This window comes from Salminus brasiliensis, chromosome 22 (genome assembly GCF_030463535.1).
Source record: "Salminus brasiliensis chromosome 22, fSalBra1.hap2, whole genome shotgun sequence".
NCBI classification, from domain to species: domain Eukaryota; kingdom Metazoa; phylum Chordata; class Actinopteri; order Characiformes; family Bryconidae; genus Salminus; species Salminus brasiliensis.
This window is the reverse complement of record NC_132899.1, coordinates 7,612,852-7,684,940: the sequence shown is the minus strand read 5'-3', so window position 1 is coordinate 7,684,940 and position 72,089 is coordinate 7,612,852.

Below are 72,089 nucleotides of genomic sequence, written 5' to 3'. Positions count from 1 at the left end.
AAGAATAAAAATCCAATATCTCTTTAATGTCACAAATTAAAACCAAGGATGTGCAAAGTAGCGGCAATAAATATAACCAATGAACCAATTTTTTCATTATTTTTCAGATCTGCTAAAATAAAAGAAAAGCCACAATATCATCAATCCTCCTTTGCTCACAGTGTAATCAGCTAGCTGATTGACTCTTTGTGTTGAAGGGCCATGTTGAGTTTTAGGGGAACTCCCATTCCAACGTCAACCAGTGATCTAACTCCTCATTTATAAGATCTCTGGGCTGACTCACTTGAAGATTTCTCCCTTTTACACTCAGCCTGTTTTGTAAACATCAGGGCAAGATTAAGTTTGCCAGAGAACTGGCCAGGTGTCCTGCTGTTTGTTGGTTTGTTTGTTTAACAGCAAGAGTTTGCTCCTATGTTGCCCCCATGACAGTCAACCATGTGCAGTCTCTTTTTGATGGTAGATGCTGTACTTTAAAATCAGCTGTGTTACAAAAGCTACCTGTAGCTCCTGTGATGACATTTTAGCACTGTTGGAGACGTCCTTACTTATCTTGGGGTCTGCTTTTGGGCTGAACTTGCTAGGACGGCCTGAACTAGCCATGGTGGCATGTTTACTGTCAGGAGAAGAAGCCTGACTGATTTCTAACTGTTCTGAGATCTTTTTAAATCCTTTTCCAGACTCATCTGCCTCCACAACCTTCTTTCTGAAGGCCACATGGAGCTCTTTGGATCTGGCCATGGTGATCTTCTTCACCAACTCACTTCAACTCAATTAGGAGCAAACCAGAGTAAATGTCTGGGGTTTGACCAAGACAGGTCCTCCAGAATCCTCTCCAACCATGTTCTATTCATCGGCAGCAAGATGACAATGCCCTCATTCAGAGGGCGTGAAGGATCACTGAATGGTTTTAGGATGCCAGTGATGTAAATTATATGCTGTGGCTGTCTCAGTCATCAGATCTCAACCCAATTAAAAACTTAAGGACTGACGTGTTAGACAGCACTGTCTATTCTACTGTCTACCATCATCAAAACAACAATTATAGGAATCTCTTTTGGAATAATAGTGCTCCTTTCCTCCAGCACAGTTCCAGAGACGTGTAGGATTCAAATCAAGGTTCACTGAAGCTGTTGTGATTGCTTGTGGCAACCATCCCTGTGCTTGCCATCCATCTGTACCTTGTGAAGCGACCAGTAAAGTCAATGAGTGTAGAAACATGTAGTACTTGTCACCTTTTCCTTGGCTGAAATATGCAAAATGCCCTTTGCCTTTTCTAGAAACTTCTGACGTTTCTACAGGAACATACAGAAACACAAGCTGTCACGTGATGCAGCACAGCCTGCTGGTGGGAGACATGCACACACTGCCCACTGCCAACTGACCCCCTGGTCCACTGCTCAGCTTTCACACACAACATGGCAGGTCTCAGAGATATTTTCACCCCCCTACACACTTCTATTTGAGAGCTAAAATCAAAGAAAAGTGTGGCTCTAGCTTCAGGTGTCAGCACTGGTGCTGCCAGGCTGCATACGTCACCGTTAAGAGTGTTAGGCAGGTGTCAAGTCATTTTCATGTACTGATGTTCATCCATGCTTTGCATTCTCCATCTTTTTTACTACAACAGTGCTTCACATGCTTAATGGTTCTGGTGTGGGTAGCAATCGGGTATAGATGATTATACTTGTGCATAATCCTTTTTTGGATAAAAATAGCTATATCTACTCACCTGGATACTCAAGCAATATTTTGATGGAGTTGTACTCTCCAAATATTTCCAAATGATCACCCTTTTACTTCTCATGTATATTTATGAGGAAACCAATCTACCGTTTCTACTGTTAACGTTTTGTTCCTAATTCAGTTCAGCTACTTTGTTGGCATCTCTACTGCTTTGACTTTGGTCACATCTCCCACTTCTAAGGTTTGTCATTTATTTTTAGACCAAGAGCATCCATAAAGAGAAGAATAGAGCCTAAACAGCTGGGCAAAATACTTTGAAAAGGTAGTGATGGCTTAATACTGGATACACTTTCCTAAATGTATTCCATCACAATACATGTTGTAACATATTACAACTATAAATTGACTGTGCATTTCATAGAAATGATTAATTTAGACTATAATTTGACTAAAAAGCAAGTCACTCTGTGAGTTTAAGTTTAAAGACATGATTCCGCACAGCATGAATGCTAAGATTTTCATTAGTGAGGCTGAGACTGTTTAACCATCCCTCAGAAGACCTCAGTAACACTGAGATAAAGAACTGATCAGCACAGTGATTTATCAGTCTACTCAGGCTTTAGCAGAGCTCAGTAACACTGAGATAAATAACTGATCAGCACAGTGATTTATCAGTCTACTCAGGCTTTAGCAGAGCTCAGTAACACTGAGATAAATAACTGATCAGCACAGTGATTTATCAGTCTACTCAGGCTTTAGCAGAGCTCAGTAACACTGAGATAAATAACTGATCAGCACAGTGATTTATCAGTCTACTCAGGCTTTAGTAGAGCTTAGATAACACGAAAACAAATAACTGATCAGCACAGTGATTTATCAGTCTACTCATGCTTTAGCAGAGTTCAGTAACACTGAGATAAATAACTGATAAGCACAGTGATTTATCAGTCTACTCAGGCTTTAGCAAAGTTCAGTAACACTGAGATAAATAACTGATCAGCACAGTGATTTATCAGTCTACTCAGGCTTTAGTAGAGCTCAGTAACACTGAGATAAATAACTGATCAGCACAGTGATTTATCAGTCTACTCATGCTTTAGTAGAGTTCAGTAACACTGAGATAAATAACTGATCAGCACAGTGATTTATCAGTCTACTCAGGCTTTAGTAGAGTTCAGTAACACTGAGATAAATAACTGATCAGCACAGTGATTTATCAGTCTACTCAGGCTTTAGTAGAGTTCAGTAACACTGAGATAAATAACTAATCAGCACAGTGATTTATCAGTTAACATCTCTAGTTCATCCTCATGATGATAAACTGGGCATCACCAGTCGGAGACCAGAAAGACGTGGATCTTTATAGACAGGGAGGGTTTTTCATACATAGAAAAGATCTCAAAATGTGTTCAATGCACACAAAACAGAAGAAGATACATATGCAGGGCACTGAATGAGGATGAAATGGTGGGCAGATTTGCACTTTGTTGACTTTGTGTTGAGGAGTCCTATAAATAATATAAACAGAATTGAGTTTACTCTCCATGTAAGTATGGATGATTTATGAGGTGGATATAGAAGATTACATTAGTGAATTAAGTTTATATGAAAAGGCTGTTTCTGAGTTTCTTGTGTTTACGTCAGTGTGCAATAAAATATAATATTCATGGTTATATGGAGTGTGTTGATGAGCATCATTAGTGCATACACACTACAAACAGCCTTCAGACGCTTAGATGTCTGGATATGTTGTTGTTATTCACGACCATAAGGGTGTAATTGCATAATTAACTAGAAAGCATTTCCTGAAGTGAAAGCAGAGTGGTTACACAGATAAATTGGTTCCAGGCAGTTGCTAGGTTGTTGCTACTTGGTCGTAGGGTGGGGTGAATCTTTTTTGCTAGATAGTGCTACTGGTGTTGCTAGGTGATTGCTTTAATATTCCAGGTGGTTCCTGGGGTGTTGCTAGGTGATTGCTTTGATATTCCGGGTGGTTCCTATGATGTTGTTAGGTGATTACTTTGATATTCCAAGTGGTTTCTGGGGTGTTGCTAGGTGATTGCTTTGATATTCTGGGTGGCTCCTCTGATGTTGCTAAGTGATTGCTTTGGTATTATCAGCTGTTTCCTTTGGTGATAGTAGTTAGTTGCTATGGTATCCAATGTGGTTGCTATGGTGTTACTAGGTGATTGCTTTGATATTCCGGGTGGTTCCTATGGCATTGCTAGGCAATTGCTATGGTATACCAAGTGGTTGCTATGGTGTTGCTAGGTGATTGCTTTGATATTCCGGGTGGTTCCTATGCTGTTGCTAAGTGACCTGCAACCAGTGGTTGCTAGGTTGTTGTTGGGTGGTTGCAGTGGTATACCAAGTGGTTGCTAGGTGGTTCCTATGGTATCCAATATGGTTGCTGTGGTATGGCTAGGCAGTTGCTATGGTATCCCAAGTGGTTGCTATGGTGTTGTTAGGTGGTTGATATGGTTTTCAGAGGTTATAGTGCTATAGTTTTGCATGCTTTCATTCATACCTTATTTTTTCATATGGGGAAAAAATCTGTAAAAATCTGTTGCTACATAAAATCCATCCAAAAGCTGTTCTTCAGAAGATTGGTATTAATTAAACCTTAATTTAACACAATTCATTTGCTTGATTCAGTGATCTATGATTGAGAAATAATTTTAAAACATATAAGAAAAGACATTTCATCACTATGGGGTCTTTAAAAGGTCTATTATTGCTGTCTCTTTTTGGTCATTTCCTTCTCTCTTAGTAAAACGTGGCCTTTGTGCACTCAGCCCTATTCATCTGCTCTGAGGGGACTTGTTAACCGGCTGCTTTTGATGCACAGACACACAATATCCCCACCAATACCAGTTCATAGGATGTAGAGGGGTTTAACGCGGCAGTAAGTTTTGGGACATTTGTGTCGTCCCGTCAGTGGCATTTCATAGAGTCGGTGGGATGTCATTATGTCTCTTTGTTGTGGTCAATTTCAATAGAAATGCCTTTGACATGGTTTGGGTAGGTTCAGTACTTTCGGGAGAATGTGTGGTTATGGGTTTCATAATTACGTTCATTCTTGTTTTTATTAAAGGCAGGGATTGACAGGAAAGAGTCGCTGTTCACTTGGAATTATTGTATGAAACTGAGAGTAGAAAAAATGCTTTAAAGTAGTGATAGTTTGGCAAAAAAGTAAATTAGACAGTTTTTACAGCCTCAAATGTTGTTGATCAGGCTAGACAGACTGAAATGTATCTTTATTTTTGCTCTGGAGCTCTGAGGCTAAGATTAAGTACACTTCACCACTACTGCACAACAATGGCAGAATTCACCCCCCACATTTATCCCATCCATAGAAATGAACACAAACTTGGAGTGGTGGGCCCAGGGAGCAATTGGGAGTGTTGCCGGTCCATAGTCTGCTTCTTTAACCTTTAGCACTAATGCAGTCCCCCACTACCAGAAACCATGCATTTGGGGAATTCCACAGACTTGCACAACTGAAGTGTAATGGCTGCGTGTCACCATGGGCGAACCCCCTTTGAGATCATGGTATTGCCTCTGATAGGTAGTTATCTTCTTGAAGACTAGAGGACATGCCTGCTATCCTAAGCAATATAGGGACATCGTATAGGAAAGTTCTCAAAACATACAGACACACTGACCTCAAGGGTAGCCATGGCCTAAAGGTCTGAGAAACGGCCTTGTGGAAGTGAAGCTTGCCATTTCAATCCCCTGAACCAGCAGGACACGACTGCAGGCACCTAAACTCCCAACTGTTCCCCAGGGCACCACAGCTAGGACTGTGCATCGTTCTGGGCATGTGTGCTGACTGTCTTCCTAGTGTGTGTGTGTGTGTGTGTGTGATTCTTCATCTTCTTCTGAAAATCAATATGAGTGTATAGTCTCCAATTCAACATTAGGCAAGGTGTGTATAAATTATCACACTTGCAGTTTGCAGTGTTAACTGGTGGGATATAAGCCTCTCTCATTTGCAACCCCCCCCCCTTCCCAACAATCCTCAACACTCCTTCTTTTTTTAGATCTTACTCAGACTTTTTATCTTCTCTACCCTTGAGTTCAGACGTGATAGCAGATCTGAGTCAATCAGACCAACATGAAGCTGCTGATGGAGTGTCAGAGTGTTTGTGTGGATTTTATGAACAACTTCAAGTCCCTGCATTGCTTAGGATAGCTGCCATGTCTTCTAGTAAGTGTTTCTGTCTTTAGATTTTTTCAAACCCTCCCATCCCTGCTGAGAAGGCCATGACATCCTCATATTCCAGTCTCTGTCATGTCTCTGAGTGCTCTTCTGCTTTACTCTGGAAGAGTCAGTCTGTTTCAACCAGTGAAGTGAGGGGATGACTGTCTGCGCAAGCACACATTTCCAAGGATAAGTAGCCATGCAGTATACACACACTATATCCAAAAGTTTGTGGACACCCGCTCATCCAACATTTCTTCTAAAATCAAGAGAAAATATGTTGCCATTTTGGTGCAGTTACAGCCTCTCCTTTTCTGGAATTGCTGGTCAATAGAGAGCTGAAACATTGCTGTGAGGATCTGCTTGTATTCTGGCACAGGAGCATTAATGAGGTCGTGTCCTGATATCGGATCATTAGTTCTGGGTCACAAACGCCACTTTAATTTCTCAGAGGTAATAGAGGGAGCTCCATCACGACAGAGGACTCTGTTCCACTGCTCTACAGCTCAACAGGTATTTGCTAGATGGGTGCTATAGTGTATGTGGTTGCTATGGTATTGCTAGGTGGTTGCTTTAGTGTTGCTTAGTGTTGCCAGGTGCTTGCTGTGGTATTCCGTTCGGCTTGGTGGGTGTTAGTAGTGTATTTATTTCATTAGCAGGTGGGACAAATCTGTTGCTACAAATAAACTAAACATTGCTGTGAGGATCCGCTTGTATTCAGACACAGGAACATTAATGAGATATTGGATTATTAGTTTTGGGACACAAACGCCACCTTAACTTACCCCAGGTTTATCCCAGAATGCAGTTCCACTGCTCCATAGCCTTTATACTCCTGAGTCTATGCATGGCACTGGGCAAGGTGACCTATGGGCTCATTGGTCAATGCTTTTCTATAGAGATTATACAAGTACTGTGTGCACAGTTAAACACCAGTGTCAGCAAAGGCTGCTCAACTTGTGAAAACTATACTTGTGTGAACAAACTTGTCTGTGCACGCATCCAGTCTCATTTCCTCTCCATGGTGACACAACAGTTTTAAAGAGTGAAAAACAAACAAACAAACAAACAAAACAAAAAAGGAAATGCAGAATGTTTGTGCAGTGGATTCCACTAAGGTGAAACTGTTGCTGCTAGGTGGTTGATATGATATACCAGGTGGTTGCTATGTGGTTGCTAGGTGATTTGTATGATGCTGATGATTAGTTGTTATGGTGTTTCTACGTATTTGTTAGTTGGTTGCTACAGTGTTGCTAGGTGGTTGCTTTAGAGTTGCTTGGGTGTCTCATACAATTGCTAGTATGTTGGCAGGCGGCTGCTGTGGTAACCCATGTGGCTGGTTGGGTATTACTATATGTATATGTGTATATAGAAAAGCCAGATCAGTACCAAGAGCACTTCCAGCTTCAAGTACGGCTCGGCTTGACCTGCCATTCCTTAGGATCCAAGGAAAGACAAGCGTCCAGGCTTTTTTCTGTCCTGCACCGAAGTGGTACTTGGGTGAAGTGTAGTATTGAGTACTGCGGACTCCATGTTGACTTTTGTATTTAGTAGTACCTAAGCTTAGAGGGATCTTTTGGATCCAAGTCTGTACAAACAAGCTAAGGGTGTTTTCTGAGTAAACAGTGAGGCTCTTTTGCAGCATTTAGCAGCACTTACAAATGTCAGCATAGAGAAAAAGATATATACAGTGGATACCATGCATTAAATTACAAAGCTGTATGCACATGCAAAATGCTCAATCATAGGAAACAATCCCGATCAAACAACCGTTTGTCAATAGTGGGCAAACAAAAAAAACCCAGACAAAATAATAATAATAATAATAATAATAATAATAAGCATAAAAATCAGACAATATCCTGTAATTATATAACAAGAAACGAGAGAAAAAAAGGCAGCGCCAAATTAAAAATCTCACAAAAAGCTGTTGAGTACATCTGAGAAAGAGATCATCTATTATTTGGATGTTCAGATGTTCTGCAGGATGCTATGGGATGGGATACAGCATGTAGAACCTTCATTCATCAGATCTGTTGTGTTATTTTGAATGATTGCTGTCTTTTTGGCAGTGAAGGACTAAATTGCACTGCTCTGTATATAATAGCATGCATGGTAAGAATGGATCTTCATGTCTTGCTTTTCTTCATTTGTCAGCTTTCAAGTAAAGCTTCAGGATGTAAACAAATAAAAGTTAATGCTGTCACTTTTATGTTAACTCTCATCGCTTTTTTTCCGAGCCACGTCGTTACAGAGACAATTTAGCGTTAAACTGATATACGGCCTCTCTCTCCCCCCCGTCTGACAGCCAGCGGTTAGATTAACACAACACTCAGACCACATTTCTGGACGTTGGATTCTGCGTCTTGCTGATTTTAAAAGCTTGTTCGCAGATTCGTATCTATTTTAGTGCTATTTGTCTTGGTCAGAGTCGCAAAGCGAGAGGAACCTTCCCAAGCCCCGCAAATCACTTAGGACTTTTCCTCTGCTCTTGTTGCCTTACGTAAACGATTTCTTGGCTGCGTCTTGCAGGCCGTGAGCTTTTTTGCACGTTTCTGGTTTATGGGCCTCTCCCTGGTCACCCATAACACTTTTAATGAAACAGATTTTGAGGCTTTTGCTTGCAACATCTGTTAACAGCTGCACAGAAATTAATTAAGAAAGGGAGGCAAAGCCCACATTATTGGTCACCATTCCCTCACATAAACAGCAGCCTTTATGACATTGCTTCAGCCACAATTGCAAAGGATTGGAAAGTAATTGATCCCTCTGCAGTTGGCCACTCTTAGGGCCACTTCGCACACTAGAGGTCAGTTGAAGACATTGCTGGTTGAAGAGAAGGTGAAGAATGGAGAAGCTGTTCATTGCTGAGAAGAAAAGCGATCAGTGCTGATATACAGTCTTATGCAAACATTTGGTCCCCCCTGGTCAAATGTTCCAAAAAAGCAAACAAACAAACAAAACAAAACAAAACTGTTTCAATTTGAAAACAGTTAAACATGTGACCTCGTTTACAAAATAAGGGTGTGCTTGGTAAGCGCTTAAAAAAAATGCAATTTTTAGCTGAATTTTTAGCTTCTAAAGGTGCTGCTTCAACACATTTAAAGCAAACACTTAAATAATATATAGTGTCATATTACACAGAACCAGTCCAGAACCACAGGGTATGAATTTTAACCTTACAATATTTACAGAAGTCATGTGACCTCTATCGCAATAAGTAAAATTTTATTTAACTGATTCAATTACTTTAATTACTTTACTTCATTTTGAAAACTGGGTTTGGGCTCTTATGTGTTAATAGGCAAGAAGAATAGGAATATTTTCTAAATGTGCAGAAAATTGCTTGCTTGTCTTCTTTTCTGTAAAAAAAAAAAAAAAAATGACACCTTAATAAAAATCCAAATGTAATAAAATCAGTCATTTGACCAGGGTGCCCAAACTTTTGCATTAGCCTGTATAGGATATGTGTCCTCAGATACATGAATACTGGAATCCAGTGGTCTTCACTTTTTTTTCTTAACTACACTTTAAAAACATATGCTATAACTGTAATATGCATAGATAGACAGACACACATATATATGTGTATATATATATACATACATACAGACAGATAGACGGACAGTTGTAATGTTTTAACTGGTTAATTGTCTGTTAGGGATGGTAATGCCTTGCACTTATCTTATCTTTTGTCCTGCATCTTTTATCTTCTATTTAGGTCTGGAATGTGCTGGGGTGGATAAGCGAACTTCCACCCAAAAGGATATTTGGGCTGGAGTTCTAGACAGCTTCAATGTTGTGTTTGAAACTGTAGACCACCTCACCTCCCTCCCTGCCCCCCTCACAGCCCTTTATTTTCACATTTATATTATTATTAGGGAATTATATTAGTTTGATCTCTTTTCTCAGGGAAATGTTTAGATTTTGTAGCTTTACGCTGTGAAGCTCTGACACTGCTTTGTGTATGAAATCTACAATAGAAATAATGCTCTGCCTTTCCCCAACGCTCAGCTTTCACACGTACCCGGATATTTTTAAAACATCGATGTTCTCTGTGTTTTGGCCTCCTGTCCACATAAACACTGAGTTTTAGGTCAATGAAAACTGAGGTTTTTGAAAGCGCTCCCTGGGGTACAGATTTTTTAAAACTGCTTTTTCAGCAGTGCATGTGGACGGAACTTTTCCATTACACTGTGACAGAATGTCCTCTGCTCACATTTGGGAAATTTGGGAAGTATATGCACTTTCTATAACACTGCTGGATTTTCACAATTCTTAAGACCACACCCTGGGATATACTTCAGCATGCTACCCTTGAACATATCCGGTTCACTCTAAGGGGCTCTGCTCTCAAATTTGACAAAATATGGCAAACTATTGTTTTTTATCTTTCTAATTTTACTGTACCAGAATAAGATTCTTACTAATTCAATTCAAGCTCAATCTTTATACACCCTCCCACACACCCTCTTTTCCCCCCAGTTTATAGAATGTGCTAATGTATACTGGTGCTGTGACATAATCAATAGTGGGTCCTTTTTTTGCTTTATTTTGGTGTATTTTCATTCAAACTAATAAAATAATAAAAGTCCACACCGTGTACCTACAGCCTTTGCGATAGCGTATGGCTAACCCAGCCTGAATTGATAAATTAGAAATGTCAGTCGTATCATTCTGCCAGTGCTGAGGTTAGTGTGTCGATGTTTGTGATGTGGAGAGAGAAGCTGAACGTGACTGTATGAATCCTGAATGGCAGTAAAACAGTCTTTCCCCCTGCTAGTACATGTTTGGTGCCAGGGGTATTCATGGAAAGCAGTGGGAAAAGAACTGCCTCAGAAAGTTTAGCCAGAGGTGCTGTGATGTGTCATACGGATTGCTAATATGTCTTTGAGTCTCTAGGATATTCTGATCATCGTCTAGTCTGTGAACGTGAAACTTTTCAAAGAGTAAACTGACCAGAAATTAGAGGGTTTAATGAGTTTGGTGAGTGAGAAATGTCAAGTTTCCGTCATTGGCGAGCCTTTCTCTAAGATCTTTGAAACTTTATCTTTTGGGGAATAAAATATTTTTCCATCGGAATAGTCATAAGCTGGAAACAGGCCCTTAGTATACTGATGTCATGAATATACACAGTCACGAATACTATAATGGTTGCCTCACTTTATACACTCTGAATCTGTCCCTAGACGGCAGACAGCAAACCCAATTAAGAAAATCCAATTTTGCTTGACATATTTGGACGATTACACTAAATGTGATTCTTTTCACTCAGGCTGCTCTCAATTTCACCCACCCAACCTGTCTACTTGAAGACCGGGCACATGGAAAGCACTCTAGTTTCAGTGTTAGTCACTTCTTAGTTCAAGAAGGTTTGGATGTAAAGTTGAATGGATAGGTTTACATTTACAGCATTTAGCAGACACTCTTATCAAAAGTACTTCACTATTTACCCAAGAAAAAACTCAGCTAGTTTTAATAGACTAAAAATTCAAAGATACCTAAGTTTAGAGACGACTAAACATAAGTCAATATGGAGACCATAGTACTCTACTATTCCCCAAGTATTCTCAGAAGAGGAGGGTCTTCAGTCTGGGTTTGAAGACAGCGAGTGTTGGACTCTGCTGTTCGGACACCCAGAGGAAGTTCGTTCCACCACTTCGATGCAGGACAGAAAAAAGCCTGGATGCTCGTCTTCTGTGAATTTTAAGGGATGGGTAGAGCCGAGCCGTACTTGAAGCATGTCTGAATTTAGAAACGTTGAAGACGACCCGTGCCACTGTTGTGGAGAGGACAGTGAATCTCAGCTAATCATGTCTATGAGATGCTTGCCGAAGATCAAGATTGAAAAGATTTAGAAAAATGTTAATGTAAACATATACAGACTATATATGGGCAAAAGTATTGGGATATACATGTTCATTCACTGTTTCTTTCCCGAAATCAAGGGTATTATTAAAATTAAATTTTAGTTTATCTTGCTTTTGTTGGAGTGACCTGTCTCTATTGGCCAGGAAAGGATGCTTTCTGCTAGATTACGAGGCATTGCTGCAAGAATGTGATTGCATACAGCAATAAAAATGGTGGAGAGATCAGAATGTTGGATGATCACCACCCCACCTCATCCCCAACTCCGCAAATCATCCCGAAAGTATTTGGAGAACACAGTTCCACTGCCCCACAGCTCAATGCTGTGGCATTAGGCATAGTGCCAATAGGATCATGTTTGCCTGCTCCAGAGAGTCCTATTCTATTGGCCGTACTTCTCTAAAGGGACTAGACAAGCTCTGTGTCTGCATTTGCACATCTGTGTCAGCAATGGGTGCTAAAATGCTGCTGAATGTAGATGATCTAAATGTAGCTGAATGTATTCATTAGAAGGGCAGTGTCCACAAACAATTGGACATGTAGCATACCTTTTAATGTTACCTGATGGTAAAAGAACGGTCAGATATCGGGACGGGGCTCATCCGAATGTGGACTTTGGCGTGAGGGGAAAACTGTGGATTGTCCAGCCACTGATGACGCAAATAGAAGACTGTCATCTCAGGTCAAGTTACTGAAGGCTGAAATTTATAGGCATGCTATAAAAACACGTCCATTTAGGGGGCTCAGATCTAGAGCCAAAGCCTTTCAACAGCTCACTACCTCTAAATCTAAGTCTAAACTAAGTCTTAAGATGTGTGTTCATTTTGTAAAATTATACAAGGAACGAAGAAATGTGGATGGTCTCGTCAGATATACGCCTGGCCTTTCTTTTGAGTGGTCCTTCTTAGACTGAATGAAAACTCCACTGGAGACTCTCAGTAACACCATCATATCAGCGATGTATCAGCAGTAAAGCACCTGCATGCATTCAGTAGATTCTCAAGATACTTTTACAACAAATGAATTAGTCTATAATCTGCTGTTTCCAGCTGTTCTTCACTTTATTTGAAGAGTCCAGGATCAGATCTGTAACTGTTCACCTGAGCAGCCACTGAACATCTAACAGGAATAGAAGACATCCTTTCAACACCCTCAACAAGCTGTTCTAGATAAGCTGCTGACAGCATTCTGCAGCTGGATTAGGACCAGTCTGAGGGTTAGGGTTAGGTTTGGGTTGAGGTTTAGATTAGGTTTTGGATAAAGTTTAAGGTTAGGATTTGGGTCAGGGTTAGGCTTAGGTTCTGGGTTGTGGTTGAGTGAGGGTTAGGATTACAATTATGGCTAGGGTCAGAATTAGGGTTTGGGTCAAAATAGAGGCTAGGATTAGGGCTAGAGTCAGGATTGGGTTTTGGGTTGAAATTGAGGTAAGGGCCAAGGTTTGGGTTATAGTTGGGGTTAGGCCTAGGTTCTTGGCTGATGTTGAGATCAGGGTTAGAATTAGGGCCAGGGTTAGAATCAGGTTTTGGATTGAGATTGAGGTTAGTATTGGGGTTAGGTTTTGGGTTGAGATTAAGGTTAGGGCCATGGTTAGTTTGGGTTTTGGGATACAGTTGAGATTATGATTAGGGTTGGGAATATGGCCATGGTAAGGCCTAGGTTCTGGGCTGTGGTTAAGATTAGGGTTAGAATTATGGCCAGGGTCAAGATTAGGTTTTGGGTCAAATTTGAGGTTAGGATTAGGGTTAGGTTTTGGGTTGAGATTAAGCTTAGGGCTAAGGTTAGTTTTAGGGTTTGGGTTAAAGTTGAGATTATGATTAGGGTTGGGATTATGGCCATGGTAAGGATTAGGTTTTAGGTTGAGGTTAAAATTAGGATAATTTTGGATGGAGGTTAAGTTTATGGTTTTGGTTAGGGTTAGTCTTAGATTCTAAAATCAGGGTTAGAATTAGGGTCAGAGTTATGGTCATGGTTAGGATTAGGTTTTGGTTCAAAATCAAGGTAAAGATTATGGCCAGGGTCAGGATTAGGCTTTGGGTCAAATTTGAGGTTAAAATCAGGGTTAGGTTTTGGGTTTAGATTGAGGTTAGATTGAGGGCTTGGGTTATAGTTGGGGTTAGGATTAGGGTTGGGATTATGGCCAGGGTTAGGGTTAGGTTTGGGGTTGAGGTTAAGGTTAGGATTAGATTTTGGGTGGAGGTTAAGGTTAGGGTTTTGGTCAGGGTTAGGCTTAGGTTCTTGGCTGATGTTCAAGGTTAGGTATAGAAATATGGCCAGGGTTAGGAACAGGTTTTGGGTGAAAATCAAGGTTAGGATTAGGGCCAGGGTCAGGATGATCTTTTGGATCGAGATTGAGGTCAGTATGAGAGCCTGGGTTAGGTGTTGGGTTAAGATTAAGGTTAGGGCCAAGGTTAGTTTTAGGGTTTAGGTTGCAGTTGGGGTTAGGTTTAGGTTTGGGACTATGGCCAGGGTTAGAATTAGGGCCAGGGTCATGATTGAAGTTAGGATTAGGATTAGGGGCCAGTGTGAATTTAATTATATATTAAGTCCTCTTAATATCTGGAACAGTAATATTCCATGGGCATGATGAGTCAGAGTTCTGACAGACGAGTTCTGAGTTGTGAGTTGATATTTCAGTATAGTTGTGAAGAATAATGGTGTAAAAACATTTTGGGGCTTAAATAGTTAAAGAATATGCATGTTCCTTCACACTAAAAAAAGTCTGGGCATCGTTTATTAAAAGGATGCAGCCGTCAAAATATAAGCTAGATCTAATCAGTATGAGGTTGATCATTAAAGAAATATTTCCCATTATTCGGCAGACTCTCATAGCGAGACTGTGGAACGCTCTGGTGGCGCTCCTAGCCAAAACCAACCTCTCATGCTTTGTTTTTCCATCAGATCAAACAGGCTAATGAAAGTGATACAGTGTGATCAAATTAAAGAATTTCTAAAGAATACAGAGAAGGGAAGATAGTGGAGGCCTTTCACACTGCAGCACATGGGTGTTTGCATTAGAATTTATCGCCTCCTTTGGACGACTGTGGTGAGCCAGGGAAAGCAGAGTGAAGGCACCCACCTCTTTCCTTATGTGCAAAGTGGCTGCCAACATACAGCCCAGTTCAGACTAAGCCGTCGTACACACTGCACTCACAGTTCTCCAAAAACTGAATTTCTCTAGGTTACTTAAAGTAACTAACCATATAACTTCTGAAAGGTATTTGACTTACAGTTAAAACCAAACCTGGTCATGTTACATTATATGTACAAAAGTTTGTGGACACCCCTTCTGATGAATTGCACCTATTGCTGACAAAGATGTGCAAATACACACAAACAAAGCTTGCCCAGCCTTTGTAAAGAAGTACTGCCAATAGAATAGGACTCCTAAACATTGAACCTATTGGCTCCTATTATGCGAGACATGGGCTAGAGGGGTATAAAGTCCCCCAGCATTGAGCTGTGGAGCAGTGTGGAGAGAACAGTGCTCTCTGGAATAATAAAGATACATACAGTACTTTAGGGATGAGTTGGGAAGTTGGTCCTGACTTCAATCCTGACTTCAATAATGGTCTTGTCGCTAAATGCAATCAAATCCTCGCAGCAATGCTCCTCCAAAATGTAGTAAAAAGCCTTCTTCCCTGGACGGTAGGGACAGTTACTCCAACAAAAGAAGGGTATTTATTTAATACCCTTGATTTAAGAGAGAACAACGAATGAGCAAGTGTCCCAATACTTTTTTTTTTTCAAAAACCAAAAGTGGTTCTTCTATGGCATCGCTGAAAGAACCCTTTATAGTACCTTTATTTTTTAAAGTGTATGGTAGGAAAATGAAATCCAACTGGGAATAAACCATGGATAATCTGGTCAAACTGGCCTTTCCCTCTTTGGTTTCCAGTGGGACCGAAAAATGTAAATACTGCATTGCTTTATCTTGCGTGATCTCTGGGTTCTTTTTCATTCCCTGTCAGCTGGCATGACTTTTATTCACCCATGCTGTTGAATAACCTTAATATCCTTCTCTATAATGGTGCCATGTTTCTGGATTCCCAGTCAATATGGCTGCATTAGAGGTCAAATAGGGTTGTGTACTGTCTGGCCTTTATTGCGGTCTGCCTGTAAGAATCCCTGTGCATGAATATGATGAGGAACAGACATTAAGTAGAAACTCTGGCAGTCATCCTTAGACTATAGCATGCCATGTCAATGGCCAGTGACTGACCATCTTTTCCAGCAAAAGTGCTGATGGCTTGCTTAACTCTGCAAAATAAATCCCAACTGTCCTGAAAGGGCAAAACTTTCCCACATGTGAGCAGCAGGCATGGCTGGTTTTCATGGCAGTGTTCAAAGCCAAGTGCCAGAGATTTGAGGTGCTGATATGTTCGAAGTGAAGGCAATGAAAGCCTGATCCAGATCTGGCTTATCTTTCTTTTTAATGCTTCCTTGCTCATATACCATGGTCTAGCCCTTATGCAAATTGAATTCCGTTACAACATGCCTGATGGTATTCCTCTTCCTCTGCATCATTACCCTTCCGCACATCCTGGCCGTACACCGAGACATTAATACCGTGTAGATACCCAACTGAGCGTGTATCCAACAAAACCCAGACTCTCTTGAATTGCAGAGTCGTCTTCCCACTGTGATTATTGTTCTTGGTCAGAGTGAGTCAAATACCATTGCATACCTCTTTAACACCCTCGCCTCCCTCCGAGGCAATAACGGTCTGGTGGTCTGGTGGTTAACGTGCCCAGCGGTGCTCTCTTGCCTTGTTTACGGTGGGCGAGCATTGAAACGCTTTGCCAAGCTTGCTTCCTCTCATGTAGTCCAAGAGATCTCCATTTATTTGAACAGCTTTTGGAAAAGAGCTGTGGGGCTGCCAACATCCTCCAAGCCTTCCACGGTCAACATATCATGCATTTTTTACACCCTCATCTGCACAGCGGCCTAGAGGAGTGATTCCCAATGTCCCAACCCATGTCCTGCACATTTTCCAAAGTTGACATACACCCACTTCAACTCAGGAAGGGCTCGTTAATTAGTTGATTAGATGGACCCATGGAGGGATTGTAGGACCTAGGGAAAGCCATTATCGTTAGCATCTATTTATTTCAGTGGGATGACGCACGTAAATGCAGTAATGGGAAAAGTCAGAGACCCTTTTTCAATAATTTAATTCCACTCAAAACGGTCATTGAGTATCACATCAGATGTTTGAATGTTTAATGTGTTGACCCTTTATTTTTTACAGCTTTTATTCTTTACAGAAGTCTCACTTTCAGTTGTTATCTGGAAATCATCAGGGAGGAAGTTCAGTCTGAGATATTAGAGAATGTTCTACTTCTCACCATCCATCCATCCATCCATCCAACCCTCTTTTCCACCTCCGTATTCTTGGTTAGGGTCATAGCGGGTCTGGAATCATTGAATCATTGAACACAAGGCAGAAATACTGCCTAAACTGGGTGTCAGTCCATTGCAGGGTAGCAAACACACACTCCTTCCTCACACATTCTCACCATCTCAATCAAATTCAGTGATCTTGAGGTCTGGACTCTGTGGTGATCAGTCCACTGTTTTGATTTGCAAATGTAATTTTGGAAGTCTACCAGGCCTTACATAGTTGTTAGTGGTCCCATATTTTCTAAATCTTTCCCACTTGTTTACCTTTGGATGTCACTATATACTTGACTTAGGGGAGTTGTGGATGAGGTGAGGTGGTGATCATTGCACATCCTGACTTCACTAACACTCATGTTGCTGAATGCAATCAAATCCTCACAGCAAACAGCTCCCAAAGCTAGTAAAAAGTCTTCCCTGGACAGTAGAGACAGTTACTTCAACAAAAGCAGGATAAACTCTCCTTTTAATGCCCTTGATTTTGGAAAACAAAAACAATGTATGAGCAGTTGTCCCAATACTTTTGTCCATATAGTGTGCATATAATTTAGATACATATTTTATGCTTTTATGCCCCCAATAAACAAATGGAAATCTAATGAAAAATGATAAACAAATAGGTTGTAGGACAAAACATGGAAATAGAGACCCAAGTGTGGCCATTACAACTAGCTGGGAATGCCTGACTAGCCGAACAAGAAACCCTCATAGTTGCATCAAGATGTTTCTCTGTAGTGACTCCTTTCACGATATAGGCAAATTATCCAAATGACAAATTATACATCTTGTAAACTGTTCCTGTCCAAGCCAAAACAATTCCCACCCAGCAGTAACCATCAATTTTCCCATCTGAACGTGGCTTAATGAATGTTTATCGCAATCAGAGTGTTCACAAGTCCGAGGGCACAAATGAAATCAGTCACTTCCCGCATTTATGACATATAAACTCCCCGCACTGGTTCAGTGGCTACAACCCTGTCATGTAAACATGTGGTGGATGATGGAAAGGGTGTTAACACTTGCTATGGTATGGACAGAAGGCCAGAAATGCTCAGGCCTGATGTTTTGGTTTGAACGGAGGTCATGGACTCTCAGTGTAAGCCACAGGAGGAGCACTGAGTGTGGTCTACCTGGCCACATGTAATCAGTACCTCACTCTTCCCTTTGCTTCTTCTCCGTATGGGGAAAAATAATCCAGGGGGATGGGGTGAGAAGTGGACGGCCGAGTGGCGCGACAAGAGGCTGAGACACATCTGAGACACATTATGGAGATGAAGACAAATTACAGCGCAGTGCTGACAAAACAGTTCTTTGAGAGGAATTTTCAGCTATGTATTTCTTCCACTGCATGAAAAAAAAAAGCTCAAACCAAGCTTTCTCTTCCCTCCTTAGGAGTAGTACTAAATGAAACCAGCCTATTGCCTCAAATGAAAAATGGCTGATATGTACAGCTAGTATGCTGGAAGACACTGTGGATGACTCTTTTTAAAAAGACCTGTTGAGAAGCTCTGAGTTTTAAAGAGCTTATTAGAGCCGGTTCCCCACAGGCCTTTATCGGCTTATGATAACTAATGACAGCAAGAGGAACAGAGTATCTCTGGAGCCACAGAAAACAAGTGTGAAATGACAATAAACACGGCACAGGCATGAAAACAGCGATAAGGGCCATGGCAGCAGAACTAGACCTAACAAACGGCAGGAGGAGAAGCTTTGGGGCCGGAGAGGAATCTTAATGAAGTGATTCTCTTACACTTGATACAGAGAGGAAACAATGCGTCAGAGGTTCAGGAACAGTTCAGCCTATTTATCAAACGGCCATGAGGAAAGACTCAAAAGGGAGAAATGTCTAAATCGGGACCGCTTTGAGAGAATGACACTCTTTTGCCACTCAGTGGTTAAATTGACCACTCTGCAGTCCCTCTGGAGGATGGAGGAACTTGGTTGGAGACCAAGAGGGGTATAGAGTGTTTGGTCACTCTTCAGTTTAATGGTCCTCTAAAAATGAATGGAGCTTCAAATGGTTCTTTGAGTGATACCATAGAGGAACCACCATTGGTCTTATAAAGGTCAAGACCAAAGGTTCTTGACCATTGGTCTTATAAAGAACCTTGTTTTTTTAGTAGAGATGTGAAGAACCTTTTCTTTACATCTCTACTAAAAAAACATGGTTCTTTATAAGACCAATGGTCAAGAACCTTTGGACAAGAACCTTTTCATCACGTAAAAGTTCTTTAGACCTGTTAAAGGTTCCTACACACTAGTGAAGGAATGTTTTAGGTGAATTTAAGATATATTTACAGTCATGTACATAAGTATTTGGACAGTGACACAATGTTTATCATTTTCCCCCACACCACCACAATGGATTTGAAACAAAGCAAAAAAGACGTGAATGTCTGTAGTGTAGACTTTCATCTTTAACCCAAGGTGGTTTAACAGAAATAAGTAAAAAATGTTATTTAAATAAAGTAATTGGACAATTGACTGATGATTCTTGTGATGAATTTGCATTTGGTAGCTGTTTAAGGGTACTCTTAAAATGCGGTCCAAAGAGGCTGCGGAGCAACTGAAGGAGGCCATCATTAGGTGGGAAAAAGACAAAACAATCCTAGAGATCAGAAATCATTCTTAAAAAACATGGTGACCTTGGCAACACCAAAAACCTTGTCAAGAGACACCTTCATTATTCATGTAAATACAGATGGTTGTGGTGAACTGTGGGGAAATGAAAGCTCTAGCGAAAGTTCTACCAGGAGACTCCTATGCAGCATCAGCGTTCTTCAGCCAATCACCAGCTGCCACCTGTGTTAAAAAGTCCTCTAATCACATGTTTTTAGTGACGTCACGTCTCTCTCTCCTTCCTCCCCACCGCCACCAGTTTGGTCCTGACGAATGCCCAGATGACGGGGCCTACGCCAAACTAACTTTACTGTTAAGAATAAATTCTGCCTCATGTCTTCAGAGTCTTCTGGTACAACTGTGCTGATCACCAGAGACTAATTCACCCCTTCATGTAAAGTCGCTGGTAGTTAACTGGACCTTGTCTGAAGGTGCCTTTGCCCTCTAGAATTGGGTATTGGGATCACTTAAAACTAGACTAACGTTGGAATGCAGTGGTCTTGTGTTTAAGTCATTCGAGGAGGACTCAGGTGAGAGCTCTGGAGCAGGAGATATCCTGGATGAGTCTCCAAGAGCTCACTTTTCCAGCTGCATCTGGGAATCTTGGCTACGGCAACATCGCCTAATCCTAAATGATGAGGAGAGAATTCTGGCATATCCTGAAGAATTCCAGATCACAGGTACATGCAAGTCTTCTGCTCAGCTCAGTGCACACGTCCTCCTCCTCTTCTCACGTCCTTCAGGTTCACACGCCCTTTCGATTCGGAAAGGAATTTCAGCTGCGTTGCTTTCGGTAAAGATTTCGTCCAACGGCTGATTGCGAGAGCCAGGCAGCAGGGTTCAGGGTGCTTGGCCCCGTCCTGTTCCCATCAGCTGCCTCCAGTTAAGGAGCTTTGGAAGGCCGGCTGTGAAGTCGCGGCTTTGAGGCGCGCTCATGGAAGACCATGAAGGAGTCGTGGCTAATACTCTGCAAAGTGATTAGTGTGTGGGTGTGAAATATCACTCGCTTATCTGCAACCACCAGCTGACAAGGAAATTTCAAGGGATCTGTTTCTGGCCCAGCTTCACAGCCAGGAGTGACAGAACTGATGATGGCATTAATAACTAAAAGCCTTTGTTCTTTTTTTCATATGCAAGTTGTCCATTATTTTATTTACAATGCATGAAATAATGGGGCCCTCAGAGGGAGTTCATGGTTATGAAGTGATGAATGAACCAGTACACTTTCATGGTAAACGTACTTCTTACCTTCCAAAAGTAATAACTGCTGGATAGAATTGTCAGGATGTCTTCCGTGTTACATGCTTTTGTGGATGTTGGACGATGTGAAGTGAAATCTGCAGTTATGCAGCATGACATTTCGTTATTTGATTTCTTAATAACTGAAGAATCTCAGTTAACCATTCCTAAATATCATCCAGCTCACTCTGTCTCTCTCTCTCTCTGACTCACTCTCTCTCTCTTTATTTAGCAACTAATCATTTTCCAAATTATGCATTGATTCAGATGATCGTTGCTGTATAAGTAGTAAGAATGCAGGGTAAAAAAGGCTCAGATGCTCAATTTACCACCCTGTTATTTTGTCTCATAAAGAAAACCACTGATTCCTCTTTTTCAGAAAGCTCATGAGAAAAATAAAAGATAAACTCTACTTAAATTGGCTGTTTTATGTCATCAAGACTGCCCATAGTAGCACCATGGCTCAGCTTAGCTTAGCCTACCCTAGCCTAGCTAAGTAAAACAAACATATTTTTGGCAATTATTCCCGAATCCCACCGGAAAGTGTTACGGTCCTCTTTGGGTCTTCCTGACATGGTGTGTGGTTAGCTAGCTAAAGTACCCAGCTGGCTGTTCTCCCTTCTGTGGTCAGCCTACTGTTAGCTTGTAGCCTTTCAGCTGCTCCTCCTGGCAGTCTGGCTTCTTTGGCCAGAGCAACGTCACGACCCCTCAGCGATGCCTTGCCAACTTACTTTCTCGCTCGCTTGTCCTAGCCGGGGTTGGAAGGGTTATTTTAAAAAATGTTTTAGGTACAGATTACTGACTGCCTATTAAAAATGTGATTGTAATGTAATTTGAAGTATTACTATAATAAAATCGGAATCTGAGGTCTCTTAAAAGCATTCTGCCGTCTTTTTAAGCCTTTTTAGCCCCGCTTCCATGTTCTCCTGAAGTAGCCATTGCTTTAACACGTAGCCTGATGGCTGAAGGCTGAGTGAATGTAATTTTTGGTGGTGCAAATAAAGTGAGTTAAGACCCATTAGGCCCATATTCCAGTTAAGGGCTTTATTCCAGCTCTTTTACTAATGTGTGTTTTGCTTTTAAGAGGAACAGCAGTGTTTGAGGTTCATAGTTCGTCACTTCGCCATGTATCGAACTCTCCATATTCAAATATGACAGGGAAAAAGCTGTTTCCAGGGCCCTTTTAAGAAAACACTGAACATTAAAATATGATAAAGTGGAGTGTAGCAGTCATCAAGACCAAATATATATATGATACTTACAAAAAAGCAACACATGCATACACACACACTGCCCTATGAGGTGCTTTCTATGGTCACACTACCAGTTATGCCCTTCTGCCAAACACATCAGCCAGTTGGCTGATCGGTAATAACACAGCAGCTGTTCTTCAGATGAGACAACACCACCATGAATTTGTCCTGCTCTTACCTCTGCTTTTATACAGAGACAGCCTGAGTGAGCAGTGAAGTGAGGCTGTAAGCAGTGAGTGATCAGTCAAAGAACTAAAGAATAGATAACGGGCTTTAAAGGCCCGGGGCGCTCTTAACAGGGGCGTCACAGTGTTGGGTGGAGAGTATAGAGATGGTGGAAAGGATGTGAAATTGCGCAGTGATGGAAAGCAGTGATTTGCTTCCAGGTGTAAATTACACAGCAGATTTCAGACTGTGACTTTAGCCTAATAAAAAATAAAAGCCTGCTGTATATGTTGGCCCACATGTTGGTGAACAGCATCAGATCCTGCAGCAGTTGTAACTCTGAGACTCTTTAGACTATTTAATCGTACATCAATCAAAAATCAATTTGCAAACCAAACATTATCAAACCACATGCGAGTCAAGAACGGTCATTATAGTTCGCCAATAGTCCTCAAATGAACCCCACTTTCTTGTAACCGTGAGTGCAACACTGAACTCTATAAAAAGAGCCCTATATTAAAGGCGGACAAGCTCTCAGAAGTAAATGCTGAAAGCAGCTGACCATTTATTTGTCATTTATTTTCCAAATGTTACCGCAGGAAGGAAGCAGGAGAAGTTGCGCTGGCGTGGCTGAAGCCAGGGTGCAGTTTTTGATTGAAAGAATGAACTCAGGGTGCGCTGAACTTGCTCTTGCTTTTCCTTTTCTTTCCTTCGCTTCTCCATCTCTCTTTTTTTAAAGGTCATTATTACAAAACAAGAACATTTTTCATTACGAAAATGTAATAAAGCACCAGAGGACTCTTTTGACAGCCAGCAGCCATTCTCTCTCCCTCTCTCTCTCTCTCTCTCTCTCTCTCTCTCCATCTCTCTCTCTCTCTCCCTCCATCTCTCTCTCTCTCTCTCTGTCATCTGTTATTTGTTTATTTTCCATAATTTACAGTGGCAGTTGGTGGCTAAGAGGTGCTAACCGTTGGAGCACCGTGCTTTCTGACGCTCAGGGTTTTCGGAGGTTTGACATTGTCAGCTTTGTTTTCTGCTGTTTAGAACCTGAAGCTTGTGTGACCCATTTCTCTAACATTAACCAGCTATGCTTCAGAACCGTTGCTGTTCAAGTCAAGTCAAGTCAGATTTATTTGTATAGCTTTTTACAACTGTTGTCGTCACAAAGCAGCTTTACATAAATAGTGATTAATAAATGATAGAGACAAAAAGAAGAAATATTGTAAGACATGAAGGATCAAAGACCCCCAGTGAGCAGCCAACGGCGACAGTGGCAAGGAAAAACTCCCTGAGAGCTGGAGAAGAAACTTTGGGAGGAACCAAGACTCACAAGGGAAACCGACCCGTCCTCCTCTGATCAGAACGAGTTATTAATTATTGATAAAAATGACCAAACCAGATACAACAGATAGTTAATAGTGGTGATATTAATAGATGATAGATATCAAAATAAACGAATCTAAACTAATCTTTAATCACTGTCATGCAAAAACCTTCCACTGTTTTTCACTTTTTGACATGATGTGAATCAGGCAGATGTTTTTATGATGCCAAAATTTTACGATGAACGGATCAATAGAAATGCTTCACAATAGCTTGGAATAAAATTGTTTTACATTGACTTCCATTCCACTGTAAAGTTGCTCTTTTGGAGATACAAGGTTGATACAGCAGTGATACTGTATACCATACCGTTGTTAATGTTTGTCATAACAAGGTCATGTGGCCCTTAACATATCAGAACCTCGAGGCCATAAGTTTAGCATAGATAGGAAGGTAGTAAACTTTAGATAACTTTAGATACACAACATGTCCAAATGTTTATGGACACTCCTTTTATATATATATATATATATATAGTTCCACTAGTTGTGTTCCACTAGTTCCACTTGTTCATTATTGGTATTTGTTTAGTAGTTCTGTAGGCCCAGATTCTCTATAGTCTTGTGTTAGTGTTAAATTATCTAAACTGCTAGAGCGAGTGTTCAGAGAAATGCTTGCTTGACCATTGAGGAATAGTTATTGTGCTCAGATGATTTTTTGCTATTTAATTTTATTATTTTGTATTATTTTGTTCTAGATACAATGTGTCTTGCAGTTAGTTCTGTTGATAACCTTTCAAAAACTGGTTCTACATTTTACCAAAATGTTACATAGTGTGTATATACACTATGTAATATACAGATTGCAGATTCCTTTTAGCAGCTTAGAATAGATGCTATGATACAGTGGTACATACAGTGTTTTGTGTGATGCTCGCTCAACCATATAGGAATATTTTTTTTTGCTAAAATGTTAAAATTGGAAACCCAGTCGATTAGATATTTTATTATATTATTAGATATTTTTTGAAAAATTGTGGTATTTGTAGTTTTACTTCATCACATGTCCAATAGAAAAAAAAACACAATTGTAACTCCTTACATTTTCATTTAGAGCTTTGATGTGCTAGTAAAATCTCCACCTTAAAGGCCTGTAGATTTTTCTCATGTTCTTTTGCCAGTCAGTCGAGTTCTTCATTTTAATTTGTCATATTTATGCAAACATCCAGCCCCTCTTCTCTGCAAAAAAAAAAAAAAAAATCTAGCAGAGGTTCAGACTGAGCATCTGTGACATGTAGCCCATACAGCAGATTCCATTAAAACAAACTGCAATCACAAATGGTCTTTCTTTGCATCATGCCAATAGACACATGTTCGACATTAGTGCCGCCTCGCTGTCAGGAGAGTTTACAGCCCCACATTTTCATCCTCTGTCTTGCTCTGATCGAATCTATATTAATGAACAGGTCCTCACAATGGGGCTTCCCATTTAGAGGCTGACAGTCAGATGAATGAGGCAGGGAGCCAAGCATGGGCGTCTGTCACAGACAAACGAGAGCGCGGCCCACCAATGAGCTCAGAGCACACACGCCGAGTGGCCGCAGACGGGGCGGCTGGGTAATTTGTCTCCCCATTTGAGTACATCGCTAAGATTGATATGCACATATGCAAGTCAAAGAGCAGATGAGTCCCATGGAGACACACAGTGAGAGATAGATCGAGAGAGAGGGAGACACTTTGCTATAGTGGCACTGAAGAAAGAAAAGGGGATCACGTTTTTGTTTTTAGGGTTGAATTTTGCTCATTTGTGATAACAGGATTTTTTAATTTGTTCTTAAAAGCAATAAAATCGGTTTTATTGCTTTAATACATTAATCATCATGTAAATTATAGTAATTTTATAATATGGTAATATAGTATGGTATTTTATAGTCATTTATTACATGAACAAAAAAAATAGTATTAATTAGTATCATGAATATTTAAATTTAATTAGTATCTTTATTTACAGGTTTTAATCTGCATTATCCATAATTATTATATTAATATGATGTCAAAGACTACAAATGTGGCAAAAAAGTAAAGATTTTTCTTCATTATTCAGAACAAGATCCATCCATCAATCTTCTTATTTCTTGTAGTGGGTCTGGAGCCTCCCCAAAAACACTGGACACAAGAAAACTTAGGGAAAGTACCAGTTTGCTGACACTGGAGATCTGGAATCACAATCACTACGCCAGGGGTGTCCAATCTTATCTGCAAAGGGCCGGCCTGGCTGCAGGACACCTGATTCCACTTGTTTAATCAATTGGTGAGTCTTCAAGCAACTGATCACATGTGCTTCTGCTTGACTGGAATAAAAACCTGCAGCCACAACTGCCATTTGTGGATAAGATTGGACACCCCTGAATGACGTGAACCAGGCCTCATGACCGTGGCTTTTCCTGTGCCAGTGTCCGCAGAAGGGGAGTTCAAACTAGCATGCAACGAACTGAAAGCAGGAAGGAGCAAATAGGGAACTGAATCAGGCAAAAAGCTAAAGGCTTGTACTATCGCTTCTATCCATCGTCTGCTGCCTTGAAAACAAACTGGACTATCTAAACACACATCAGAAGGGACTCAGGGACCGGCTTATTTTATACCGGTAAGTGAACTGAGAGGACACCGTGAGAGGACAGCAACAATCTTACTATGGAAAGACTGAGGAATATATAAAGTGTTAAAGCTATGGTATCATTTCTAGGTTATGTAAGTTTTGCTGGTGCCATAAACCAGCCACTTTTCATGAGAAAATCTGAATCAGGCAAAATAACACAATGATTTCTGCCCCCAACCAAGACCACATACTTACTAGATCTATGTTAACTAACAATTTGCCACATTTAAATGCAAGGTCAGCAGTACAGGGTTTAATATTTCAGGGCATGGAAGCTACAGTGAAATAGGCTTGTTTGCTAGCTGCTGGTTGTCAAGCTAATTCCAGCAATGTCTCTGGAAAGCATTCAAGGCGTATTTGCGCCACAGGGAACATGGAAGGCCTAATGGTGCAGAGAACATTGAAAAGATCTGCAACCTACAGGAAAATCCCCTAGTTGCTCTAGGATTGGCTAGTCATCATGAATTAAAGCACCCACTCATAATGACACTAATAAAGGCTAGTCCTTTAAAATCAGCCTCTCAGCAGCTTTCCTCATAGAGACCGATTGGCACATGAGCTGAACTTGAGTACAACTCCAGCTTCTAATGTTTTTCATGCAGTGATGTCTGGAGACAGCTTCTCATTTCTAATGCACATGTCTGAGATTATTTATTTGTTTATTGAATTATTTTTAGCTACATCTACCTTCATTACAGTCAGCCCAGGCTCTCTTTCTCTCTCTTTTAGGAATAAACTAGAGCCGTGTAATCCTTCCTTTGAGTGTGCCATTGCTCTCCATATTTCAATGGCCGTAATGAGAGTGGAACGGATGGAGGCCGCTTTCACCACCATACAGGCATGCAAGAATGAGATGGTTTCAATTGAGTGCTGTGACCAGTCACTAATCCACAAATGCTGTGGATGAATAATTTTGCCATCATTCATTCACGCCTGACGTGACTTTTTCTTTTTTTTCAGAAATACAGATGAATTTGTTGTATTTTGTCTCCACTGACAGCTTTGGCAGGACTTGGGATGTTGTAAGTCAGTGTTTATTTCACCAGTTGGGCTACAGTCGGTTCCCAGTGCACTTGCGATGACATGCAAAAGCTTAAAACATGTGTGCTGTCTGTAGTGAACAAAGGAAGAGAAGCTTGTGGGCTAGACAATTGTGCTTTTTCAGTTTTTCAACAGAAATATAAAAAGAAGGTCATTTCTGAGAGCAGGTTTTCCAAAGGGACGAATCTAACATTATGGCAAGAACAGAACTGGGTAACATTGGTTGGTGTGGCGCAACAGATAACACCACTACCCGCCACTGAGCTGAGTCCTTGGGCAAAACTCCTAACACTACGTTGGCCCACCTCTGTAATACAAGTTACCCTGGAAGTCACTCTGGATAAGAGCGTCAGCTAAATGCCATAAATGTAAATGTAAATGTTTTGGAGAGTGTGGACTTGAATCTATGGATCTGACGCACCTGAAAAGCATTATGTTCATTAAAACTATCTCAATAACTAGCCAAGCTATTCTATTTTACCTTTAAATGTGTTTCAGTTTCTCTACAGGCCGTATTTTATGTTCCAAAGACATCATGAACAGCACTGTGGGTTTTAGGCCTACTTGCATTACATTACATTTATATTTAAGGCATTTAGCAGACATTCTTATCCAGAGCTACTTACAAAGTGCTTTGCTATTTACCCAAGAAAAACCTCAGCTAGTTTGAATAGACTAATAGTTCAAAGATACCTCTAAGCTTTAGACATTACACAAGTCAATAAGGTGACCATAGTACTCTGCTATTCGTCCAAGTATTCTCGGAAGAGATGGGTCTTCAGTCTGGGTTTGAAGACAGCGAGCGACTCGGCCGTTCAGACACTCAGGGGAAGCTCGTTCCACCACTTCGGTGCCAGGAAAGAAAAAAGCCTGGACGCTTGTCTTCCACGGATTTTGAGGGATGACGGGTCGAGCCGGGCCGTACTTGAAGCTGGAAGGGCTCTTTGTGCGGATCGGCTTTTGACCATTGCCATCAAGTACGGAGGGGCTGGTCCTTTCTTGGCTTTGTAGGCCAGCGTCAGGGTTTTGAATCTGATGCGGTCAGTTACAGGAAGCCAGTGAAGAGAGAACGCAGCAGTGGAGTGACATGGCTGACTTGGTATGTTAACATACTTGGTATGTTACCAACATACTTGGTATGTTAACACAGAATCCAGTTAATGTGTGTGATCATTTAATTTCACCATATAAACAAAAGTATTGGGATGCCTACACATTACACCTTCAGGAGCTTTTATGTCTTCCAATTTTAAACCCATAGGCATTAATATGGAGTTGGTCCATCACAGCTGGTCTGGAGCTCTGCAGTTATTGAGTCAACAGAGCGTTGGAGACTTTTCTGCACCATGCTCTGAGCTCAGCACTTGGTGACTCCGCTCTGTAACTTTACGCTTCCACTCCTCAATAATACCACTCTCAGTTGATGGTGGAATATAAAGGCAGGAGGAAATTTCACCAGCTGACTTTTTGTTGCAACAGTAGCATCCTATTACAGTACCACTCTGGAGTTCAGTGAGCTCTTCAGTAAGATTACCCATTCTTTCACTAATGTGTGTAAAGGCAAACTACATAGCTATGTGCTCAATGTTATACACCTGTGGCAATGAAGGCCTGAATGCTTGAATTCAATGATTAAGAGTAATAAGTAATAAGTGTTCAAATACTTTTGTCCATATGGTATATGTTAAGTAGATGTTGCAAGACCTAGGCCGACGACAGGTCCTTTGCCAAAGACTTACAACTTACAATTATTAACACCTATAAAATTTAATATTAATTAATAGTGTACATCCACAGAACCGCGCTGAGGGAAACTGGACACATATTCGCACCTGGATCAGAAACCATTTTTCAGAAACCAAGAAAAGTACCAGCCTGCGTTTGCAGTAAGACCTGGAAGTCTGGAAGGTGATAGAGAATAAATTATGAATGTCATGAATGCCGTTACCCTATGTTAGCACAGGTGCGTTCATTTCAGACCAAAACAGCAACTGAGTACACAGGAGTGAAAAACATGATGGGGCCTAACCAAAATAGCTACACGCCGATGAGTGCACTGCCCCTGCGCTGAAAAATACGGAATTTCCTCGAATTTCTCCATTCATCAGATTCTTCGTTTTCGGCTCCAGGCGTATCCGGTGTGAAGTGAGCTAAGCTCATGCGAAGTGGTTGATACTGATGCTGTCGTAACTCCTATAATGCATATATACAGAACAATGTCATACACAGGTGGTGTCGTTGGCATGGATACCTTTAAACACTTTGATCTAGGGTTGGAAATTGATACTGTTATAAACCAACTCTGCACACACACCTTCTTAAACCTACTTTCACTCAAGCCCCCGTGGACTCTGTGCCGTGGGAGGCTTTGCTCTGAAGATGTGAAGGAAAAAAAGAGCAGCCAAGACAAGGCTGGCAATTTTTCCAGCTACCCTGAGTCAGAGTAGAGATCCGCTGTGTTAAATCTCGGATACGCAAATAGCGAGCACTTTTGCACTTTTTGGAGAACACAGTAGTTCATACAGATCAAATTTTCCTGCGAGTGTGTCTCTGGCTGATGACATTTTGATCTGAGCAGGGCTTTAGAGAGAATTGTGAATTGGGGGGAAAATCCTTGATTCTGCCCGGGCTCTTCTTGGCTCAGCGAAACATCAGTCGCGCCGCGTTAAAAGAGAAAAGAGATGGAGCTTATGAATAATGCCTGTAGCCCTTGGCATAACTGGGACAGAATTAATCCTCCCTAGCAAATATGTAGCTCCTTCTGTGATTAATTTTACATTCATAATACAGCAATTACGCCTCACGGACACAAGTTTTATGACACGTACACAACTAGCGTGATTTAAAGCCTCGGTCACACGTCTCAAACGGATTTACATATATACTGTACGCGATACTGGATTATATATTCCTCATTCCGGATGCAGACAGGGGTGTGATGGATGCTGGGAAGTAGAGAAAACATACATTTTCTGAGCATCGACACTGACCGTAAACTATACAGCACATGCGTCTTGGCGAACTTCAGAAAGAGTTGAGCCGAGTGCTTTGAGGGTTCTCTTATCTGCCAGCCATATTTTCTGATAGTCGCTGTATCGGAGTGGAATCGCATACCCCCACTTTCCTCTCCTGCTGTCAGGGGAGAGCGAGGTTTGACAAATGAGCTGTGATCTCCCTGTCCGCTCTAAAAGCCATCAGTCTAGCAGATATCTCAAAGACACCTCAGCTTCCCTCCCTCCTCCTCCCTCCATACCGGGTCTTCTGGAGAAAAGATCTGCCCTCTTTAGGCTCGTTTTCGATCTTGGGAAACAGGAGAGCACACTTTAGTGCGCCTCAAAGGGTAAAGAAACAAGGTTCTTTAGAGGAGTTGAGAGAGTTTTGAGCTTCATTGTTCTAGTGAGTTATACAATGGATTGCCATTGAACACTGAGTCTGCACTTCTGAATGGTTCTGATTGTTTTTATGGTAAAATGATGACAAAAAAAATGTGACAAAACTGGGATGGGCATGGCAAATTCATGAGTGCACCAAATTTCAAAACAACAACAGAAGTAGGAACAAATGAAGCAGTAAGCATCAACTGTGGAGAGCTTTTGTTGAATTTAGACCAGGAAAAATCTGAAACTCATCAGGGGGTTGGATTATACTGTCTAAAAAGCACTCTCTTTTTACACTCTTACCTTTTTCCTTTACTCCCATTATAAATAACCTAAACCATTAGTGTGACCTAACCCAGACTTTTAATAAATATATGACCGACAGTTTTGAACTTTTGAACATGTAAGTTCAATGCTAATAGGAGCTTGTTTGACCAACTTTTAAGTAGTGAAAGACGTTTTCTGTCTTTACTTGGGTTAACCCCTTAACACTAAGGTGTATTACTCTACAAGGACTTCTGTACAAGTAACTACAGTAACTACAGTAACTACATGGACGTTCTCCCAATGGCGGCCCATAGGCTGTTTCATAGGGTTTACCATATTTTGGTGTTCAAACAAGAGGACACTGGGGACGCACGGACATCTGCAGAGCTGAGAATGTTGTGAGTGGGAGGCTTTAAGTAGGCTTAGGTTGTAGGACACATGGGAATGTATATGTGTGAGGGTGGGAGGCCTTAATAGCCTATATGACCAAATAATCATCTTCATTAATCTCTCTTCATTTCAACACTCACGAGTCTCACAAGTTAAATAAATAAAGAAAAGCTTTTACTTTTACCACCTATAATTTTTTTTCTGCAAATATGAAATTAATAAAATCAGCAAACAAACAGTAAAATCAAAATAAGAGCAGTTCGCATAAATAAATATGTTATTTATCCATCAGGTTGTGCATGAGATATTGATTATTGGTTCAAAATCAAAATGTTTTTGGACCTTTCATTTAGTTCACTTGAGACGAAACCAACAGATTTATTATTTTTTTTCCTAGAACTGATTTGTGATTTGTTTGGGTGATATTGTATGTCAGTCTTTTCAGGCTTCCTCATCTATTACTGCCCCTTGTTCTTGTGGAGTCCATGAATTTTGCTGTTTTCTTTTAATGGAACTAAAAGACAGGCAGCACTCTCGGGCCACAGTCTGAACAGTTTATCATGTGAATGCTTTGCTCTTTAACTGTGTATTTGTTAAGAAAACCGAAACATCAGCTTTACGGGGAAGAGTAATTCATCAGGGGTGTGTAGTAGACCGCATCTGTTCTCACAATCGTCATGATCACACTCGCATTAAAAGAAACAAGTGTGTACATGTACTTGATTTATGTTTGGCAGGTAGTGGGACTGATTCCCATGTATTATAGAAACACGCCCAGCTCTTTTTACTCCTGTGGCGTCTGAATCCCTCTGATGATGAACTTTAATATGAGTGAGTTTAACATTTAGCAGGGTTGACTGCATTTAAGCCTGGCTGTGTGCAATCAACTGAAGGTCATCCAATAAAGCAATAAGATCTCTTAATATTCCTTCATATAAGACTGAAAGTGTACCCCAAGAACTTTCGTAACATTTGCATGAAGCTATTTCGTACATGTTGTGCTACACACACTGCAGTTCCTGTCTATTGGTGGTGCTGTTTTGCCAAACACACACGACTTTGGGTTGAATTAAGAAAACCATTTTGCCACAGATAAAATTATTCTGCTTATCTCGGTTGTGGAGCTTCTAAAAAAAAGTAATTATTGCACTACTGTGGTACTGGCATGAGGTACTGTGTAGTAGGTTAAGTTTAGGTTCAAGTTGAGGTCTAGGTTGGAAGGGCTTTAGTTAGGCTTACGTTGTAGAACCGTGTGTGTGTTGGTGAAGGTAGGAGGGAGTTTAAAATCAATCTCTAAAATCATGCAACTTTATTAATGATAATTAATATATAAACGTTTACTCATTTAACTAATTTAATAGCCTTTACTGCTATTTTATTTCAATGTAAGGTAAAAAAGCAAACAAAACAGCACTTACCACCCTGTTACATCTTTTCATGACAACGTAAAAAGAGAAAAAAATTTTTTACATAAAAATGCATAAATAACATGTGATTGATCGCATTTGCATTTAGGCCTTTTTAGGCAGTGGTCAATCGGCTATGAAGGGAAGCAGTTTGACCTATGGTAGATGTAGGAAGTTGGACCAATAATGTGAGAAGGAAAAGCTTAAACAAACATTTTTAAAGCTGTAAAGATTAAAAATAGTACATACGGTCGCAATATTTAAGGTATTGCTTACAGGTGATTTCCATAATGCAAATATCTTAGTTCAAAATGTTCATTTTAAAGAGTGCCATGTGTTCACTAAGGTTCGCTTGGCATTAAATGTTCATCTAGAGCTCTGCAAGCATCCACTGTGCCAAATCTGCAATAATAGAGAAAATCAAGAAGGAGGCACATAGTTTTACATGGCCCACTGTCCACCTGGAAATGCAAGAGGCTCAGCGTGCTAATCTTTGAACCGACCGACTCAAATCGGTTCCAGTTGCTTTTGCTCTTCCTGAAACATGTTTCAATAGAGCAGCTTATCTCCACTTCATTCAGCAAGTGGATATCTCACTTTCTCATTCAGACTCCTGACAGTATTTGGCCACAAACCTTCCCTTAATGTGGCCCTCAGGAATAAGTAATACTGACAAATGGACACATTGGCTCTTCGGTGCATTCTCCATTTGAAATCCCGGAGGCCTTGGACGAGAAACGTTTTCTTCCACTTCAACCTTCTGCTATCATCTTTATCCCACCGCTCAAAATACCAGATCTATAGATTCTGATCCACGGCAATCTCTCAGAAATCCCCCCATTTGCAGAGCACGGCAGCTGTGGAGCCTGGAGTTTGTGAAATGGACACTCCGTGGATGGTAAATGATTCCAATGAAATGGGACGGGTAGACAACACATCAGGTCACGAATGTTAACCTAATCAGTCCTCTGTGCGCTCCACTGGAGAAACCTAAGCCAGGCTCCTTGATTTATCAGCCAAGCATCACATGACTCTGTAGACCTCTTTGTTGAAGTCATGGTTAGGTTGACGTAATTCTCTGCACAAATCCGCATTATCGTCACCCCAGTTACAGTACAGCCCAAACCAGCAGTTAATAAATGTGAGCATTGGTTGATCTTTGCCAATGATTAGAGTCCCTTAAGAATGTGTTTAAAGCATTTCAGCTCAACACAAAGCCTCCTCAGCCATGCCGGGAGGCAGCTGAAACACAAGCCCAAGTTTATGGCACCATGTCAGCTCTGAGTTCTAGTCTGTAGAAGGATTAGATGCAATGAAAAAAAGGTCAAAATGAGACTTGACAATCTCCAAATACCTTCCATGCATCCAGTAAATCAAAACCACTGGCAATTGTCGTCTGTGCTGCCCAGCTCTAATTAGGGCCACATTTTGGTTTCAGGAAAAAAGCAATAGTGTTCTTAAACCACCTAGGGACACTAAGCCTGAAGAATTGCAAAGTTAGAAATACGGCCCGGTGCTCAACAGAGTCGTATGGCAGCCGCTGTGACTTTCACTGCATCACACATCACGGACAAACAGTCCAAAAGCACCTCTTTACGGATGTGTGGGCCAATCCTACGAACTTTCATCTCTCGCTCTCTACCGACCCTCCCTGAGCCGCTATGTGATCTGCGTTTAATCCCCCTCCCCTCCCATGTCTCTTTGCCATGAATCACGCCTTTGTAGTCTCCCACAATTCCATCTCCCAAGTGTTCCCCTTCTTATTCTCACTGTTTTATGTGTGCCAAGTGACAAGCCAAAGAAGTAGCCAAGGATGTTGTGTTTCAGTTCCTGGCCTTGAGATTTAATACACGTCATTTAATCTGCCTCCATATCAAAGGTTGGCCTTAATACATGCAACCAGTCACAACTGCATTTGCAGTTGCCAGCGACCCTGAAAATGCCTCTTAGCAGTGCACGATGTACAGCCGTTAGAATGCACAGGTTGTTCCTGATCCAAAGGTCTTTATAAATCATTTCGGGTGACCTAACCCTGATACAGGAATCCCTGACAGTTGACGCTGTCTACAGCCTCAACCACAAGTTACAATATTCTTTCACAGATTACGCAAGAGCGAGCTCACTAAATGACTTTTGACTGATCCTGCCATCGTCAACATCTGGTTTGGGAGTTGTTGTCCACAGCAGTAAGTCTAACGTTTCCAGAGGAAGTGGAGCGCTGACCTCCGGACCTTTTCTCCAAGTGCTGCTGGGTCAAGCTACATGTGAAGGCTTTAAAACTTTGAATAACACACACAAGGACATTCTGAAAGGAGTGAGAAAGGTTACAGGGAGACAGAGAGGGTTCGAGGCTAATACATAATACATTGTTCTTCTCTCTCCATATTGTAGCCAGATGAGCAGAGGATCCTGTGAGTGATCACTTTGCATCAGGTATAGGATGCAATAAAATAAACCACTGGGGAAAATAAAGTCGGGTGGGCCCCAGGAAGCAGTCATGGTGCGGTTTGATGCTTGAGGTTCTAGATTTTCCTTTCTGTGTTCAGGCCCATGTGACCTAGGCTGCAGATGAGCAGGAGGCAGGAAAAGCTTGGGAATTGCTGTAGAACGTCCAGCCGTAAAAGTTTTATTATTTAGGTCATTTTCTTTTGCTTTAGCTGTGGAACATTTGGCATCATCTGTGCATTGATGCAGCTGGTAGTCAAGCAAGATCGCAGAGCAAAAGCCAGATCCTGGACCACACAGATGGGAAGAGGGTTTTAAATTCCCTGCTGTCTTTCTGAGACCACACCTCAAAATGTGCATTACAGTACGGCCATGGCTTGGAGAGAGGCTTCACTGCAGCGTAGCAGTTTGCTGTTGGATTGATGCTTTGTACAAACTTGGGAAGCCACCTTAGGAATTCAGCAGCTGAGTTTGGCTTTTGCTGAAGTACTTAGGTAGGAAATAACTTTGCAGTTTGGAGGAAGAAAAACACTAACATTATGTTTCCTATTTACATGCATGGCCAGCTCTGCTTGGCACAGATGCTCTAATAGAGATACAATATGCTGCTGCTGAAAAAAGAAGACATCAGGCTCAAGAAAACGTCAGTCCTCAGCAAACATGATTTTTTTTTAGTAGCTTAGACTTAAAGAAGAGTGCTTCAACAGATTTTGCGAAGCATCTATTTAAATGTATGCTGGCCAGATACAGCTATCAACGCTCGTAAAATGATTTATGCTTGTCCTGCAGATATTAGACATCTTTAGATGCTCCTTTTTGGGCCATAGAATTTTATGAACGGCTGTCTTACGTGACCAAAATTTAATTAACTAATTGAGGTATGGGCCCAAATGACCCCATTCCCTGATGACTTGACTATTGGGCGAGCCCTAGGGATTTTTATTCGATCTAATGGAAGGAGGAAAGTCAACTTCCTTTTCAGCTGTTAGCATTTCGTGCGGAGCCCAGAGGAAGCATTCCTGTTGTCTCAGCATCTCTGTACTTCCTCCATACAGTCATGCATGTTGAGCTGCCCTGTCTCCCCACTAAATACAGACAGCCTTTGTTCTTTAACACCACCCCCACCACTACAACCTGTGGGATACGGCAGCTACCTGAGGAGAACTCATCCTAGCTGCACTCCCCAGTACAGTAGCTGCCTCAGCACTCCCATAATGGCCTCATACCTGTGATCAGTCCTATAGAAGAAAACAGGAAATGCTCTTTGTAGCAGGGCTGCTTTGTACCCTGCAGGGGATGATGGGAACCATGCAGAGAGATGGGAATGTGCCATCAGCTATGTTCCACATGACTCTGGGTAGGAGATCTGTTTCTGTTCAGGAGAAATATTGTGCAGAACACCACACCCTGGATTTCAGAGGAATAACAGAAACGTACTGTATTATTTCCTCCCTCCATCGTGTGAATATGGGGACATTGCTGGAACTCTGGTTCTGATTTCCTGTCTGAATTCCGCAAACGATTGAGCGTAAAAACACTGGTTGGTGCCGGTCACAAAGTAGGTCAATGGCATGTCCATGACTTTTTCTCAGACCTCTTTTCCGCCCAACCGTTTAAGGGAAATATTGTTAATGGTGAAACCAAAATGGTCCCGCCTCTGTGAAATCCAGCATGCCACGTTTTAAGGCCTGGTGGTAATTGGCCTAATGTTTCTTTGGTCACTTCCATCACTTCCACACAAGGCAAAATGGCCCTATTTGTATAATGGAAATTATTGCATCAGTGTCCACGGCTTTGGACGCTATTAGCCATACCGCTCTTGCCTTCAATCTTGGGTATTTCCTGCAAACTGCAGCTTTAGGTACCTTCGTGGGACATTACAGGCCAAGGTGTTCGGCCAACAAGCACACCCTCTGTCCATAGGTCATTAAACCTGACATTCTGTGGTAACCAGCATATTTACCCAGTTTGGACACATTCCACTTTAAGTAGACTCTGCCAAAGCTGATCCCATGATCGCTTTCAGACCAATTTCTTACCATTAGATGTTTCCTCAGATTAAACAGGCCTTGCAGACCGGAGCATCTACTCATTCGTAGCAGAAGAACCTGAAAACAGTGGCACTACTATTGAACTGTGAGATATTCATCACCCTCCGTCTTCCACAGCCTTTCTCAGCCTTTTCTTTCAGTTTTGTTGCCACACTGCAAAAACATCTCTGAGATGGCTGCTCACGGACACACACACATCCAGGAGGAGAGGAATTTGCTGGTAGACACAGTCTCCGCTCGTTCACTGAGAAGCTAGTGACAGCTTTATGCTGTTTAATTGAGAAAACACAGTCACCACCATTCGGCCCAAGCACAGCAGAACCTTGTGGTGAGAAACAGTAAAAAAGGCTGAAACTTCATTTTAATTAGCACCCTTGAGCCTCGAAGTAGTCGTAAAAACACCCTGAACGGTGAAAAGCGATACTGCTCGTTTCTTTAACAGAGATAAGTGCTTTTCCAGTTGTCAGCTGGGTAAAAATAGGTTGCCTGTCAGGAATACAGAAGTGTACGTGGCCCATGGCCACCATCGCTTAGTCCTGTTTAGTCTGGACAGCTGTGCATAGTGCAATGTCCCTGTTTTCTCTTTCTTGTGAGATATTTGCTAAAAAGCTTCACGGAGGAGATTTCCTCTATTGCATACAGTTTACCCATTTTCTGTTGGGCCCATTAAATTTCCTGATATTGCATCAGTAAGCTATATAGGAATTTTGTGCTTACTGAGTTTGCATATTACAAATGTTTGCAGGCATATATTGGATATTAAAAACCTACTCATACTGTTTTTTCCACACCTAGTTTATTTGTAAAAGTCCACACCAGAGTTTAGGGTTTTCAGACATTCGGCCAAACTTATAAAACAGCAAATAGGCGGCATGTACACCAAGTTACCATAGTGGTGCTCAGCGCACTGCTGTCTTTTTAACTTTTTAGTGTTTCACACATGACCTCAGGAACAGCCAATCAAAACTGATGTTGTTAATGACTTCATATACTGTATATTAATAACCAACACTTGGCTCCTGTTTGAGGCTCAAACTCAAGTAAAGTATCGGAGTCGAAGATTCTAATGAATGAAGCAGAAGTACTGTTGGATAAAATCCCCGGTACAGTAGCTGCCTCAGCACTCCTGTAATGGTCTCATACCTGTGATCAGTCCCTTAGAGGAAACAGGAAATGCTCTTTGTAGCAGGACTGCTTTGTACCCTACAGGGGATGATGGGGATCATGCAGAGAGATGGGAAAGCCTGGCATTAGGCCTGGTGCCAATAGGTTCATGTTTACCTGCTCCAGAGTCTTATTCTGTTGGCAATATTTCTCTGCAGGGACTAGATACGTAGACAAGCTGTGTGTGTGTGTGTGTGTGTGTGTGCATTTGCACATGGGTGCAACTTAACTGAGCCACAATTACACTTTTTGATGAACTGGTTTTGTACAGGTACAAATGAAGTGTTCACACCTGTCACATAAAACCAAACCAGCTGTCATAGAACATCTTATCTCAACCTTGTCTCAATCAAGATCTCCAGAGAAGTGGTACATACCAGTGCTGAACTGCATGGACATCTACTAAGCTGCCCCCCCCCTCTCCCATAGTGCATGTTCTGGACAAGGCATTGAGGAATGTCCTTGCTGATAGACGTTGCAGGTGGTGCATAAAAAACTTCTCCATGCTGTTGTGCTATCGTGAGAGCTGGCATGAGACAAATGTCAGTCGGTGTCCCAGGCACCAGAATATGGCAATATGTCGGACAGTGTTTGACACAAATGTGCTCTGGTGATGGCTCATCTTTCTTCTTCCATCTATTTTTTCTCTCCTTGGTATTCTAAAGACCTTTGAGGAAGCCGGGCGTGTCTGCAAAAAAAAAGACCTATCTTAAAAGCAGAAGAGAGACGCTGAAGGCGAGGTTGAGAGCCTTGACATAAGCTTTGAGAGTTAGGGACATACCAGAGGAAGACAGCCAGGGGACAAAGGGGCATCTAGATTCGCTTACCAGTCCCTGCATATCTGAGAAGCTCCTTGCACTTGAGTCCCATGCCATGTCCTCACTCATGAAAAGTACCGCCTGATGCGGGTGTCCAGACCTGCTGACAGGGGGGGAGCAAACCGTGACCTCTTCTCCACCACATCAGAAAGGAACTTGCTTCCAGAGGCTTTTTGGAGTGCACAGGCTTATTCTGGTCCTGTCTTTGGGACAGAGATGAAAAACAGCCTTTCACGCTCCTGTCAGGAAGAAATAAACAGCTATAGCTCTGTATGGAGCGGCGGGTGTGAGCGCAGGGCGTTGGTAGGTGTTGGAGTCATCCGTCTCGTGTCCTGCTGAGTGTATTGATGTCCCGACGGTGCCTTGCTGCCTTCCATGTCCACATCATTCCTTCGTGCATGGATAAACAGGCTTCTGCACCCAGCCTGCATCTCCCTTCTTTGATTGGCCTGTCAGCCAGACCTAATCACTCATGGCAGACCTAAAGTGGCCTAATGAGATCTTGACCGCCGGGTCTTGACCTTGTGTGACCTGTGACCCATCCAGGCTATTGACTATTAGCCTGTATAGCCTGTAGTGGTCGACAAACATCCAGGCGTGGTGAGAAACACTCATCCACATTTAAAATGAAAGCTCATTTGAAATTGAGTTGTCTTTAACAGGTGTGTCCCTTCCACAGATGTCTTTGTGGACGGTTGGAAGATAACCCAAACAGAATGTAATTCCCTAACGATTCAGCTGCCATTATATTGACAAAATGTCACTGCAGTTGTTGTAGCTAGTGCTGTAACATCAAATCGGATTCAAGTCCAACATTGAGTCATTCCTTTCCCTAGCACCAATAAACTACTCAGCATACCAGACCGGAGCCCAAATTACCACAGACATTTTAAGCTAATTATGCTGGCAGGAAGAAATACCTCCTAAGCACAAGTAAATGAGACTCCCTACCACCACAGTCAGTGGGGGATATAACCCTTTTAACCTTGTGTGACCCTGTGATAGCAAACAAATCCCTTAAGTATATACACTTGGGGTTGAAGCAAGTGCTTATAGGAGCCGGTTTTAAATATCGTTTACTGCAGTTGCAAGTGCAATTATCAGGAAACTTTGTGTATTCTATGATCTTTGTTGTGCGATTGCCAAAAATACTTTTTTTCATTGCATATTACTATTATTACTATTATTAAAAAAGGCAAGGCTAAAACAAACTGTCACATCACACTGAGAGGGCACAACAAGAGGGCAGCAGCACAATTCAGTAACTCTGGAGTAATTAAGATAAGATAAGATAATCCTTTATTAGTCCCACAGTGGGGAAATTCTCAGAAATTCTCAGATGCAAAAACATATATAAATAACCACTATATACACAATATAAATTATAGAAGTAAAACAAAAACAATAACAATATTATTTACAGATTATTTGCAGGTAATTTCAAATGACTCTTAATTGCATATGTGGGGATGGGGTGGGTATTGCACATTGAGGGATCTCTATTCCCTGAACATGTGTGTGTGTGTAGTTTAAGTGTGTGTGTATGTGGTCCGCTGAGAGCAGTGATGGTTGTGGAAAAATTACAGTGTTTTTAATATGTTGTTAAAACTGCTGTAATATGTGGCCTTTTCAGCCAGCTAATGGTAAGAGGCCCCAGCTTTTGCTTTCTGAAAGCTTAAAAGGAAAATCAATGTGTTTCATTGTGAGGCAAAATAACAGGATTGTAAATCGGCTTGTAACATCACATGTCAGCGTTTTCCCCCCAACTTAAGTCATATGCTCAATATTTTTATTTATAATTTTATCTTTTTTTCACCCATTTGGACCACCAATTACTCCCCCCTCCATCAACACTAGTAAGAGCAGACCAACACACGTTGCATCCGACGCATGCAAAGTCAAGTCTCTAATTTTTTTAACTGCTGCCAATGCAACATAACCGGGCAACCAAAGCACCTGGACGGAAGCGCTGGATACCCGGCTTCGACGCGCCAGCCCACAGTCACCAGTGATGGCCAGCACCGCAGCGCAGTGATGTAGGGAGAGGGCACCGTCTACCGACCCTGGAGACAGCAAGGCCAGTTGTGATCTCTCGGGCCTCGGCTGCTGAACCAGCGATCCTCTGGTCATAATGACAGCGCCTTATTTCGCTGGACCACTCGGGCCCATACTTACTATTTTCACATCAAAGACAAAAATACTCAATAAATGCATTCTTTGGCACCTTTATGGTAGGGTTTCCACATACAAAAACTAAGACTCATCCTAAATGTTGGAAAGGGTTTAGATTTGCAAGAGTTAGACATTTGATCTGACTATTTATCAACAGTGAAGTTTCAAAAATAAGCTAAAACAGGTCTTGTCTTCATAGATGTTTGCTAATGTAAATATTGTTTATTTTTTCTAAATGTAAAGTTCTGCCCATTAAAGTAATAAATTATTTAAAAAAAACAATTGAAAATCATTCTCTTACTCAACTAACATGTCGTGCAAAGTGCTCTGAGTGTCCAGATCCCCTCTTAGGGGAAACCATGCAGGAACCAGCTGTGAAAGACTCAATGGAGGCAAATTAATTGCAATTTCACAAAGCTGTTATTGAATTTCTAATGGACCCCATGAGATGCTCTTCATACATGCCTAACATGGCCTCCCAAATGAGTGAAATCTTTGAGTGCCAGTGTCCTGCTGCAGCTTTCTCTTTGCCCCTTGTGTAAACATCAATTGGTGCAGCGAGAGGCTCCAGTTCGCTCTCTAACAGCAACACATGTTCTCCTTTGGCCGCCCTCCAGCCTTGGCCGCTGGGGTCTGCGGGTTTCTGTAGATGGCCGGCGGCTGCAGGCCTCTTCCAGGGACATGCCATGTTGCCACCTGTTTCCCAGGCCTGCTGCGGAAGGCTGCGAGGAACGAAATCTGGTCATGTGAGAAGCATGTCGCATGAAAAGCGAATCAAAGATGCGAGAAGGGGGCCTCCAGCCTCCTCCTCTCCTCTACTCCCTGATGTGGGATTGGAGAACTTCCCAAGGCACTTTGTGAAGGACCTCAATCCATGCGGAAAAACGGAGGCGGATCTGCTCTTGGCCTTTTGTTTGTTTTATTTTGTCGCACATAATTAGCAGGCGGGAGGGAGATTAGTTTAATTTGATCCAGCGATGAGTGCCTGGTGTTGCATTTCACACACAATCCACACTGTGTGTGTGTGTGTGTCTGTGTTGTCTATCAGCTGTGCCTCTAGCCTGTAATACTTAGCACTGGGAATCTGCCTTTAGGAGAGACAGGGCACAAAACGGGGCACAACAGGGTGCAAAAACTGATTGGTTTACATTGATTAAATATAATTACCACATGCAGTGTGTCCATCTGTCCATCTATCAGTTCAGCCATTCATTTGTCCATTTTAGGCCTTTAGTCTATGGTATGTACAGGCGCATACTAGAGGCCAGTGGTTCTTAACCTGGTCCTCAGGAATCCGTAGACGTTCCACATTTGCCCCATACTTATGTGTTAAGAGTTGGGTTGGAGACCTTATGGGCTATACAGTAGAACACCTGGATAAACACTGTTATATCAATACCAGTACCAGTTAAATTAACACCAGTTCTGCCATCCTGGATAAATTAATTAAAATTAAATACATTTAGATCCAAAACACTTGGTTTTAGGTCAGAAGCCCTTGAAAGCTCCTGAAGGACCTAATGGCCTTAAGTTAGATTTGTATCTGAACTCGGCAGGGTGGTAAATCACCAGGACTAGGACTGGGCCTCTGAGAAAGAAAACGTTGGACAGTAATCATTCTGGGAGGAATAGAGGTCTTAATTTAATGCCTGTAACTGGCTATACTCTCCCTGGTGGTCAGTGTAGAGTGGGTTGTACATGATTGGACCCATGTGAGATTAGGGTGCATTGGGACCCATTTGGGAAGCCCAACTGAGTCCCATTAACAACACATGCCACATGTCCCACTCAGAACCCATGCCAACCTGGAGCCCACCTAGCCCACATTCCACCCATGTGAGCCCCACGTGAGCATGTTGGCTGGGCTTACATTTGAATGACGTTAAACAGGTAGGAGAATGCGGTGTTAGGAGTCTTGCCTAGTAACATGATGTCCGGTTAGGAAATTGAACCCTACATCTGGGTCAAATTGGGTCAAAATCTTTGTTGAAGTTCAGCTGTCCTTCACGTACACTGACCACTGCCGGGGTGCCCTTGAAGTAGGCATTTCATATCTAACCACTGTTCAAAGAGCAGAAGCTGCTCCCTGGCCCTACCGTGCATAAATAAAGGTTTTAAAAAATATGCATGACTGTAAGTCCGTTATCCATCACTCGAGCTGCTTTTGGCACTGCTCGGCCGCAGGAAGCAGTGTGGCAGTTATGAGCGTAGGCATCGTGCCCGGAGTTTATAGATGCCTGATTGATTACCGTTTACTTTTTTCTGTCCCATCTCTCCTCCAGCTCAGTGGGTTTTACAGCCTGGTTATTAATGCGAGGCGGGAGGTAAAGTGCCATTTCACGAGTCTTGTAAGAACGCCTCTCGGCCCGTAAATCTCCCGAAATTCACATCTTACGAGACAGGCTGTGAATGAGTTATGAAGTATGTCGACTTCTTTTTCTTGTGTGTGGGTATTACTGTTGCCAAGATCAAGCATTCTTACTGTAAGCGTTCATTCCGGGAACGCCGTAAGGCAAAAAGAAGGGGACAGGTTAGCACTGGCCCAAAAATAGTGGAGAATAAATTAGAACATGTTAGTCAGCCCACTGTCACCTCTGAGACATTTACAATAAGCATGTTCTGTGACTCACTTTTGGTATAGTCTCTGTCAGACAAAAACCTTGTATCTCCAAAATGGTAGCTTTACAGGAGGAGGAAAAGACCTTCTTAACTTTCAGTGGAAGTCATTTTGGAGCATTTCTATTGGTCTGTTCATCATGAAATACAGACACAGTGTACAGAACAACTGCCAGATTTGCATTATGTCCAAAAATGAAAAAACATTTGTGCTGTTTGGACAAAAACAAAAAGGATTTGGATGACATATGGTCAAATTGAAAAAAATGTCAACTGAGGGTCAGCACTGAATATAATTCTCTCTCAGAGCTTTGGAATGGTTTCATCAAACATTGGGGATGGCACACTGGCAAGTGTAGACAGAATGAATTAGATGAGCTTGTCTCTTTTAGGTTTAACAAGATAACCTAAAGTTCTGAGGCCGGGGTACTGGCACGGTTTTTGCCACCTCCATCAGTTCCACGGCAGTGTTTACACTGCTTAACAACTGTGTCTGAGCAGAGAGGGGTGGTGGGTGTGAAAATATGGATAAAAGTGCTTTCATTTACATCCAAAACCACAACAGAAAGATGATGATTCCACCTTTATATACGAGGCATTGTTCTTGGAAACATCAACAATGATGAGGCTTTTTCTCCTGGAATGGTATAATGATAACAATCTCTCCCTTAATATCAGCAAACCCAGAGGGAACAGACTGAATGCACCCCTGTGCATCAACGTGACCATGGTGGAGCAGTTCCTCAAGGTTGCCTGGTCCCTCCACAAATCACAAACTGCAAAAAAAGCCTCATCTTTCTCCAAAGACTGAGCAGAGTCAACTTTCTACTGTAGCTCTTATATATATATATATATATATATATATATATATATATATATATATATATCCCTTCTAATGAATGCCTATGAATGTGTGGGTGGGTGTATATATGTACACACTGTTGGACTGTTGTAGCCGAACAAGTTTACTGAATACTGTACAAGTGTTTTGGTATAATGTCAGTAATCTAAATTTTATTTAATTGATTGGGTCGTATGGAGGAGTTTACACCATCAGTGACCTTTACCTCATATCATCTTTCCCCTTTTAAAAAGCAGGCCAGAGAATGATTAGCATGCTAGCATGTTTAGCATACTGATCTGCTGAGTGAGTGGGCAGTGAACTGGTTTGGCACACTAGACTTCAGTGTGCCAAACCAGTTCCCTGCCAACTCACTTAGCAGATGTGTGAGGGGTTTTATGTGGTTTGGACCTGGGTTGTGTGGGGTGTGAGAAGAGGTGAGCTACTATTATTTTATCAGTCCCATTCAATTTTATTTATAGTCACAACAGCCATTGTCCCAAAGCAGCTTTCTGGGAAATGTGAGAATGAAGGGTAAACTCCACAAGAGCATGAAGAAGAACCACGACTGTGTACACCTGCTTACTTCATGTGACTAGTATCTGGATTGTACCCTGATGAGATTTTAGCCACACCTGGTAGTCAAAAGCGTCTTTGGTTAGTTAGACTGAAATCAGACCCCTGTGTGGGACGGAATATTCGGATATGCTCATAGCATACCAATTATAACTGGTGTTTCAGTTTTCCTGGGAGGGATTTCAGTTGTAAAGGTGCACGTATTTGTCACTGTACAGCGAAATGTGTTCTCACACACACACACACACACACACACACACACACACACACACACACACCAAGCCAACTCAAGGGCCCAACAGTGGCAGCTTGCCGAGCCCGGGAATCGAACCCACAACCCTGTTATCGATATCCTGGCGCTCTAACCGCTGAGCCACCACTAGGAGTACTGGGAGGAGTTTGGGTTGTGGAGTGCGTCTTGGAGAGGCGGATGCCCATCCACCCATACAGGATATCTACGGCAAGAGATGCCTAAAGGGGAAAGTCAGCAGCATCCAAGAACATCCAGAACCAGGGCACCAGGGCTAATGCCAGCCGTGGGTTAGAGGGGTGTAAAACCCCCAGCATGAAGAATGAAGGAAGGATGAAGGATGGTGTTCCATCCAATATTTTCGGGATGAGATTGGAGGAGTTGGGGGTGAGGTGAGGTGGGGGTGGTCATCCAACATTATGACCTCACTAATGCTGAATATATATATAGATAAAATGAATGCCTATGAATGTGTGTGTGTGTGTGTGTGTGTGTGTGTGTACACACTGTTGGGCTGAGTGACCAGGTGTCTAAGAGTACAAATAGCATAGAGGACCTGAAACGAGATTAACAGAGATGCATGTATCTCAATCAGAAGCAGAGTATGTCAACAATGTCTGTGGTAGCTGCAGGGTGGAGGGCACATTCCTGTTACAAGGCAAAGTAGGTGAAACAGGCCAATCCAAATGACAGCAGCAGAACAGTGAGTTACAGCGCTATACTCTGTCTGAGAGATTTGGTACAGTAGAAGATGGAAACAACAGAAAATAATTTCAGGGTATTTAGACATGCATCAGTGGCAAATTCGTAAAAACTGCTGTTCAGATTCTCTCCCATACTGAGTACAGTGGATTATATCAAAAATCAAATGGTGTGTGATGGTTTGTGTATAATAAAGATGGAATTTGCCACTTTTAACCCATCCGTGCAGTAAATGGACAAGAGTACGAGTCTGAGCCACTTTAGCAAGAGCCAAACTGTGATGTCTAGACGACTGGTTCAGAATATCTTTAAACATCAGGCAGGTCTTGTGGGATGTTCCTGGTATTCACTGATTAGTACCTACCAAAAATGTCCCAAGAAAGGGCAACTAGTGAACCAGTGACAGGATCATGGGCACCTAAGGCTCACTGATGCACATGGAGGCCCCACCACCTCACAACTTAAAGGACTTAAAGGATCTGCTGCTAACAACTTGGTGCCAGATACCACAGGACACCTTCATCTATTGTGGCGGCACAAGTGGGACCTACTCAATAGTAGGCAGGTAGTACTAATGTTATGGCTGATGGGATATTTCACTATGGATTTTACCATCTAAAAGGCCACAGCACAGTAATATCAAGTGCTAAGGGTATAGTTGTAATAAAAAACTGCCCAAAAAATTACATTTCATTTACTAGAGTGTAACAAAGCACCAATGACGCAAACCATACTGTGTGCAATTGTTTTCAAACTCTGCTCTGCCATGGGTAGCAGGTTGGAAAAGAACGAAATTGCTGCCAGTTATCAGAACCAGATGCCAGATTGGGAAGCATGTGTACTGCAGGTGTATTACACTGGAGCACTTCTAATTGGGGTAAAACCCGAACTTCCTCAAACAAAATCAGAGGTAATTGGTGACTTGGAACAGCAGAATAGTTCCTGTAATGGGGCAGGGCTGGAGGGAATACTGCGGCTATACGATTAGAGCAGAGCCCAGAAGAACAAAGCCTCTCCTCCAACAATCGTGCAGCAGAAATAAGCTGATCTGTGTGTAAGCTGTCCGTCCCGAGGCCTGTTGAGCAAGCGAAGCCTCCTTTTTAACTCTGCAGTCCAGGGGGGGTTAGAGTATGAATGTAATCAGATCCGGTTTCATGTTGAGCCTACCTCACTCCCAAACCTTTTACAGGCGGGTGAGGAGAGGGGGCAAAAATGGCATCATGAAGAGTGTCCTCTGGGTGCCCCTTAGCCTCAGCCTAAAGCAGAGGAGATGGGAATTTGACACTGATGTTGTTATTAAGGAGAGAGCAAGGGGTATGATAGCTCGTCTCATCATCACGGCTGTAGTCTGTGAGCCGCTCTCTAAAACCTGTCTAGTCTTTTAAAGGACAGTGGCAGGTGGGTGATAGATCCCAGCAGTGGAGGAGGGTCGCGACCCTCAGAGATGACAACCGCACAGGGACTGGACAGACTGGGACTGAATGATGGGGGGCCCAGCAGGTCTGCATGAGTTGACTTGGATGGACCGAGTATCTGGTTTTAGTTTGCTGTGTATGTGTGTGTGTGTGTGTATACATATACACTATATGGACAAAAGTGTTGGGACACCTGCTCATTAATGATTTTCTTTTTAAAAAAGAGTTTATCCTGCTTTTGTTGGAGTAACTCTCTCTACTGACCAGGGCAAGCTTTTGGCTAGAATTTAGAGCACTGCTGTGAGGATTTGATTGTATTCAGTGACAAGATCGTTAGGCCAGTGAGGTCAGGATTGCATGGAGCAGCATCCATCATTCCAGGGAACACAGTTCCACTGCTCCACAGCTCAATGCTAGCCCACGCCTGGCATCAGGCAGCATGGTGCCATTAGGATCATGTTTATTTGTTCCAAAGAGTCCTATTTTATTGGCAGTACTTATTTATAGGGACAAGACAAGTGATGTGTGTGCATCTGCATATCTGTGTCAGCAATGTGTGCAATGTAAAGTAGCTCAATGCATTCATTAGAAGGGGTGTCCACAAACATTTGTATTTATAAATGTGTGGAGGTGCACCACTTTCTTTTTGGACCATTCTTATTGGCCCATTTTACATGGATTAGTGTATTTCACAATATTAGGTGCAGACATGGTTTAATTACTTTTAATACATTTAACATGTATAAATGAATTAGCTCATAACATTTATTAACATTTATTCAGTGGTACTATTATATAGGCCACGTATCCTTAAATGTCTAAAAAGAAGCTTGGAAAGCATTTCCAAAGGAAGCTGGTCGGTGGATTGCATGAGAAAGCTCAGCTCTGACCATGTCTGGCCAATTTTTGTGTTTGTGGATGATATTCCGAGTTCTCCTCATGGAGGAGGTACTGCTTATTCACTTCTCAAATTCGGACACAAGTGCCATCACTGTCGTCACCTTGTTTTGATTTCACATCATCTCTCAGCAGAGCCATTGTAGGCCATTCTGATGTCTCTAGTTACAGGCTCCATGCTCTCCATTGTTTTCATGGGAAACCTGGGGCCCTGATGTATGTCTATATACATAACACTGCACCCACATCACATTACTGCATTACTGCTTCTATGAACGTTTGGGGGATTGCAACAAAACCCTGGTATTTAGGTTACATTCAACAAACCTGTAAAACAAATGTGGCTAATGGAAGGAGCAGACTTAATAAATGTAAGTAAATGTATTCTGTACTCATTCCTGAATAGAGGTTTCCAATGAATCCAGATCCAGAGTTTTCCAGATCAGTAGTTGTTCTTAGATGTTCTGCCCTTCATTCTAAATAATCAAGCAGGGGTAAATATATACTATCAGAGATTAAAATATCCAAATGTTTGTGGACAGCCATTCTAATGAATGCTTTCAGCTACTTTAAGTTGCACTCATTGTGAATGCCAAATGCACACACAGCTTGTCTAGTCTCTGTAGATTAATATTGCCAATATAATGGTATCATGCCTGTATGGGCTAGGGGGTAAAAAGCCCACCCCAGTACTGTGGAGCAGTGGAACTTCTCTGGAATGATGGGGTTATATGGTGTGATATATACTAAGGTAATCACTACAGTGTTCACTATTAGCTACAGCATGTGGCTCATGTCCCATATATCTCACTCCCTTGCCCTCTCTGATACAGGCTTAAGCAAAATGAACATAGTTGGTCTGTTTAATTGGAAAAGCGTGAGTTTCCATCCTGCATTACCGTGTCTAGTCGAGGGGGATTACGGTGGGGATCAAGGCTATTTAAAGTTAATGATGCCATTTGGGCAGGTTAGCAGGCTGTACAACTGTCAGACAAGGCTAAAGAAAGAAAGACTGCTTCTTAATTCTGGGCTTGAGCAAATTAGTGTGGGACACAGATCCAGTGTCTAAGAAGGTAAATGATGTAAACTTTCAAGCTGCAACTCATTCCTTAAATAATGACGGTGACTGTATTTCTCTTGTTCCTCTCCCTGGGTGTCTTTCTTGTGCGCAATACCAAGTACCAGCTATTTATATGTAAACACTATATTTTGTCATTAAGCCAGACTGGATTTCATGGATTTCATACTCTAAATATGTGCATTCTTAGTAAAAAGGGTTCTGTTTACCACCAACACAAGGCAACATATAAACATTTATTAATAGGGTCTTATAAAACATGTGTACCCAAGCTAGTATTTTGTTATGGAGAAGAACTAAAGCTCTGAAAACAGAAACAGACTACTATACACTGCCATTAAAATAAAGAGAGTGCATTAACAAGAAAAGCTATGTAAAATAACCCCTACATCTGAACACCTTCATTGTAACTGCATTGGTACTTTGGACTTTTTAGTTTGGGCAAAGGTTTAACCAAAAATAACTGGCAAAGCACTGTATCTCACAGAGCAGTGGTCCATAACCTCGTTTCTGGAGGCTCTTTGCCCTGCCCATGCCTGTATTTTCTCTGTGAGGATAGGTTAGGTAGTTGGATTAGTGTGCTTGGAGCAGAGAAAGCACTAGTAAAATGTGCTGGACAGCGGGCCTCCAGGACCAGTGTTGAGGACCGCTATCTTAGAGCAGGGTCAAAACTTACATTAAGAAGAGGATAGACCTTGCCTTAGGTCAGGCTATCTCTGGAAACTAAGCGAGAAACACTTTGAACACTGTAAAGACTTGCTATCAAAAGCTAGATAGTCTTACCAAGCTGAAAACACAATTCTTACAGTATGTGTGTATGTATGGTGTTGGTAGCACAATGTTGAAGGGTGTTTATCTTCAGTTGGCATTGGGAAACTTTGGGATTAAAGAAAATGTACAAGAATGACCCAAGGAACTCCATCAAAGCTACTAGACAGTAGCTGAAGGACAGATCCTGGTACATAGATGTCCTACTCAGAGCTAGGCCTGAATAACTTTACATATCTACCATATCTTTAAGAGGACAGTACAGTATTTGTGGTTGGTTCCAAAAAGCATGTCTGAGCTTTATCCTCCCTGTAAGTGTGCAAATTTGGCAAAGATGTGAATATTTTGAACAGTGGGTGGTGATTTTCCACACAGTTTGACTGAACTGAAGTTTTTTTAGTATAAATCTATGACCTTTCTTGCCTTACAGACACACAGACTTAACATGTGCTTCATCATGTTGTGTAAATCTGCCTTTCCAGCAGGCCATAAATTGGACAATGTAGACTTTTCCCAACTTCTAGTTGAGAGTCTGCTTGGAATGCAGGATTCAGAGACATTGGAATGACCACAATTCACAATGAATCACATGGAATGACAGAAATCTCAGCCAGCATACTTATATAGGGCTCACATATGGGCTAGGTGGGTTCCAGGTGGGCTCTGAGTTGATTTGTACATGCATTTTTACTGGGACCAAGTTGGGCTTCCCAAATGGGCCCCATCATTATAGCCCAACTTAATCTCGCATGGGTCCCATCTGTGTCCCAAGTGCAATGGGCCCCATGCTTAACTCCTTCTGGTCCCTGATCACTGACCCTGATGGGCATCCACATGTGTGGCCAATGTGGAACCTGAGGACGAAACATTCTGGTTCCCATTTGGGAAATCCCACTCCCAAACATTTAGGAAACAAAAACAATTAGGAAAGAAAGATCTTCTAATGTAGGTAATCCTCAGTGCTAATGTGCAGACTTTGGCGTCACAACGATAGAAGCATGTGGAGCTAAATTTTCCTCTGATCAGTGCTTTTGATATCCTTGTGGCAGCTTTGCAGCTTTCCGATGACGTTGATTGACTTGGTTGAATGACAGTGAAGATCACAGGATGTAGGTCCAAAGACCCTGAGGGCACAGTCTATGGACCCAAATATTGATGATTAAGGTAAGCCATGCTATTTAAGGGCTAAACTAGCTAAAAGAATCTCCAATCTGCTTTAACTCCACCCATGTTACACCAAATCACTTAAATAAATCAGTCAGTGAAGGTTTAAGCATAAGGACGCTGCATGGCAGTGCTGAACTTTCATGTGAAGCATTACATACATTCGTCGTTGTAATTTCTCAGTAATCCCCAAAGTACATGAAAGGACCCTTTTAGCAGCCAAAGTAAGTCAAAGTTACATGGATTTAGGCCTCGTCTGGCATGTCTGTCTCTGCCCACAATCTCTGCTGTGTGATGTTCACATTCCTGACATGTGTATGTCAGCCACAGTTACATGTCAGAGGAATGTCCTGCTCACATGCTGTAGGTATTAATACCTGCTGAAAGAGGGGGTTGTGTGTGTTAATGCGCCTCTGACTTTCAAATATGATTTTTTTTTTTTTATATAATGACAGATGCTGAGACACGTGCATGCAGTAACTATGTGAGCCATTGGGGGGTTTATTTAAAGTGCAATGTACTTCTCTTTTTTAGACCATTTGAAAACACCATCTGCCACTTCTATTGTGTGAATCGCTTGAAATGAATGAACCAGTAGAACCTTAAGTTACCTTTAGCCTTAGGACGCGTTTTACACCTGGGAATCTGGGCCAGGGTCTGAACCTTTTTGTTACATTGTAAGTGAACTAATACAAGAAGATGATCTAATAATTAGGGTTACACTGAGGGCCCATCATTCTCTGATCACCCACAACACTGCAAGCTCTTCACATGGTCATGAGGTAGGCACTTCGCTTCATCTCATCAGTGTTTTGCTAAATTAAGCCCCAAAGCTCACCAGTGAGGTCTGGCGTCCCAGACTCACTCCCCTCCAAGCTCACTTAGCCAACTTCATAACTGTAGAACCACACAGGCTTCCCTAGTGACTAAGGCCATTCCTAGCTCCACTAGCCCGGTTAATGCATGCTTACTGTCATCAGTTCCACGTGGATTTGGTGCAGAAAGCTCAATGGCACTATATCAACAGCATATGCACAAAACAGCCTATTTCTCTCACCACACTACAGCTAAACGTTCAGTCATACACTGCCCTTCCCCACCCAACCTCATTTGATCCGGTTAGTTTTGGCGCCGCTCATTTTTACTTATTTTCAACCTAATGTTTCTCTTCTAGATCCAGATCACCCTTTTAAGGGCAAACCTACATTTGGTCTTTTGGTCCAGACCGTGGTCCGAGGCACCTGCTATTTTGGATCAGACCATACTGAAAAGCCTGAAGGTCCAGACAGTGGTGGCTCAGTGGTTAGGGCACTGGGTATTGATCACAGGTTGTGGGTTTGATCCTCTGAACTGAGGATATTGATGGATGGAAACAAACTCAAACACACTCTCATTACACGATGATGCAACGAGCAAATAGTGCAAACCTGCTGCTGCTGTTTTCACCACAGTTGCACTGAAACAGTCAAGATATGCAACATGACCTCACATAGAAACAGCCATATAAGTCTATTGTTTCAGTCCAGGAAAACAACCTATTTGGTCATTTTTCATGCGTCCACTGGATGCGCTGTTGAGCACAATACAAACAAACACACACAACCTGTCTTGTTAGGTACTTGAAGAAGAATTGAAATCCACAAGGCTGGCAGAAAATGGTGGAGGGAGTTCAGCTGTTTTTGACATTTTTTAAGCTTTTAAAAATTCAGTTAATGGACCGACATCCATGGAGAAATGGAAAAATTTCACTGTGGTAAAGGTAAGGTTCAGAATAAGGGTTAATGTTGAAGTGTAGGTTAAGATTAGGTTAAGGTTCAGGTTAAGATTGGGTTTAGGTGTAGATTAAGGTGCAGGCTAAAATTGGGTTAAGGTTAGGTTTAGGTGTAGATTAAGGTGTAGGTTAAGGTTAGGTTTAGGTGTAGATTAAGATGCAAGTTAAGATTGGGTTTAGGTGTAGATTAAGAATGAGTTTAAGTGTAGATTAAGGTGAAGGTTAAGGTTAGGTTTAGGTGTAGATTAAGATTAAGGTGCAGGTTAGGGTGTACATTAAGGTGCAGGTTAAGATTGGGTTTAGGTGTAGATTAGGGTGCAGGTTAAGACTGGGTTTAGGTGTAGATTAAGGTGCAGGTTAAGACTGGGTTTAGGTGTAGATTAAGGTGCAGGTTAAGATTGGGTTTAGGTGTAGATTAAGTCATAGGTTAAGATTGGGTTTAGGTGTACATTAAGATTAAGGTTCAGGTTAAGATTGGGTTTAGGTGTACATTAAGATTAAGGTTTAGGTGTAGATCAAGAATGGGTTTAAGTGTAGATTAAGGTACAGGTTAAGGTTAGGTTTAGGTGTAGATTAAGAATGGGATTAGGTGTAGATTAAGGTGCAGGTTAAGATTGGGTTTAGGTGTAGATTAAGATTAAGGTGCAGGTTAGGGTGTACATTAAGGTGCAGGTTAAGATTGGGTTTAGGTGTAGATTAGGGTGCAGGTTAAGATTGGGTTTAGGTGTAGATTAACAACACTTTTCACAGCAGATGTTGTCACAAAGCAGCTTTACAGAAATCTGGGTCCAAGCATCTTTTGAGCGAATCAAGAAAAAAAAAGTATTTATTTGTATTTTTTTAATTTTTTTTGGGACATTTTTGACTCTCCGTTTTTGTTGGCCATTGGTGGAATCCATTCAGGCTGATTTTTGACCGATATACAATGCTAGATTACGTCCAGAAACTGATCTGACCAGTGATTTGGAGGGAAAAACAGACCTCAAAATCTGCTGACTAAGATCACCCAGCTCCGACTGTCCCAGACTGAGAACCTGAGCTTAAAATCAGACTAAAAATCATGTAGCATGACGTTGCCTTTATACACCATCACTATGACTTTTGATCTGTGTTGGAGACCAAAGCAGTTCGCACTCAGTTTGACCTTCAAAGCTCTTTTGTGCAGTGCTGACCGTCTCCTGAGACATTAGACACATTAGAATACAGGTGAGGTGTTAAAGTACAGAGACGGTGGTGCTTTCAGCAGGCCGCTCCAGAACTAATTCAAGTGGCTTGGGTTGCCAGACAGCTGCTGGCTTCCCTAGCAACAAGTGTCTTTGAAATGAACTGAGGTCATGGCCACTGGTGGGAGGCCCCTTCACCACCTATGTATCCCAGCATGCACCGCCGCCACTCTGCGACCCTTCAAGATGGCCGCCAGGGGAGTTGAAAGGCTTTGTGTGATGAGTCAGTCGAAAGGCGCTGGGGTCCTGTGACGCCTCTTACTTTTGGTGTGGAGTTTTCCCGGGACCACTGCTGGGGCAGGGGCAGGTTGGGCAAACATGGGAAAACAAAAGCCGTCGAGACCTCCTGTTTGTTTCTGTATGGTTAGAAAAAGCTGCTGTGAAAGCACCATGTGATACACATTTCAAAACGCCCAGCCTGCTGGTGGGAAACGTCCCACTAAATCTTTTTGTTGTCCTGCTCCGTACATGTGTTTCTCCAATGGACTGCTATAGACCTTAACGTTTAAAGGTTGGATGTATGGGGGGCAAAAAGGTTTATCTCAACAGTGTCTTTTAGAATCAACGAAAAATAAACAGAAAGGCCGTGGTCAATAGTGTATGTTGGTTAGAAGAACACCAGTTTGGTTGCTGATCTCTGTGAACTTTGTTAATTTGTTCAGTTCTACCAGCTGCACTTTGCCAGTTTTACTGTAATAAAGATTTGTTTAGATAAACCAGGTATTGAATTGGAAATGGGAATGGGATACTTGTCTTCTTATGCTGTTGATTTCTTGTATTTTTACTAATTACTAATTGATTGTGTAAAGCTGCTTTATGGCAACAGCCATGTAAAAAGTGCTATACAAATCAATTTGATTTGATTATCAGATAGAAAGGGCTGGACTTGGTTAAGGACAACACATTGCATACTTTGAATTAAAATATACTGTGAAGTTGTTTATTTGTAATTTTTTAGCAAGGTATTTCTTCGAAGAACTGCTATTTATACAGAGTAATGTTTTACAACTGTAATGTTTTTAAAATGTTTTGTATGGACACTCTAAAAGGTTTTGGAGTTTATTTACTTTTCCCATTTTAAACAATGCTTTCACACTTTACATATTGCTGCTGTTGGGACTAAACCTTATATATTGATTTGTATTTTGTATCATTTGAAAATTTCATATGGAATTTTCAGTTTGTGAAAGGTTTATGATATTTAAACAATTACAATGTTCCAAAATATATTTATAATCAGATCTTATGACACTGATTAAAACTTAAGAACTTCTCCCCTAAAATTGCCATTTTGGAGATACCAGAAGAAATAGTTCTGACAAATACATGTATATCACTGATCTACATTTTCCATCATTTTTAGTTTGAACACTGCAGCTGCTCTGTACACTATGTAAATAATACTATTTATAATAATCTATTAACAACAGTGGCTTTATTATATTGCTACCATTCCTTCCACACTTTTAAATAACAATTACAAACTTTTGAACTTTTGAGGACATGTGAATATTAAACCATCTGAAGAAGCTCACTTAAACCCTCTCTTTAAAAGTTAAGATTGTAGCTGGCTTGACAGTAATGACAGTTAATGACGGTAATGACACTTAAAAGGAGGGAAGTGGGGTTCATCTGGAGGTGACCGCCCCATTGAACAAAGAGATGACTGACAGGAAATAGGGAATTAAAAGGGAATAAAGCCACATATGGCACAGTTAGATGACAGAAGTACCATTCTGTGTATTGGATGGAGCATCCCAGGCATGCATGAGGAGTGATGGTACATAAACATGCCCCACATATAGGGTTCAGCCAGGGGGAACCAGCTATATGAGGTAATGTATCTAACAGGACTAAATGAATGAAGCAGAAGTGTATGTATAGTATCTGTAGCATCTCTAAATTCTTATCTTGAGACGCACCGCTGAGCAGAAGATTTTGCTCATTTTTCCTGATTTAGATTTGGTTTAATTGACAGACAAACAACATAGCACTTTGCACTGAGGAGGATTTCACTTTACACAGGTAAACTAATCGTGGGTCCACGTACAGGCCTTGCTGGAGGGAGGCTAGCATGGAATCCTCATCACTTTAAATCAAAATGATGTCCTGAGAATGAATATGTATAAATGCAGCATTTGTCTCCCATTTTCCACACTATATCCTGATGGATTTGGCAGATGCACTCATGCATCTCAACCCCAGAATTAATCGTTTACTCATATTTATATCTGTATCTTCTTGGTCAGGGTCATGGTGTGTCCGGAGTGTACTTGGAATCCATGGACAAAAGGCAGGAATAGCTGGTGCCAGTCCCTCATAAGGTACCACACACAGTCATTCACTTACACCTGGGGGGTTAGCACAGCCAATTCACCTACCATGTGTTTTTTTTTTTTTTTTTTAAATGGAAGATGGGAGGATATTGAAGTACCTGGAGTAATCTCATGTGGACATGGGAAGAATCTGCCAAACTCCTTACTGACGGGACCAGAGCAAAGATCGAACCCACAACCCCAGGCCCCAGGTGCCTATAAACTAGCTGGCAGTGGGATTGTTTGACTCCAGAAATTTTGGAGTCGCCTCAAATCACATTTCCAAATGATGGGAATCAAAGACATTTATACAAATATTACAATTTTCTACATTCTGAAAGTCCGGACAGTGAAGGTAATGTGGTTAAATCAACAGTTTAATAGTAATTAAGTACATGACCCACTACTGTGATTGATGGTATGAATTACAGGGGGTCTTGACACGTTGATGCGCTTCCATCCAGTAATCCAAACCATACAATCTTAGCTAAAGAGTTGTAAACAGTACTGCATAAATAGGGTATTTGACTTAACATTTGACTGTTACTAAGTAACAGTAGTAGAGCACTTTTTGGTGATCTGTCCTAGCTGTAAAATGCTGGTGTTTGGTTTCAGATAGGCTAAGCTGGTGGACAAGGTAGTTGAAAAGCTTCCAGGTGAAAACTTATCTCATGCTGGTCAGCAAGCTGGTTAATCTGGTTGTTAAGATAAGATAAGATAATCCTTTATTAGTCCCACAGTGGGGAAATTCTCAGTGTCACAGCAGCAAAGGCATAGCAAGACACACAGATGTAAAAATGTAGAAAAATTACCAATATATACACAATATAAATAATAGAATGAAAAAAGCAATACCAATATTATTTAGATTATTTACAGATAATTGCAAATGACTCTTAATTGCACATGTTTGCATTGTCTTGTAGCATGACCAATTTGACCCATACTTTTGCTAGTTTGGTCATCCTGGTTGTCTGTCTTGGTCAGGTAGGTTGGTTGACCAGCTAAACCATCAAACTCATACCCTATGCTGGTCAAGAGCTAAGTTGGTCAACCAGTTTAACCACCATACAACCAGCTAAAAAAACGCTAGCCTGAGCTGCCCAGGTTGTTAATTTCAGCAGGGCAACAAAGGTGCTTTGAGGAACCATTAGAGTTTTTTGTTTTTTTTTTACATTTAACATGGGGAAGAACCATTTAACCAGGCAAAGAACCATTAAAACACCCTAATGTTTAGCATGGCTCAATACTTCCCTGATGTTGCCTGATGTTCTGACCCAGTCCTCTAGAACCTCACGGTTCTTGTCAAAGTGGCTCAGATCCTTATGCTTGCTCAACTTAACACATTACCTTCTCCTTCTGCTCCTGAAGAACTGTTCACTTGCTGTCTAATATATCCACCCATTGACCGATGTAATGACAGTGAAACCCATTTGGTTCTGAATGTTTTTTTTAATGGTTCTATATGAAACCATCTTCAAAAGTTTTCCTCTGATCTATAAAGAAATGTCTTTTAATTTGAGCCATGCCATCAGTATATGATGATTTTGGAGGAGACTGAGGAGAGGGGTGAGAACTCTGAGAGCTTTGAGCTCTGGAGTTCAGGTGGCTTCTGCCTGTGGTGAGAAGCCAGTTCCCCCTCTTTGATAAGTGTGGAGCTAGGAAAGAGAGAGGACAGTTAGAAGGGAGGTTACAGGGTGGTGGAGGGTTGCTAAGGTTTTGTCAAGGATGAACAACATAGTTAGATTGGGAGGAGGAACTTCAGACATGTTTCTGGTCCAACTTTTTTGTCAATTGAAGTTGTTAACACCACTTTACACAGTGTAAAAATAAAAAAGGGAGATCTATCCAGTGTGTATTTTGTTAATAATAAGAATCACATTCTTGGTGTTTACTAAGATCTTTATTGAGCTTGATCATAATACATTCAATGAAAATGAATAAGCATGGCTTTAATATGAGGATTTTTTGGAAGGAAAACTGGCTTTAGACTTCCTCTCACATTCCTGCACCTGTCCCTGTCATGTAAGAGACGGGATGTCAGCGTTTACGCAAACGTGATGAAGGCGAGTGAGTCACATCAATAAAAAGGGGCAGTCAAAGAAGTCTCCAGGAAATTCCTTTCCCCTTTGATAATGACTCCTAAAGACAAAGTCCTCGGCCGCTCTTTGAATAGCAGATGAAACAAACTAGCGCTTGTGTTGTGGCACATGTTTTAGCCCAGAGGAGAGAAAAGGGAGGAAAGTGAAAAAGAACCAGGGATTATGGTGAAGGAGAGCAGGTGCTAGAGTTCAAAGAGTCCAGTGAAGAGGCAGCATGCTGATTTTTTTTATTTATTTATTTTTTTCCATTTAACTCCAGCACTTTATTTAGCCTCCTCTCTATCTTTCTCTCTCGTAATGACTGGGCCTTGTTCCTTGAGCCCGTTCCTGTCTGTGCGTTCTGGAGTGCTGTTATTATCGGTAAATTGCTTTTAAATCCTCTGCTGCTCAACACCAGCATGTCTTGAGCACGCTAATCCCGCTAGATAGCCATCCGTCTCTCCTCCATCGTGTTCTCATGCCTGCCATGCTTTCAGCAGCTGGAAAAGCATTCCAGACTCCACAGACGCTCAATGGACACAATGGAGCAGTCTCGGTCCCGGGCGCTCTCGCTAGCATAGCTACCATCCACTTTACTGGAAACACCAACCTTGTATTTCCTACCAATGGTCACTTCATGACCTCTGCTTATCTTCCAGTTCCACTGTATGCAGGTGTACACTTACAGACGTGACCTGTCTGTTGTTTTGCACAATACAAACCCCCTTTGCCTTATTCATCAGTGGTCAGTTGACAGATGTTATTGTCACTATTAGGTTTCTGCTCTGTGATCAGTTTTTAATGACTGGTGGTTTACATCACTGTGACCAGCAGCCGCATAGACCAGCCCAGCCCAGCCTAACCTAACCTAGCAGATGAGACTCTAGCCTGTCGGCTAAGCTTTCAGAGGCCTCCTTCGGCCAGAGAACTGCAGCGGTTCTTGCTTCAGTTGGCCTACAGTTAGCTTTTTCCTGCTCCAGAGGCTTTAAAGGCATCCACTTGCTGAATCGCTACATTATAGTCACCATTTTGGAGATACATGTTTTTCACCGCGACAGTGTCCACACCGATCCTTGCTTTGACTAGAATAGCATTAGCTTTTCGCTGTTCCAAAGGCTAAACCATGTTATCCACTCCAGAGGCGCTTGCACACTGGATAACGGCATCAGCCCCTGCTATGAATGCTTGACTTCATTGTAGCGTTTAGTTGCTCAACAGGTTCCAAAGCATCCTTATGCCGGATATCTCGTCCTCGCTTCAGTCAGCTTGGTATCATCATTAGCAGTTCCAGAGGCATCCGCCTGCTGAATCTTAAAATCAGTCCTTGCTCCGGTCAGCCTAAGCAAGGGCATTAGTTTTAGCCTTTTTAGCCCCCTGCAATATTCTTCTGAAGAAGCTGTGGCATTAAGCCTTAAATGGCCTTCACCAGTGGGCTGGATATATATACAGTTTGGGAGCATAAAGCTAATCCAGACTGTTGCGTAACAGTTTGAGGGTTTTGGAATTGGCCTGTTTGGGTTTTGGGTTTTTAACAGCTCTGTTTTCTGTATGTGGGGTTTGCTGTTGAATAAGGACACAAAAGTGTTTGATGTTGTATGTCACTTCCAACTTTGAGGACACTACAGTTTTCCATTTTGGGGTATATTTAAGAGAGAGTAGGACCTTTTAGAAAATGATGGTTTAATTTTGGAGCTCAGTGAGGCACTGTTTAGGCCAGGGTACTGAAGCATACAGCTGATGATTGGCTGCGTCCACATACTTTACTGAATCATCTTCTTCTAGATTCTGCCTGTCCTGATTGCAGAATTTGGATCATTTGGATCTGAAGCTTTTTACTGAAGCCTAAATTCAGCGAGAGTCAGGGAAAGCAGACAGGAAAGGGGGGTTCAGTAAAGGATTTGAATGTAGAAAATGAAGCACAAGAGCAAGAATGGAATAGCAAGTTGAATGATCGAAAAGTGAGACCAAAAAATACAGCACCTACTCTTCGTACCTGTATTTGCATTGTATTAAAATGCATATATATAAATAAATATCTGATTACATTTATATTCTGTATGTGTGTTTGACAGTAACTGATCTTTACCCACCTCTGTCTGCTCCCTCAAATACTCCACCTACGAGGTAATGACAAGCCCCTGCTCTTGCCTCATCACGTTCCATCAGATAGGTTGGCTGTAAAACCAGAAGGGGTATGCTTTTCTAAAGGTCACTGTTGTACATGGGGAGGTGGCATTTAAACCCCATATAAGCCTCCAGGAGAAAGGACAGATTCCAAATCTTACAGCATGATTTTCCGAATTTCATTTAAGAGCAGTAATTGTAAAATTTGTCTTTCTTTGACTGGCTCAGCATCTAATCTAACAAACGGACAACGCGATCCTTCATGTCCCCGCCGGCCATGAACTCCAGCAGCACTGCCGTTCAAACAGAGAGAATGTGACTGTGAATAGATGTATTGTGGTTGGCTGGAGAGAGAATTATTGTTCTAAAAAAAATCCTAAAATCCTGCATCAATTATGAGATACTTTTTCTGGAGCAGCTGCTTTGGTCTCTCATGAAAGGCATGTGCTTGCCACAAACTGCAAGAGTGTATAAATTAATGACAGTTGGCAGAATAAACAGCATTAATCTTCTCAGTGTTGAGAAGGAGAATGTAAAACTGGATTTTTGGCCTTGGAATTTAACTTGGATATGGTTATTAAGATTTTTCAGCTTTCTCTTGCACATGTTGGCTCTGAATCCTGATAATACCCCCATATTTTCCATTCTAGGGCACCATCAAGCGATAATGTGGTGTTTTAGAAGTATGGTTTTATTGTGGAGCTTAGTGAGGCAGTGTTTAGGTCAGGCTACTGAAGCAAACAGCTGACGATTGGCTGCATCCAAATACTTATAATACTAAATGATATCATCTTCATATATATATATATATATATACACATAGATAGATAGATAGATAGACACATAGACACATAGTTTATTGATCACAAAGGAAATTTAGCAATTGCCTAATCTGGCTGCCATTAGGATCCATATACTAGTCAGCTCTGCCAGTGCATTTCCTGACGCTACAGCTATCAACGAGAATCAGGGAAAGCAGACAGGAAAGAAAGGTTTGGATGCACAAGAGCGAGAATGAAGCGGCAAGTTGATTCCTAATGATGAAAGAGTGGGACGTATCTGCATTGGTTTAGATACCATTGAGGAATATATATTTTTTCAATAATAAAGGTTTAATCCCCCCAGTTGTTTCGATTTTTCATCTTTCTTTTCCACATATTTGCTCTGAATCCTGATAATAACCCCCCCCCCCCTTTTATATTTTATTAGAAACTGATATTCACACGGGTAAGGCACATGCACTGCAGCGACCCTTAGCCATATAACACTGCATTCAATTTTTGAGCAAAAGCGTCCATCAAAGCAGCACACACAATCTGTCAGCTGCAAATGAGCTGGGGGATGAAGTGAGTGTCTGTCTGTCTGTCTGTCTTTTTTTTTTAATGTTTTAGCTAGTTTGCACATCCAGCCATCTCCGGCTCGCAGGCCAGGCACTCATTCCGGAGTGTTTGAGCGTTCGTGGTGATTCAGCACATTAACTGATTAATGAACTGAGGAAAACATCGTCCAGTGAAAACAGCGATTAAGAATGAACTAGCTCACCTCTCTCCCTCCCTCCCTCTCTCTCCCTCCCCCTCTCTACATCATTTTGGTCTGTTTTTGGTTGATTGATTCTTCGAGGCCTTGGTGCACAGCAGTGTGCCAGTGTTACATTAACACTGAATGTTCATTTTATTTGAACACTGGGATTGTTGATTCAGTATTGGCAAATTTGATGGCGATTATATTACCATAAAATAGGAAAAATTAAACCTTTAATTAAATGTTTTGGGTGCATTTACATTTACATTTATGGCATTTGGCAGACGCTCTTATCCAGAGCGACTTACAAGGTAACTCTGATTACAGAGGTGGGTCAGTGTAGTGTTAGGAGTCTTGCCCAAGGACTCTTATAGGTGTAGCGCAGCATAGTGACCCAGACCGGGAATCGAACCCCAGTCTCCCACATAGTGTGGTAGCTCACTGGCAGATAGTGGTGTTATCTGTTGCGCCACACCATGATCTCAAATAAGCCATGATCTCAAATAAGAATTCCAAACTGTAAAACTAAAGCCATTTAGTAGCCCTTTTTACAACTTGTCACAAATACAGCTTTGCAGGAATTAACAGTATCAACAAAACATAAAACATAATAAAAATCCTTAAAGACTCCCAGTGAGCAAGAAAACTCCTTCAGAGCTGTAGATAGAACCTTTCGAAGAACCAAGACTCAAGGAGGGACCCATTCTCCTTTAGTCAAAACTACTCATAAATTGTTGATAGAAAATCATAGTACCACCATATCCGACTGTTCATCTGCTCAGGTGTGCTGATATGATCGACAGCAGTGATGGTAAGAATAACAAAGGTAATAATAATGATGATGATTAATGGTAGTTATAATAATAATCATGGTAAAAGGGTCCTTTGAGTGATGCTATAGAAGAACCACCATTGGTTCCCTAAAGAAGCATTTGTGAGCATGAATAACCCTTAAATTAGCAAAAGAAGGGTTCTTCACATGCACACACCTCTATTAGATATGCTTCTTTCTATGGTACCACTCAAAGAACCCTTTGAAGCACCTTTTAATTATAAGGAGTGTTTGTTACTGGAGTTGGGGAGCTGGGAAAAGGCCAATTACAGCCAAAGATCATGAACCATACACGGTCAGACAAAAAGCCACTGTACAGAGACACCCCTTTGATCCCCAGATGCAAACAGTTCAAGCAGATCTTTAAAGTTACAACAGGGTCCAGTTGTTCACTCCTGTTGTACCAACACAGTGATGAGCAAAGTAACACCCAAGTGATTTCGGAGAGTGTTTTTTAAAGCTGTGGAGAAAACTGCCCCACTACAAACAGGAGAACAGATGCTATTACACTTTCTCTACATAGGGGGCAGTGTCTGCAAAGATAAAACAAAGGCATGTGGTGTTTGGCTGGGAGCCGTCCAAAGCACTTGATCCAGAGGAGGATGCTTTAAACACAGGAACAGGATTCTTGCTTTACTGGAGAACTGCTTTTTAATATATACAGGTGATGCATTAAACTACTGTGGTTTTTAATAGTCTCATGTAGATGCTTTGTAGATAATTCACTCTATTAAAGACCTTATTTACACTTTATTTGTCCCTAACCCCAAATCTGTCCCCAAACCTGACCTCAACTCAAAAAAACTGGGCCTAGCCCTCGTCCCCTTTGGAAAAATCTCATTTTGTGAGACCATCTACCCCCTACCTCTAAGATCTCTCACATACTGTATTTCAATGGCATCTATTTTTCAGATATATGTAAAATAGATACATATTTGGAGTAGCCCACACTATCACCTAGTTGTTTAAAATAATTATTATTAATAATTGTTGTATATAATCTTGATTCATGCAGTGTATTTCATTTTACTTACAGAATCTCAAAATGCTTGTACACAGGAATGAGGGTAAATCACTGGAAACATAAAACGCTGTGGACTTAATGAAATAACAGTTCTACCAGAAGACTCCAGAGGCAAGAGTACAAGAGGAAACCCTTCAAAATGACAAAGCATTACCAATTAGATAAAAACTATAAAAAAACATATTTGTAAATTAAAGTCTTTGGCACAGGCCTTGTTCTTGGCCCAGGACCCTCACAGATCCTGCCGTACGAGAAGACAGGGACAGCTCCAACCCCCTGGGCAACCTGACGGGACCTAACTGGTGGCGGTGGGGAGGACGGAGGGAAAATACATAAAAGGAAGCTGGTGATTGGTTGAGGTAAAAATGATGTAGCATTAAAGCCTCCTGGTGCAACTTTCAGTAATCTTAAATTTATTATTTTTTATCTGAGGAGTTACTAACATTTCATTCCTGCTGTAATTAATGTACAAAGAATTGGTGTTACATAGAACCCTTTTTAAAAGATTCTTCAAAGAAGCAAATACAACAGGTTCTTCATCATAGAGTAGATCAGATGAAGGTGAGGGTTGTAATGGTATAGGTCATGGAGTAGGAGTTTGTAGTCACAGAAGTAACAATGGGGGATATAACAACATACCATATGCTTTTGCACTGTATCACAACATGTCACTAGCCATATTTCCACTAATATGCAAATTAAGTAATACAATTATAATACATTAAAAATACAAGTTTGTGATTCCCAGAACTTGTTTCCATCAAACTGGCTGTTTAGGATCAGTCCCTTGACAGAATATCATAGTTTTCTTCAAAAAAAGGTTTTGCTTTCAATATAATATTTAATATTTAAAATAAACTCTGTTTGACATGTTTTACACACGTTGTAAATTCAGTACTGCTAGCTTCCATCTCACTGCAGTAATCTGATAATTAAACCACTTTTATTCATTAAATTAAAAAATATATTTATTTTTAGCATCAGAAGTTTCAATGAGAGATCTGGTTTCTAAACGTCACGTTATGTTTACGCACTTTACATTAACAAGTGCACTTGGTGCACTAACCTGTATACACTCTTTAGTGTGGAAGTGTGTTGTTGAAGCCTTTGTGTTTGTTTGGAAGAGTCTCTTGAGAAAGACCTGTCACATGGCACCAGATTTACGCATTACATTCTTATTTTTCCTGGAAAAAAAACAACAAAAAAAAACAACAAATTATTTATATGCAAAAGTCAGAAAACATTTTATTGTTAAAAAAACAAACAAACAACTTTTGGGTGGGAACTTTTGGGTAGTTATTTTGTATCATAAAGAGCATGTTCACTTGTGGCAAGTGTGTGGACTTGGGGCTAATGTATTAAGATATTAGCTTGTGGCTAGAGTGTTTACACTTTAAAGCACAGCTCCCGTTTCAAATACTGTACTGTTTCATTTGCTGAATTAATTGCGTATTTGGAGGCATTTAGCAATTAAAACACTGATGGCCGGAGGTGGGCTGGTCCTGGGGCCAGATCTTACAATTACGGCATTCAGCAGTTAAAACAGTACGGTATTTGAAACGGGAGCTGTGCTTTAAAGTGTAAACACTCTAGCCACAAGCTAATATCCTAATATCCTAAACTGCTATTATGCGAGATGTCTTTTTTGCTCTGGAGCTCCCTCTAAAGTTGGGGAGTGTAATACATGTTTACTCCACTGCAGAAAATATGTACATGCATTTCTAGGCAGGCTGAGAGATATAGAACTGATATTGAAAGTGAAAGGAGCATGTGGATTAAGGTGGGAGATTCATATTGCAGGATTTTACATAAATCTGACTCAGGTGATGCAGTGTTACACTGTTCTGCAGTGCAGCGCAGTAGCAGTGTTCTGGCCCGGCGTGGCAATGACAGAATTGACGGCATTGCCCTTTTGTAGTCAGTGGAGCATCACTGTGATACAAATGCAACATAAAGTTTCTTTAAGGAATGTCTTTGCGTGCCAGCGTGTGTGTGTGTGTGTGTGTGTGTGTGTGTGTTTATACTTTTTTTTTTTTTTAACTCTTTTTTTTTTTTTTTTTTACATATGATGGTGGGTATCAGTGGAAATAGCCCGAGGTGGAACGCTCCACCCTTATAGTTCACAACAATGCTTTAATTACGTACAGCCGCTTCAATAGAATCTAATCTTTCCTCGAGATCAGATCAGACCTGCTTTCTGTCTCTCTCTCTCTCTCTCCTGTGTGGAAAGGGCAGGATATGAATTAAGCAGGTCTGCGCCCTCAGGCCTGCGCACTGATCAGGCCATCAGGGTAGAGCGGGTGTTTTACTTAGCCGACCAAATGTGCTACAGATATTTAGCGTGTGTAAACCAGGCTTAAAGTATTTGTCTCTTGGGAGGAGTGTGGAGGCAGACCTCTTTCATTGTCTAGAAGTTCTCAAAGTTCCTGTTTTGCTTAGCTGTTTCGAACCGAATAGAGACGGCAACCCCCACTCACCTTCAATCTAGAGGGGTGCTCAGGCGGACCCATCGTATTCCTCGGGAACTGAAACTGTTTACTGAATGACTTTTATAATCTTGCTCATGAGTGTAGTATAATTTGTGAAGCGTCTATTGAGAGTTAGTTTTAGTCCTGATCTGAGTGTGTATATTTGTGTGTGTGTGTGTAGCTGTGATAAGGCTGAAAGGTCCTGCTTGTTTTTCAGAGCAGAGCACAGCCTCTGTGTTTCAGGGACAGAAATAGCACTTAATAATGAAAGATTTATGTTGAGTAAGCTCGCAATTACATGCTGCAGTAGACAATTAGGTGCCTCCCTAACACAGCTCACAGCTCCTCTGACTTCCTGCCTCATCTCTCCCTTGCTCTCCCTTTCTCTCTCTCACACACACTCACACACTAGAGGTTTACTGTTTTAAATACTGTGTACATATTAAATATATACAGTATGGGCCCATCCTATATATCTGCTATATGCTGAGTAACTGACTACCTGTATATCGTTACACTCTGCTCTCAAAAACAGCAACTTTCATAAGTTTCAATGGAAGTTATTACTTTTGGAGCATTGCAGTCGGTTCATTATGAAATTTGGACACAATGTAAAGAACAGCTGCCAAATTCACATCATGGCAAGAAGTGAAAAACAGCCATGATGGAGATACAAGGTTTTTGTGGGACACTGACGATATAATGTGTTACATATAGGGCCTGTTTACGCCGGGCATTATCAGCCTTTTTGGTGAGAGGATCACGTTCAGATTTCACATGAAAAGCCAGGTGTGAACACACCCCAAGACGCATGTTGATCAGATTATGATCAGATCACTTAAGCCACTTTCAGAGGCGGTCAGAGACGGATCTCATCCGCTTTAAACACCAGTGTGAACAGATTGTGTTTTCTGTGATCGGATTCTGTCAGACAAGCGGAAACGTTAAAAAAAACGTTAATACGAATAGCAATACTGTGGATTCTCTCTCTCGCTCTTGCTCTCGCTCTTGCTCTCGCTCTCTCTCTCTCTCTCTCTCTCTCTCTCTCTCTCTCTCTCCTCTCCCTCTCTCTCTCTCCCCCCTCTCTTGCTCTCTCTCTCTCTCTCTCTCTCGCTCTTGCTCTCTCATTCTCTCTTGCTCTTCACCTCTCTCTTGCTATCTCTCTCTCTCTCTCTCTCTCTCTCTTGCTATCTGTCTTTCTCTCCTCTCTCTCTCTCTCTCTCTCTCTTGCTATCTGTCTTTCTCTCCTCTCCCTCTCTCTCCCCCCCTCTCTTGCGCTCTCTCTCTCATTCTCTCTTTCTCTCCACCTCTCTCCTGCTCTCTCTCTTGCTATCTCTCTCTCTCTCTCTCTAGTGTGTGTGTGTGTGTGTGTGTGTGTGTGTGTGTGTGTGTGTGTGTGCTTGCAGTTGAGCTTACCGGTATGTGAGAGCAGTATTAAAGAGGTTGTTCCCTTGCAGTTTAAATAATCCACAGTCTTTTCTGATAGAGCCGTTACGGGAATGTGAGAACCGTCTGCTGTTCCACCACATTCTGGAACCGTTCCCCCCACCGTTCCTCCAAACTGCTCACAGGTGCTGTTCTGGGGCTTGTGAGACTGTCAGGTAAGACATAAGCCTAAGAGCTAACCTGAGAGCCTCACAAGAACCCGACCGGAGCTTCATAACCGAGCCTAGCGTTGGCTTCCTCTCCACAATTACTATCGGTCCATCATGGACACAATGTAAAGAACGACTTCCAGATTCACATCATGGCAAGAAGTGAAAAGATGGAGATACGAGGTTTTTGTGGGACGCTGACGATATACTGTTTACACTGGGCAGTAACAGCGCTTTTGGTGATGTTCAGATTTTGGATCATGTTCAGATTTCACATGTCTGCATGTAAAGCCAGGTGGAAACACCCTCAGTACGCACTGTGATCAGATTTTGATCGGATCACTCGAACCGCATTTGGAGGTGGTCAGAGACGGATCTCGTCCACATTTAATACGAGTGTGAATGGAATTTGTCAGACAAACGGAAATACTTCGATTAAAACATGTAATTATTACTGTGAGAACCGGCGGACGTTCCACCGCATTGTAGAACCCACACCGTTCCTCTGAACTGCTCATAGGTGCTCATCAGATAAGACGTAAGGCTAAGAGCTAACCTAAGAGCCTCACAGGCGTCTGGCGTCTCTGCTTCACTGGAGCTTCATAATTGAGCCATTTCTCTGGGTGAGGATGTTCTGGAATTGGCTTCCTCTCCACAGTTGGTAAGAGCAGACATACAGATGTTTGGGTGGATGTTTTAAATGTGGCACCTTCAGCCACAGACAAGGTCCTCTTCTTTGGAAAGCAGTGGTTCACTGTTATCACTGTGGTTGTGCTCTGTATCAGTGGCTCCGCTGTAGCACCGGACGTTCTAACACAAAGTAAACACAGATGGACACCCCCATGGACACCCCCATGGGCATAGCATCAGGGTGATGTGCTGTGTGGTGCTGTTGGTGAGAAGACAGTACTAGTAGTACTATTTATTCAGTAATTAGCATTTTCTGCTTATACCTGCCTGATCTTACTGAGTGTTCAGGGCTCAGAGAGATCCCTAGCCCTCCTCTCTCTGACATGGTCAGATTGACAGCCATTCATAGTAACCTGACCGGCGCATTACGAACGTCCATTACCCCCTGCTATTAAGGCTGTACCTGCCTGCGTGGACGACGGCACACACACTGGCCTCACTGACGGCTCAATGGGCCGCTTATCCCGCTGCTCTCAGCTTACAGCTGGTAATTACAGACAATCATGTGGGATCAGGCCTGTGTGCATGAGTGGAGCAGCGCAGCAGCTGGTGCCTGAGATGCACCTCGAAGTACTGGAACTGAGGGCCTCTGTGTGTGGGTGTGTGTGTGAGAGAGTGAGAGAGTGTGTGTGTGTCCCAACAGGTGGAAAGGAGAGAAGAAGATCTGAACATAATGTCACCATTCAGAACTTCATGTGTGGACATCGTACGCACTGTCAATCAGGGATGTAGTGGTAAAAAGTAAGATGGGTGAGGCCTAATCTTTAGTCTGCATTCTGTCGGGTGATTGAGGAACGATTCCTGTACTGCATTCTCTCACACTTTCTGGACTACAAAGGGTTTAATATTAAAATTATGTGATTGTTCATTTTTCTAACATGATTATAAAGTTCTAGATTCAATTATTTAACTATTTTATAAATATATAAAATATAGTCCCTGTTCTTTATAATTATTTATAATTAACCGTTCCCCTAATCAAGTCCCAAATTGTTTGTTTGTCCGTTGGCAGTGCCAACATTTGGGGGGCAGTCATAGCCAAAAGGTTAGAGAAGCAGACTTGAAACCAGAAGATCCCTGGACTGATCCCCAAAACCAGCATCTTTTGTTGAGGTGCCCCTACCGCCCATCCCTAGCATGAGCAGGGGCTCCCTACTGCAGGGAAAAGTTAGGATGATTTAAGAGCCCATGACTGACAGAGGCCCTAAAAGATGTAATAATTGAGTATTTTGGCAGAATTGTTGGAGTTGTGAGGCCCAGTGCAACATCTTTTCATTGGGCCCAAAATTCCAGGCAGCGCCCTTGAGTGTGAGCATGTGTTCACTGCCGTGGATCTGAGTTAAATGCAGATCATAGATCAGAATAAACTCCATTTTAGTGTCATATAAACTGCATGACCTTCTTCTTCAGTGCATGGTTACACAAATGTGATGGTCTGACATGCCCAAGGGAGAGATGGAGGGATTTGTCATCGGTGGATTTGGCTGAAGTCATTGAACTCATTTCCATCTCATTTGTAAATGATGTAATATTCAGACAGGCCAATGGTGTGATCTGATGATCACTGCAGTTACTGAATAGTCACAGTCCACACTATTAAGACTTCAGTCAAGCACAGACGCAAGCCGCCGTGCTGCCAGGGATTTTGGGCCCCATGAAAAGATATTACACTAGGACCCACGACTGTAACAATTCTGCCAAAGTACTTATACATTTTAGGGCCCCTGTCAGTCACAGGCCCTTAGAATTGTCCTTACCCACATGGTTCCCCTGGCTGCATGAGTGTTTGTAGAGAGTAACACATCACACCTACACACCTAAAATAAGAGTTTTACATAGTCAACCACATCTCTCTCTCTCTCTCTCTCTCTCTCTCTCTCTCTCTCTCTCTCTCTCTCAGATTTGATTTGGAAATGACAGTGAAAGCTACAGGCTGGAGGGAGTGACAAACAGAATAAGCGCAGGCATAATTACAGGGAGGGGAGTGTAATGGACACGATTGCTGTCACTTCAGCGACCGCAGAACACTGCCAAACTACTGTCACTGCGCAATAGCAGGGAGGAACGCTGTAGTGGGTAGAACCCAATAACCACAGAAAATGGGCTCTAAGAAAGTTCTCATAGATGTACACACACTCCTTCACCACTCACTCAATGTCTCTCTCTCTCTCTCTCTCTCTCTCTCTCTCTCTCTCTCTCAGCTATTCTATTAACCCATATGTGTGTAAACATGTTAATCAGTCTCAGCAGTCTGCGGTCAGGCCACACCCTGCGTTCAGCCCTCACGCTAATCAATCACCTCATTATATTTGTGGGAGAACACACAGACAGGCCGATGGCACCCAGGACGGGAGCCTCCGTTTCCCAGGAATAATCTACGCTCCACACAGATCAGGCTCCTGCCTCCCACCCCGCACTGGCTAGCAGCCTGGCGACAAGCGAGCGAGCGTCCCTCAGCCGCCCCCGTCGTATGGGTTGAGTTTTCTGGATGCTCTTGGCCAGAAAAAGACCTGAAATGGATTTTTCATTAAGCCTGGAATGTTCTCTGTTGGGTGTGAGGTTTCTCCTCTAAGTGTCTCATTGTGGCTGCGACCTTGATTAGCT